General features: G+C 37.7%; 2 protein-coding genes across 5 annotated transcripts in view; one reads left to right on the top strand and one right to left on the bottom strand.

Annotated features, from left to right (window-relative positions):
• Window positions 1-16724: 16724 nt before the first annotated feature.
• LOC135089221 (LIM and senescent cell antigen-like-containing domain protein 1) lies at window positions 16725-47688 on the bottom strand. 2 transcript variants are annotated; one of them, XM_063984595.1, is made up of 9 exons: window positions 47384-47688; window positions 45953-45986; window positions 36078-36191; window positions 34527-34639; window positions 33694-33886; window positions 33347-33488; window positions 31774-32032; window positions 30046-30152; window positions 16725-22380 (listed from the first exon to the last, which is right to left on the bottom strand). In XM_063984595.1, exons 2-9 carry the CDS (start codon window positions 45958-45960, stop codon window positions 22282-22284), a joined length of 1035 nt encoding a protein of 344 aa, XP_063840665.1. In that variant the 5' UTR covers window positions 45961-45986; window positions 47384-47688; the 3' UTR covers window positions 16725-22281. The 2 variants fall into 2 exon arrangements, with proteins under 2 accessions (XP_063840665.1, XP_063840663.1); XM_063984593.1 differs by lacking the exons at window positions 45953-45986; window positions 47384-47688 and adding an exon at window positions 40252-41677.
• Window positions 47689-59553: 11865 nt separating this feature from the next.
• Window positions 59554-72089, top strand: part of LOC135089223 (cleavage stimulation factor subunit 1-like) — a 13777-nt gene continuing 1241 nt past the window's right edge. The window contains exons 1-7 of one of the 3 annotated variants that reach the window (XM_063984606.1): window positions 59554-59694; window positions 65245-65375; window positions 68022-68227; window positions 70041-70274; window positions 70436-70747; window positions 70908-71001; window positions 71544-71675. In XM_063984606.1, coding sequence (XP_063840676.1) covers window positions 59621-59694; window positions 65245-65375; window positions 68022-68227; window positions 70041-70274; window positions 70436-70747; window positions 70908-71001; window positions 71544-71675 — 1183 coding nt within the window. In that variant the 5' untranslated portion in view covers window positions 59554-59620. Of the gene's footprint in view, window positions 59699-65244; window positions 65376-68021; window positions 68228-70040; window positions 70275-70435; window positions 70748-70907; window positions 71002-71543; window positions 71676-72089 lie in introns of all 3 variants that reach the window. The other 2 variants (XM_063984607.1, XM_063984608.1) reach the window with 2 other exon arrangements.

The following is a 72089-nucleotide window of genomic DNA, read 5'->3' as shown; positions in this document are numbered from 1 at the left end:
AGGAGGAGGAGGAGAAGAACGACGACGACGAATACAAAGGAAAACAAACAGCGACATATATTTTGGTATCCCGCTAGCCTGTTTGACGATGAAGAAAATGGAAGTCTAAACTAGGACAGGATACCGCGAAAGGAAGTAAGGCGAGTAGAGCTCGATTTACGTTACCATCGAAATAAAGCAACTCACTACATTCTCCAGTCGCGTGCTGTCTTCCTCTTATTTAAGGAAGACGATTCAAAATGTCAACATAGAAATAAGAAATGAATAAATGAACAAATTAATAAATAAATAAATGAATCACAAATTAATCTGAAACTGTTAACTGGCGATTACACTCAAAGAATTTATTGTGGAAAGTATGAAATGTATCAAATGCAACTGAGTTAACAACGTTAGAAGGCTGACCATTCCATACGTTCATGTCTCGACTGATAATTATGTGTTCGGCCCTATTAATTAGCAATCTCTCATTTGTTATCTTGAATCAGTTATTTCCGAGTGAAGTTTGTGTGATCGAGTGTTCAGAAGTCGTCAGGGATCATGCTTCTAAATCCCTCGAAAATTTTGAAGCCTAAAATTTCAAGATGAGTTCTCTAAGTCTGCGTTCAGTGAATAGAATAAGCTTAATTCTTTAAAAGGCGTTGCTTATATAGTTTGTTACTTAATCCTTATTAGGAGCATCTTATAGCGTGCCTAAGTTGTATTTTTTTTCTAATATTTTTGTATAGTGAAGTTATCAAAACTGCATGTTGTATTCAAAGTGGGAATGAACGAGTCGGTATTAGAATTATCACTATATATATATATATATATATATATATATATATATATATATATATATATATATATATATATATATATATATATATATATATATATATATATATATATATATATATATATATATATATATATATATATAAATATATATATATATATATATATATATATATATATATACACACACACACAAAGGAATACAAAGGAAAGAACAGACAGCAACAGCTCTACTGGGCGTAACGAGGCTGTCTGTGTGTTTATTCTACATGTCTATTCTATATTTTTGAGGAGGAAGAGAAGGAGGAGGAAGAGAAGAAGAAGAAGAAGAAGAAGAAGAAGAAGAAGAAGAAGAAGAAGAAGAAGAAGAAAAAGAAAAAGAGAAGAAGAAAGAAAGAAAAAGAAAGAAAGAAAGAAAGAAAGAAATGGTGCTAAAAGAAACAAGAGAGAGAGAGAGAGAGAGAGAGAGAGAGAGAGAGAGAGAGAGAGAGAGAGAGAGAGAGAGAGAGAGAGAGAGAGCACCCAACTATAAGAACAACATACACTAAATACTAACAGAAATACATTAACTTCAAAGCCTCAAAAGGCACAAGTAGACAGAAATATCACCCTCACACGCCCACACACGCACCTGTACCCCATTCGTACGTGGCTGCGTGACTGAGGCGAATACTGTAAGATCCTAATGGCAAGTTTATTTCCCTTGCTACTCCAATCTTCCTCACTCCTCTAGGTGCCTCCATATGCTTAATTTAGGATACACACAGTAGTAGTTGATGTACCCACCTACCATCTCTCTCTCTCTCTCTCTCTCTCTCTCTCTCTCTCTCTCTCTCTCTCTCTCTCTCTCTCTCTCTCTCTCTCTCTCTCTCTCTCTCTCTCTCTCTCTCTACCTGCATATGATTTTTGTCGAGAAAGAGAATATATAAAGGAAAAAATAAGTAATGTGAGAATGAATGATAAACAAAGGGAGGTGATAAATGGGAGAGAGTTACGCGCCAGACAGGAAATCACGGCAGTAAAGGAAGAGGACAAATGCTTCACCTTATTAACTCATAACAAACACAGGCTGATCGTGTCTGGTAGTCTCTCTCTCTCTCTCTCTCTCTCTCTCTCTCTCTCTCTCTCTCTCTCTCTCTCTCTCTCTCTCTCTCTCTCTCTCTCTCTCTCTCTCTCTCTCTCTTATTGACTGCTTGCTATGTGGCCAATATCCTGTTACACACACACACACACACACACACACACACAAACACACACACACACATTGCTAAATGTGCCAGAGTTCGAAGAAAAACTTATATAGAACCAAGCATACCTTCCATTCCTGAGTTGGGCAATATTATGTTACCTACTGAAATTCCCCGTGGTTCAGTAACCTGTGAATGTATACCAACACAGACATACTATAGGCTCCCAGTCCATAAAGTTAGTATATGTGAACTTCAGCAATACACAAACTGATAAAATTAACAAACATTTTTACAGCGAGATACATATGCTTAATTCAGGATACATACACGCACAATTCTTCACATTTGATTTGTGTACCCGTGTTTAATTCTGCAGCCGACTTCCAGGTAGCTTGACTTGCTCTCAGCAGACGTCATATCATATTGCACAGGGAATAGGTTTCCTTACACTAACATTTTTCTTTTCTCTATGCAAACGATTAGATAAATTCATGGATGAGGATGATAGGTGGAAATAGGTAGGTATATTTCATACAGGCCTGATGGCTTCTTGCAGCTTTCCTTATTTTCTTATGTTCTTATGATGCACACATCTTGATAACAAATTTGCAAAAACTACTGCACAACAATGGTGAAAAATGCTACTGATTTTTTTTTTTCTTTTTTACATGTAGTTTGCATTCAGCATTAGTACATACTTCAATAGGATATATTTTTACATGATAAGGGATTCCTCTGATGAAAGACTGATGGAGGATTGTTCACTAAGAGATTGTTTTGTCAACAAAAACTGACAATCTTGAGACAGCGTAAAATATTCTCCATTGATGAAAAGAAGCCTATACAAAATAAAAGAGTATGAGATGCACTAACACTACAGAAACGCTAAACGGACTCAGCAAAGTAAATATGAAGGACTATTTCAAGTAAATCACAAACTAATAAAAAAGAAGCTGCATGGAATGAAATGGATGAAGATAAGTAAAGCATTTTCAATATCAAAACTAATGGTCACTGGAACCAACTCTTTATAGTCTTAAGTATAAATTAGATTAATATTTCTTAGAAACCTATTTTTATGAAGAACAAATTGATTTTTCCTCAATAAAGTCTATTTTTTTATATCTTTCAGATGTGATGTATGGCAAAATAACAGTGCTAGTGGTAATGTACTATAATAAACAGTAATCATCTAATTTCAATCTTTACTAAAAACTTTCGAAGTGAACATTTCCTTCAAGGATTACATGGTGTTATTTTCCTGCCATTTTCCTGACAGTATGTTGCTGAAGGTAAGAGATGAGATGAGTTGGGAGGATATCTTGTTATTTTTAATGTGTTCTCTCACACATATTTTACTATTAGTAGTAAATGGCTAAGAAAATATTCTTGCTACAGCTATACTGATACTCGTATATGTTTCTCTCATGTTTTTACATTTTTTTTTTTTTTTTCATCAAATCAATCTGCCATACATTATGACCTCAGTTCTCAGCCAACAAGCCAATCATGTGCCAGCTAGTGAAATGTTTCAACCAATCATGATGAAGTCCTACCACGAGAGATAACATGTGCGCCACTTCTCACGCCTACCATTCTATCCCACAGCAGTCTACTGAGTATGATATGACATCAAATGCCTCTATGAGTGCTGGGGAACAGAGGAAGAAATCCTGACTGAAATAAGCCTCAGAGTGGAAATAAAAAGAAGTCATCATCCCCCACAGGCTCAAAGGCCAGAGTTGGAGAAGAGCATCACAGCCACATGCAGCAATAGCATGTGACTTCAACTTTCCTTTCATAAGCAGAGAGAGAGAGAGAGAGAGAGAGAGAGAGAGAGAGAGAGAGAGAGAGAGAGAGAGAGAGAGAGAGAGAATCTCAAAGGACTATGTTATCAATCAATACATTTCTTATTACAGTAATTTAATTATTCCTATTTTCCAAGCTTTTTCTTACACAGATTAGTTGCCAAATGTGATCATGGTTTACTTGATTTATAAGTGTTCTCATTTAACAAGTAATTGACCTTGGGATTGAATTCTAAGTCAAAAGTATTTGTTTCCTTTCACAGTGTAACTCCTGCATGCTAATCAGAAAATAGACACAAGACAAAATCCAATGAAATCTATTCTACAGCAACCCAGCAATGCCACCCAGACTTTATTTATTTATTTATTTATTTTTCTTCTTTTAAGTAGGAGGAGCAGCAAAACAAAAAAAAAGTTACTGTTGGCGTCATGCATATACGTACATACAGTGAACCCCCATAAGTCGGAACCCTCTCTCTCTCTCTCTCTCTCTCTCTCTCTCTCTCTCTCTCTCTCTCTCTCTCTCTCTCTCTCTCTCTCTCTCTCTCTCTCTCTCTCTCTTTTGACCTCTCCCAGAGAACTATTTCACATCTTTCTCTCTCTCTCTCTCTCTCTCTCTCTCTCTCTCTCTCTCTCTGAAAGTAAGAACAATCCTAATGACAGCTAAACAGAATGAGACAGACAGAGAACGAAAATGGAATTATGTGTACAAGAGTGAGAAAGAGTCAGGAAAGATGAAGCAAAAATTACATAAAATGAATAATGGGGAGAGAAAGAGTGAGCTATCACTCCCTAGTCTCTTACCTCTGACAAATAACAGGGAGGGGAGATGACAGGGAGGGAGGTTTGAGACAAGATGAAAGAAGGGAGAGGAAAGGAAAAGAGGGAGGAAGGTACAGGCACTGGATAGGTGAGCAGCAGCTCACACGGTTGATGAGTTAGTCTGGCGAGTTTTAGTTTGTTATTCCGATTAAATTTTTTATTAAAATTTCAGAGCTTGCACGAATGACAAGTTTGTCTTGCCAGTCTTGTTTCGTTATTCCAATTAAATATTTAGTAAAATTCTAGTTCTTGAATGAATGGCGAGTTCGTTATGCCAGTTTTGGACCATTATTCTAATTTAGTATTTATCAAAATTTCTGTGCGTTATTGTAGCTGTACGTTATAACGATCGTGTTTTGTCGCATACTCTACTGTATATATATATATATATATATATATATATATATATATATATATATATATATATATATATATATATATATATATATATATATATATATATATATATATAGTGAAACCTCCATAAACCGAACTATATCAGGTGAAGTGGCTGACGATTTATCCAAAAGTTCAGTTTATCTGACAATATATGTTTTTGGTCAGTTTCAATGTACATAAACATGCATGCTTATTGTTATTTAAATCATATTTATAAGCACATTATAAGCCTCAAGATAGATATCTACAGCATATTTTGTTATCCTGAAGAAGTCTTGTAGGCCATTACGAAGCTGGGGGATGGTAGAGAGAAGCAGTTGGTACTGAACAATGAGCACATGCACTCAAGCTGAGTCCTTCTGTGTAACTGAGGTGCAGCTGCAGTGTTGCCAGATGAAGTTCAGTCAACACACCATGTATCTACATAAGCTGATCTGAAGTTCAATTTATCCGATGAACGTTTGGTCAGCCGGCCGCTTTTTGCATAAACTGATCTAAAGTTTGATTTATATGAAATTTCTTCAGAAGGGATTTGGCGTGTTCAGTTGGCTGGTTGGTTTTTCGCATAAACAGACCAAAAGTTCAATTCATATGGAAATTGTTCAGTTGCCTTAAGTCCATTCGGATTACCTGATATTTGGCTTATATATATATATATATATATATATATATATATATATATATATATATATATATATATATATATATATATATATATATATATATATATATATATATATATATATATATATATATATATATATATATATATATATATATATATATATATATATATATATATATATATATATATATATATATATATATATACTCGTATATATATATATATATATATATATATATATATATATATATATATATATATATATATATATATATATATATATATATATATATATATATATATATATACATATATATATATATATATATATATATATATATATATATATATATATATATATATATATATATATATATATATATATATATATATATATATATATATATATATATATTGTTGCGCAGAATGTCCTGCTCATTAGAAGCTAAAGAGAACAGAAAAGTAGGAAGAAGAAAGATGAAGAGGGGAAGAGAAAGAGGGAGAGAGAGAGCAAGAGCAAGAAGCAAGGAGTGTGAGGCAGACAGAGCTCAGAGCGAGATGCAGTGAGCAGGGAGTGAACCTTCAGCCAATGAATTCTCCCACACTCACCACTCGGTAGAAGGCGAGATATCGGAGAGGCTAGACATATAGTTCAGAAAGGGGCTTTAAAGGGTGTATAGGGTGGGTATATTGAATTTACACCTACAGGTGGGGATAATTGTGTGGCACCTTATTGTATTAGGTATTGTTTGGGCCCTACAGGAAACTTGGATGTGCTGCTCCTGCTGTTTGAAGTGTGACTCGACCCACAGTCTCATATTTGTGCCTAGATTCTGATGGGAGCAGACACCTACTCTCTCCCATTTCTGCTGGAGTGCAGTGTACTGTTATAAGTTGTATGTGTCTGGGCATTGCATGTGCTGTGTCCCTGTTAAATACTACTGGTCTGAGGCCCACAGCTATGAGTGGGGTAGACCAGAGGATTGTATAATATTTTTGCTAGGCTGCAGCTGTCTGCATTTTTCCCAGATTTTTACCAGCATTGTCAGAAGTGGGGATCTGTCTTTAGAAGATTGTAGCTAAGCTGTTTTCTGGCAAGAGCGTATATCCTTGTTGGAAGTGGGTGGTTGTTACTGTGGGCAATAATCCATTGGGGTCTACTGTTTGTGCTCCCTAGCACATGGTTAACTAGTTTTTTCTCAGCTTGGAGTTTTAAGTTGGCATTTATTATACTCCTTTCTGTGTTGGTGGGTTAAACAGGGTGATGACCTCTTCAGGTATGATAGTTACTGGCGACAAGTAGGTGTCTAGATTCGTTGTGTTTATGCCCTATTTTTTTTTTTTTTATGTAGGAAGGACAATGGCCAAGGGCAACAAAAATCCAATAAAAAAAAAATGCCCACTGAAATGCCACTCCCATAAAAGGGTCAAAGCAGTAGTCAAAAATTGATGAATATGTGTCTTGAAACCTCCCTCTTGAAAGAATTCAAGTCATAGGAAGGTAGAAATACAGAAGCAGGCAGGGAGTTCCAGAGTTTACCAGAGAAAGGGATGAATGATTGAGAATACTGGTTAACTCTCGCATTTGAGAGGTGGACAGAATAGGGATGAAAGAAAGAAGAAAGTCTTGTGCAGCGAGGCTGCGGGAGGAGGGGAGGCATGCAGTTAGCAAGATCAGAAGAGCAGTTAGCACGAAAATAGTGGTAGAAGACAGCTAGAGATGCAACATTGCGGTGGTGAGAGAGAGGCCGAAGACAGTCAGTTAGAGGAGAGCAGTTGATGAGACGTAAAGCTTTTGATTCCACCCTGTCTAGAAGACCAGTGTGAGTGGAACCCCCCCCACACATGTGAAGCATACTCCACACATGGACAGATAAGGCCCTTGTACAGAGTTAGCAGCTGGGGGGGGCGTGAGAAAAACTGGCGGAGACGTCTCAGAATGCCTAACTTCATAGAAGCTGTTTTAACCAGAGATGAGATGTGAAGTTTCCAGTTCAGATTATAAGTAAAGGACAGACCCAGGATGTTCAGTGTAGAAGAGTAGGACAGTTGAGTGTCATTGAAGAAGAGGGGATAGTTGTCTGGAATGTTGTGTCGAGTTGATAAATGGAGGAATTGAGTTTTTGAGGCATTGAACAATACCAAGTGTGCTCTGCCCCAATCAGAAATTTTAGAAAGATCAGAAGTCAAGTGTTCTGTGACTTCCCTGCATGAAATGTTTACCTCCTGAAGGGTTGGACGTCTATGAAAAGACGTGGAAAAGTGCAGGGTGGTATCATCAGCGTAGGAGGAGATAGGACAAGAAGTTTGGTTTAGAAGATCTTTAATGAATAATAAGAAGAGAGTGGGTGACAGGACAGAACCCTGAGGAACACCACTGTTAATAGATTTAGGAGAAGAACAGTGACCATCTACCACAGCAGGAATAGAACGGTCAGAAAGGAAACTTGAGATGAAGTTACAGAGAGAAGGATAGAAGCCGTGGGAGGGTAGTTCAGAAATCAAAGCTTTGTGCCAGACTCTATCAAAAGTTTTTGATATGTCTAAGGCAACAGCAAAGGTTTTACCAAAATCTCTAAAAGAGGATGACCAAGACTCAGTAAGAAAGCCAGAAGATCACCAGTAGAGCGGCCTTGACGGAACCCATACTGGCGATCAGATAGATGGTTGTGAAGTGATAGATGTTTAAGAATCTTCCTGTTGAGGATAGATTCAAAAACTTTGGATAGGCAGGAAATTAAAGCAATAGTACAGTAGTTTGAGAGATTAAAACGGTCACCCTTTTTAGGAACAGACTGAATGAAGGCAAACTTCCAGCAAGAAGGAAAGGTATATGTTGACAGACAGAGTTGAAAGAGTTTGACTAGGCAAGGTGCAAGCACGGAGGCACAGTTTCGGAGAACAATAGGAGGGAGCCCATCAGGTCCATAAGCCTTCTGAGGGTTTAGGCCAGCGAGGGCATGGAAAACATAATTACGAAGAATTTTAATAGGTAGCATGAAGCAGACAGAGGGTGGAGGAGAGGGAGGAACAAGCCCAGAATTGTCCAAGGTAGCGTTTTTAGCAAAGGTTTGAGCGAAGAGTTCAGCTTTAGAAATAGATGTGATAGCAGTAGTGCCATCTGGTTGAAATAAAGGAGGGAAAGAAGAAGAAGCAAAGTTATTGGAAATATTTTTGGCTAGATGCCAGAAGTCATGAGGGGAGTTAGATCTTGAAAGGTTTTGACACTTTCTATTAATGAAGGAGTTTTTGTCTAGTTGGAGAACAGACTTGGCATGGTTCCGGGCAGAAATATAAAGTGCATGAGATTCTGGTGATGGAAGGCTTAAGTACCTTTTGTGGGCTACCTCTCTATCATGTATAGCATAAGAACAAGCTGTGTTAAACCAAGGTTTAGAAAGTTTAGGTAGAGAAAAAGAGTGAGGAATGTACGCCTCCATGCCAGACACTATCACCTCTATTATGCCCTCAGCATACAAAGACGGGTCTCTGATACGGAAGCAGTAGTCATTCCAAGGAAAATCAGCAAAATACCTCCTCAGGTCCCCCCAACTAGCAGAGGCAAAACGCCAGAGGCACCTTCACTTAGGGGGATCCTGAGGAGAGATTGGAATGATAGGACAAGACACAGATATGAGGTTGTGATCGGAGGAGCCCAATGGAGAAGAAAGGGTAACAGCATAAGCAGAAGGATTAGAGGTCAGGAAAAGGTCAAGAATGTTGGGCGTATCTCCAAGATGGTCAGGAATACGAGTAGGGTGTTGCACCAATTGCTCTAGGTCATGGAGGATAGCAAAGTTGAAGGCTAGTTCACCAGGATGGTCAGTGAAGGGAGAGGAAAACCAAAGCTAGTGGTAAACATTGAAGTCTCCAAGAATGGAGATCTCTGCAAAAGGGAAGAGGGTCAAGAATGTGCTCCACTTTGGAAGTTAAGTAGTCAAAGAGTTTCTTATAGTCAGAAGAGTTAGGTGAAAGGTATACAGGACAGATAAATTTAGTTTGAGAGTGACTCTGTAGTCGTAGCCAGATGGTGGAAAATTCAGAAGATTCAAGAATGTGGGCACAAGAGCAGGTTAAGTCATTGCGCACATAAATGCAACATTCAGCTTTGGATCGAAAATGAGGATAGAGAAAGTAGGAGGGAACAGAAAAGGGGCTACTGTCAGTTGCCTCAGACACCTGAGTTTCAGTGAGGAAAAGAAGATGAGGTTTAGAAGAGGAGAGGTGGTGTTCTACAGACTGAAAATTAGATCTTAGACCACGAATGTTGCAGAAGTTAATGAAGAAAAAGTTGAGGGGGGTGTCAAAACAGTTATGGTCGTCGACAGAAAGGCAGTCCGACCTGGGGACATTTATGGTCCCCTCCCCAGATGGAGACTGAGGCTGGTGTAGGAGTCGCCATGATGATTTTGAAATTTTTGAGTGAAGGGTGTGTGTGTTATTAGGTGCTTGTAGTTTTGTGTGGAGGAAGAGAGTTGTCTTTAGAGGCCAGGTTGTGACTGCCCCCTTGTGTTGTGAGACACAAAGGGAAACGTTCAGTGAGGTCACAGCTGGGTTTAATGATAAGTTCACAGTATCCCCTGAACAGTGCTTTAGACCTCACTAGGAGTAATTATCGTTTTGGCAGGTGTCTACTTCCTCCTCCACACTAGACTGCAAGAAACATAGCCTAGGAATAAGCTGATCTGAATAAGTGGCAGCTGTGAGAGGGGCTGGAGCTGGCTCTAACAATATATATATATATATATATATATATATATATATATATATATATATATATATATATATATATATATATATATATATATATATATATATATATATATATATATATATATATATGGGGTAACCCAGTGTATGATGTCAGACCTTGCTGTGAAGTATGTGGCTAATTGTGCTATGCTTAAGCTCCTGGGATTTAGTAGAGTGGTTGATGAGACGATCCCTTTCCACTGGGGACTGACAGGGCTAAGAGTGTGAATGAAGTGTGTTTGAGTATGCAGTGCTTTGTCTGGGCTACAACATATAGGATTGCTGGCATATTGATAGACAGACATGCTTATTATTGCAAAAGTGCTTTAATTTCTTGCCTCTAAAGTTCCTTAATCTATCCTCAAACATCTGTCATTTCACAACCAGTGAGGTCTTATGCACTGGATCAGGAGGATGCTGTGAACTTTTCATTAAACTTATCTGTGACCTCACTGAATCTTTCCCTTTGTGTCTCAGAATACAAAGGGGCAGTCACAGCCTGCTTTCTAAAGACAACTCTCTTCCTTCACACAAAACTACATGCACCTAATTACACACACACCCTCTGCTAAAAAATCAAAGTTACCATGGCAACTCCTACACCAGCCTTGGAGTCACCATCTAGGGCAGTGGTTCCCAAACTGGGGGTAATTTACCCCCTGTGGATAATTTAACAATTTTTGGGGGGTAATGGAGGGGTGACAGAAAAAGTTAAGAAGTCAGAAAATCAAGAAAACATTGTGGTACTTGGCATTAGGACTAATGTTAACTTAGTATGCATAATTAAGTAATAAAATTAAACCGAACAATAATAAACATCAAAAACTAATGTACAGTATTAGAAAAGAAGAAATATGTATCTAAGTGTATCTCTGGGAGAAGGGGTTCTCAACTGTGCTTGGGATAAAAACAAAAAAGAAGACTCGCTTGAATGTTGCAAACAATGCCAGGCTGGCACTTTCAACCACGAAGCCAAGAATTCCTCAATTAGCTTCAAGCATGCAACTCCATCCATCACTGATGTTCTTGACATGTTTGCCAATAGTCATTAGAGAACCACAATGTTCAAATGCAATTAAAAAAATATCTCTAGTGTTTTAATTTAGTCATATATACCAATGTTGACAACATTTTGTGAAAGGAGTAACAGGCATAACGTGGCATGTTAAATTGGGTAACAAGCTGAAAAATTTTGGGGACTATTGGTCTAGGGAGAGGACCACAAATGTCCCCGGGTCACACTGCTCTACTAGTATTGACCCTAAGTGTCTTAACATCCCTCCTCAATTTTTTCTTCATTAACTTCTGCAACATTTGTGGTCTAAGATCTAATTTTCAGTCTGTAGAACACCACCTCTCCTCTACTAAACCTGATCTTTTCCTCACTGAAACAGGTGTCTGAGACAGCTGACAGAAGCCCCTTTTCTGTTCCCTCCTACTTTCTCTATCTTCATTTTCAATCCAAAGCTAGATGTTGTGTTTATGCATACAACGACTTAACCTGCTCTTATCCCCACACTCTTGAATCTTCAAAATTTTCCACCATCTAGCTATGATTACAGAGTCACTCTCAAACTAAATTTATCTGTGCTGTTTACCTCTCACCTAACTCCTCCAGCTATGAGAAATTCTTCAACTACAGTAAAATCCCTCTTATCCAGCATCAACAGGACCGCCGACATGCCGGATACTTGAACATTGCCGGATACTTGAATAGAAGTGAAATTATGTCCACAATCACCACCCTACACTCACACATCTTACCATAACAAAGATCAGCTGATTTTAATCAGCAGCTGATCTGATCAGCTGCTTAAGTGTAAGCACAACACGCTTCCTCTTTTCTACAACTTTAGGCATGATGAAGGCATTAGGCGATAAACAGTGCACACGCGGGACTGAGTCACTGAGTAAACACAGTGCAGTGGGCCACGAGTGGCACGAAGCAGTGCGCTCTGGTGGGGAGGGGGCAAAGTATGCCTCACGCGGGAATTTTAATAGATTTTATGAGTACACATCGATTTTTTATTGATTTTAAGGCTCGGGGAAAAATGTGCCAGATACTTGAAGCTGCCGGATACTCGAATGCCGGATGAGAGGGATTTTACTGTAATTAACTTCCAAAGTGGAGCACATTCAGATCCTCTTCCTTTTTGCAAAGATCTCCATTCTTGAAGACTTCAATGTTCACCACTAGCTTTGGCTTTCCTCTCCCTTCACTGACCATCCTGGTGAACTAGCCTTTAACTTTGTTATCCTCTACGACCTAGAGCAACTGGTGCAACACCATACTCATATTCCTGACTGTCTTAGAGATAAGTCCAAAATTCTTGACCTTTACCTAACCTCTAATCCTTCTGCTTATGCTGTCACCCTGTCCTCTCCGTTGGGCTCTTCCAATCACAATCTCATATCTGTATCTTGTCCTATCACTCCAATCCCTCCTCAGGATCCCTTAAAGTGGAGGTACCCCTGGCATTTTGCCTCTGCTAATTGGGGGGATCTGAGGAGGAATTATGCTGATTTTCCTTGGAATGACTTCTGTTTCCATGTAAGAGACTATCTCTGCTGAGCACATCATGTATTCTGGCACCTAGCCAAAAACATCTCCAGTAACTTTGCTGCTTCTTCATCTTTTCCTCCTTTACTTCAACCTGATGGCACCACAGCCATCTCATCTAAAGATAAACTCTTCACTCAAACCTTTGCTAAAAACTCTACCTTGGATGATTCAGGGCTTGTTCATCCCTCTCCTCCACCCTCTGGCTATTTCATACTACCCATTAAAATCCTTTGCAGTGATGTTTTCCATGCCCTCACTGGCCTTAACGCTTGGAAGGCTTATGGATCTGATGAGGATCCCTCCTATTGTTCTCCAAAAGGTGCCTCCATGCTTGCACCTTGCCTAGTCAAATTCTTTCAACTCTATCAACATCTATCTTTCCTTCTTGCTGTAGGTTGTCAGCTTGTTCCTAAAAAGGGTGACTGTTCTAATCCCTCAAACTACTGTCCTATTGCTTTAATTTCCTACCATCTAAAGTTTTGAATCTATATTCAACAGGAAGATTCTTAAACATCTATCACTTCACAACCTTCTATCTGATCACCAGTATGGGTTCTGTCAAGGCTGCTCTACTGGTGATCTGGCTTTCATTACTGAATCTTAGTCATTCTGTTTTCCAGATTTTGGTGAAACTTTTGCTGTTGCCTTAGACATATCAAAAGCTTCTGATAGAGTCTAGCACAAAGCTTTTATTTCCAAACTATCCTCCTACAGTTTCTATCCTTCCCTCTACAAATTCATCTCAAGTTTCCTTTCTGATCTTTCTATTGCTGCTGTGGTAGATGGTCACTGATCTTCTAAATCTATTAACAGTGGTGTTCCTCAGGGATCTGTCCTGTCACCCACTCTCTTCCTATTATTCATCAATGATCTCCTAAACCAAACTTCTTGTCCCATCCACTCCTACATTGATGATACCACCCTGCACTTTTCCATATCTATTCCTAGGCATCCAACCCTTCAGGAAGTAAACAATTCACGCAGGGAAGCCACAGAACGCCTGACTTCTGATCTCTCCGAAATTTCTGATTGGGGCAAAGCAAACTTAGTGTTGTTCAATGCCTCAAAAACTCAGATCCTCCATCTATCAACTTGACACAACCTTCCAGACAACTATCCCCTCTTCTTCAATGACACTCAACTGACCCCTTCTTTTACACTGAACATTCTCAGTCTGTCCTTTACTTATAATCTAATCTGCAAACTTCACATCTCATCTCAGGGTAAAACAGCTTCTATAAAGTTAAGCATTCTGAGTCATCTCCACCAATTTTTCCCACCCCTCAGCTGCTAACTCTGTACAGGGGCCTTTTCTGCCCATGTATAGAGTGTGCTTCACTTGTATTGGGGGGGGGGGGGGTTCCTCTCACATCACTATTTTAGACAGGGTGGAATCATAAGCTTATCTTCTTATCAACTACTCTCCTCTAACTGACTGTCTTCAGCCTCTTTCTCATCACTGCAATGTTGTATATCTTGCTATCTTTTTCGCTATTTTCATGCCAACTGCTCTTCTGATCTTGCTAACTGCATGCCTCCCCTCTTCCTGCAATCTCACTGTACAAGGCTTTCTTCTTTCTCTCAATCCTATTCTGTCCACCTCTCTTATGCAAGGGTTAACCAGTATTCTCAATCATTCATCCTTTTCTCTGGTAAACTCTAGAACTCTCTGCCTGCTTCTGTATTTCCTCCTTCCTATAACTTGAACTCTTTCAAGTGGGAACTTTCAAGACACTTATCCTTCAATTTTCAAAGATTCTCTTGACGTCTCTTTTGGGACTGGTGCCTACGTGGGATTTTTTTTCCATTTTTTTCTCTTGGCCAGTGACCCTCTTACATAAAAATGAAATAAAATAAATAAATAAATAATATAAAATAAATAAAAAATTAAAAATCTGACTGCCAGTATGGGTTCCATTGTGGCTGCTTTACTGGTGATCTTCTGGCTTCCCTTACTGCGTCTTGGTCATCCTCTTTTAGAGATTTTGGTGAAACTTTGTTGTTTCCTTAGATGTATCAAAAGCCTTTGATGGAATTTGGTGTGTGTGTGTGTGTGTGTGTGTGTGTGTGTGTGTGTGTGTGTGTGTGTGTGTGTGTGTGTGTGTGTGTGTGTGTGTGCATTATACATCTATGGTAGTCTACTGGTCACCCAACCAGCTGTTCCCCTATGGAAAGAGCTCAGAGCTCTTACTGACTGATCTGGCAAGATTGAGACCACTCACACACCTCTCACCAGGACAGTGAGGCTACAATCTCTCATGTTACATTCCGTACCTATTTGCTGCTAGATGAACAGAGGCTACACATAAGAAGCTTGCACATTTGCCTCACCGTGCCTGGAACTTGAACCTGGACCTTCTTAGTTGTGAGCTGAGCATGCTGACTATTATTCTATGTGCTATGCGGTGTGTGTGTGTGTGTGTGTGTGTGTGAATGAGGAATGATGGAACAATGGGAGAATTAAAACATGCAGGATGCAAAAAGGGAATACAAGAACAAGAATAAGTGAATACTTGCATGGCCATCTCCTTAAAGTCTTCTTGGGAACCATGTGACGTAATGGATGTTTAATTCACATTATTATAGTAGTAATATGGGACTACAATGACTGATGATTTAACTACCACTACTGTTACTACTACTATGACGACTAGATTTTCACAACTGACTACACTACACCATCAGTCTGCCATTTTTCTGTGTGTGTGCAGTATGGCATGAGGAATTCAGTAAAATATAAATATACAAATTATCTCCCTCAAAGATGAATTCTTGTAGTGAATTGTTGCCTTTTGATAAAGAACAATATCCCCATTTTCATTTTGCATGTGTATAAACAGATATATAGATGTAAAATTAATCAAGAAAAGTCTTTCTATGGGCTGTCTTTGTTATTATTATTTTTTTTTCTGAATAATATAACCATAAACAAAAACATGCATCTGTCCTGCATCCTTCAAGATTTTCTGTGTATCTAAACTGTTTTAACCCTTCTGCTGTGGTATGAAATAATTAGCAGCTTCAGAAAGCATGAAATCTTTATAAGCATCTACAAGAAAGAAGGGGATTGGAAAAAATAGATTTTGAAATTTCTAAGGAAAGATGTACCAAATAGCAGTCAAAAGGTTAAAAATTGATATAAAACATTTTTCCAATATATGTAACCAGATTATGCTAAAATATCTGTACACCAATAATAATAAATAATGTTTACCTCACAGGAAAATATGAACTTAAATTAAAGAGTATATATATATATATATATATATATATATATATATATATATATATATATATATATATATATATATATATATATATATATATATATATATTCTTATAGAAAAGTAAAGATTATTTCAATAATTCCTATTTGGGAATTTTCAGATAATCACATCAGTTATAGAAGTGGAGTGATATATTATTATCAAGAATTTTTGAAATTATGAAATAGCAAATGGACTTTTCAAAATTTACATAATAGAAAAAAAATTCTTACATTTCTCTACAATATTTTCACACACGTGTTCTTTCATTTGTATATTTTATCCTCTTGTCTTAGCAGTCTCATTATTTTCTAACTTGTATTTTTCCACACAATGTTTACCATTTTCATCTTGAACATTATGTCCTCATGGATTTTTCATCTTGAAAATGCTGAGGAAGTTGTGGAGAGTGCAAGTCAGATATCATAAAAATAACAAAATGAAGCAGGAGGATGATCCAAACATTCATTTAGTAGAATCTCAGAAGAAAAGTGAATGTCCATGTTGAATAACAAGTATGTATTGTTATGTAATATTTATTATAATGAAGAGCCAGTGAAATATCATTACTTTTAAATGAAGCACTGAAAAGAAAATATATATCAGTAATAACATGTATTCATATTATTATGAGAAGTATTATTATAAGATATCTGCAAAAAATATTATAGTTATCTGATTTGTGACATTTTATGCATATGTGATATGACTAAGGCATTACACTAAGGCACTATTAATACACACCAATCAACAATGACTGCCACACTCAAACTGACTTCCTGGGTATAAAAGTTAAGTAATTCCAGTTATGATGATACATCACCAAAATTTTTATACTTTTCCCTTTACCCATTCTTCATGTGAGAGAGAGTTTTGCAAGCATTCCTGTTGATGTTTTATGTTATTCCATAAATTTCTAAAAGCATGTGACAAAAGCCTGATGCTCAATAAACTTAACATTTGGCCTCACTGCAAACATCTTTAAAAGTAATTGAAATAAAAAATAATTATTAAAATTAAAATAATAATAATAATAATAATAATAATAATAATAATAATAATAATAATAATAATAATATAATAATAATAATAATAATAATAATAATAATAATAATAATAATAACAACAACAATAATAATGATGGTGATAATATACATGTAATAAATTTTTCATAAAATTACTAACAAATATGAAAAAAAGTTATTGCAATAACACCTCTAGCAACCAAAAATTAATACTTTACATTAAAATATTTAACAGTGATTCACAACATAATCAGGATGGGACTAGATTAGCATAGTTAGGTGCACAAAACAAGACATTAGCCTAGTATTCATCTTTTAGTGTATTTGGTGGTAATCTGACTTACGAACAAAAATAGAAGACATGCCAGCCTCTTGTAATCCATTAAAACAACTGAGATATCCACTCAAATTTCAAGGTAGCTTAAGTTCATTAAAGTAATGAGAGATGTGTCAGACAGCTAAGGTCAAATGACACAGTGAAATTAGAACAGGGGGATGGTAATGCACAGGGAATGATATTGTGACAAAGAGAAAATAATGCTCAGGGAGGATTGTTGGTTAGTACAAAGTAATCATATCAAAAGAGCCCAATGTCTCCCTCCAAATGTTATGGGAGGGCCAAAGAGAGTGAGATTACCTTTGTCTATACCAAAGTTTGATTACAAGGCTGAAAGATTAAAATGACTAACTCACACATTAGGCAATTGAACACAAAACAATAAAATGGAAAATTAAAATTACAGCTATTGCATCTGCTGATTCATCACAAAACAACAGAACTCTGACTGAACTCCTGCATCCAGCCATCAAGCACAAAATGCAATGAGATTAAAATCATTTCACTCTTATATTAAGAGGCTGAACACAAAGTAAATTGAAATGCAACAAACAACTACAGAATCAAAATCTAAGTCATGTTAATGGAGGAAAAGGTCTGGAGATCAACAAAATTATTAAGCATATGTAGATAAACAGACATCATATCCTGTACTTGTTTCATCTTGCATCCATCACAAACCAAACAGATATTGCCTAGTGTGATAGAAACAGAATTGTGTCAAGTGATAACAAGGGCCACTGAGTCCTTTACTATCTCTCCATAAGACTTTTTCTCAGATGATGGAGTGTAGAAAAAATAAGTGATCCTCTGGTGCATCCCTGATCATACATTTATCAGGTCCCTCTTTAGTCATAATAGTGGAGGAATGCTAATAAGAAATTGAAATGCTCTTTACACTGTGATGTAAGAGAAATAGGTGCCAAACATCTGATGCTAAACAACTGAAAACATGAAGATCTTAATCCACAGGTAATGACTGTGGCTCAAGAGAGTGTTCAAGGGAGAGCTGTCAGTTTGTGTGAAGTGATCATATCAAATGGAGGACACTGATCTGTGAATACAAGGCTACACAAAGGACCAGTTGCACAGTCTCTTGCTAAGCTACCCAAAAAAATATGCTCCTCCTATTTGTTTGGGAACTTACCAACATGGGAGAGCACTGGTCAGAACTGGCCCTACTATCTTACCAGTTTCAATTTTTTTTTATTTTTTTTATGCTCCCAAATAAAAGCAGTGGCTGAAGTTGACAGTGGAACCTGACTGGGGCTGAAGTGGTTTTGTTGGTTAGCTAACAAATTAGCAAATGAAAAAGGGTGACTGTGGAACTGGCCCAAAGGATCACAAAGCAAGGTGAGCAGAGAGCAAGGTCATATTAATCCTTGTACTGTGTTTCTCCATAATAGGTTTCCAACATTCACAAACATCTCTACACAAAAGATACACATTAAGACAAAAGGACATCTTGTGAGAACATATAGATAAAATTGAATTATAAATTTGCACTTAAAGACAACATATAAGTGGTCTTAAGAATAATAAACATGACAAAAGTACTCAAGCTTTCAAAGGTGAGGTTAGCATCTACTCAGCACAGGATTAGCACCCAAGTATTCAGCAACACAGCAGGACTACAGGCACAACTCCTAGGGACATGTCTCCAGCTGTACCTTCAAATCCACATTTCGTAATTCATGATACATTTTTGGTGGATACAGGAAGGAAATTGTTTTTGCAAAATCCTCATGTTTTTGGTACCTGAACTCCAAGGTATTTTAATATATTATGATTCACATTAATATTATAAACTGTGGTAAAGTACAATATCTGAAATTTCTTTGTTTAATACTAAATTATGTTCAGATACCAAAAAATGCAAGAAACCTATTAGTATTTAGGACCAACATATAATCAAGATAAAGAATACATATATTAAAACTGAAATTAGTACATACATACTTGTACATAGTTGGTGACCATGAGAGAGAGAGAGAGAGAGAGAGAGAGAGAGAGAGAGAGAGAGAGAGAGAGAGAGAGAGAGAGAGAGAGAGAGAGAGAGAGAGAGAGAGAGAGAGAGAGGCATAGTCATATCTCATTTACACTGGCAACAGCAAGCCTCATATGTTTAAAGATAATGCCAGGCTGGGAAAATTAACAGAAAGCAGCATCCTCACAGCCCATGACTACAACCAGACAACTGGGCTTGCAAGCCCTGCATTTGGCACCAAAAGAAATCCGGGCTGGTGGATCTCAGAATGAAAACTATCGTTATTATTAAAAGAGGTTCTGGCTAAGGACACTTCAGAATCATGATTACAATTTTCTCAGCCTAGGTAAAGCTATCAGTATGTCAAGAAGCTCTGGACCTATTACTAATACAGTGGCAAGAACCAATATAAGTACATAAATACTAGGAAGACAACATCCATAGAAACAAGATAAAGTTTTTTTTGGCACTGAAAACATGTGCTTGGCAGTAGATAGCATTGTCTAACACAGATAAATGCATTTCATTAGGTTATGGATAAACCTGATATCTTACAACAAAGTGTTGGTGCTGGAGAGCAAGTTAAGCCTATAGTAAATTTTAAGGACAAGTTACTTTATCATTATTATTAAAGGTTTAGAATGCACAATTTGACATAAATAACTCTGAAATCTGGAAGAGAATGGTAGTGTACAGGGTTCTTATTCCCTGAAAGATGCAGCCAAACTTCTATTCAAGGATTTCAAGATATGGGAATTTGATAAGTATTAGAAAGCATACAACAATTTTTATTATGGTGGATAAAAAATATATTAAAAGTTCAAATGCAGTGTAATTTCTTTGTACCTTTCATCCAAACATCCACCAAGGATCAATGTTTCAGAAGCTCAACTGCCATATAACTTGGCTTATACAGTACTATGAACATATTCAAGATTTCAAGGCATTACATATATTTTGTCATTTGGACAGTCCGTCAGTAATTTTTCCCTGTCATACTGTCTCGATGAAAATTAATATCATCATTATTTGTAAGTTTTTGCCAATCAGTTATGCAAACCCATGATCTGATTTATAAGTACTTTTAGTTTCTGATACAAAACTGGGAATAAAAGTTACAATTATTGTATACTTTCAAAGATAGCTTCTAAATTATTTCTGATCCATTGCTCACTTGGTCAAGTGTTCTTTTTTTTGCAACCCATCAATATGTTTAAACAGTTACCAATGAGTGGATGAGGTACAGCCAAACTTATCACACTCCCCTAGCCATCATATCTGCCTTAGAAGAAATAAATAACCTTTCTGTCACTAGATCTTATAATTATTAAAACACCACTGATTATTTAATAACTAAGGAAGGCAACATCTTTTACAAATTTCTCCAGATTTGATTGTCAATCACTCTTTGCCCTTTCTTTAATTTACACCCAATAATAAGACTTGCTTGCTCATGGTAATGCAAGTCAGTGTTTTATTATTGGTTTAATCCCTGTGTCATCGTGATCCAAGATGAACATCCCTATTGAACCAACAAAGAGTTGCAACACAGTGAGTGAGGATCTGTGATACAGGGCAGGATGTGCATTCCCACATGTAATAAGTGTGCACACATGTATATATACATAAATACATTATGTACACAATGAATTCGAAAAATTAACATTATGTATTACATTACTACCTTAAATTAAGAAACTGGATGTGATGCACTGTGTTCTGAAACCCTAAATAAAATTTTTTTTTTAAATTGTCCAAACTCCATGATGCTGGGGCATCAAACCCCTGACAGGAATTTCACACTATCATGACTCAGGCACATTACCAATCAAACCACGATCATGAAAACCCACATGAATTATGATCAGTCTCAACTATCCTGCAACTACAGAGATCTATAACAAAGACCAAGCAGTCTTCATATTCATCTAAATTTAGTGGTGGTCTCTATTTCCATATGCTGTCTTTCACAATGGTTATGAATAAAAACATACCAACATTACATGGCCAAGCACATCAGGGTTACCTCAATGATGTGTATTTCATATATGACTGAACTTTTCTACCATGAAAAAAAAAGTTTTCATATTTTAATACCATTTTGTAGAGCAATCCTTTCTGTGGATAGTCATGTAACATAATTACATATGCATGCAAAACAATAAAAGAACTCCAACAAGTATGGTTACATTCAGGAGATTCATAGGCTATGACTGATTCAGCAATAAAAGGGAAATAATATGTTACGTATAACAGCAGAAAAAAAAAAAAAAAAAAAAAAAAAAAACATTGGAAAGATATATCACTTCACAGTTCAATCAGTCAGATACTAAAAAAAATGCACAGATAAACTAAAGTGTTAAAGGAGAATTTTACTTGCAAAAAATAAATAAATGAATAAATAAATAAATGTATTATAAAAAATAAGCAAATAATAAAAGAACGTTTCCTACTCACATAATGATCCACTCTCCTCTCTTAGTCGCCTTGCACTCAAGAAATCTGGCAGTATACTGCTAAGACAACAAAGCAAGGCAAGAAAATAACAAAACTTCAAGAAACTACTTGTCTCAAATATTTATCTCTAAACAATGTACATCAAAATGGACAAAATTAGATGAGAAAGAGAGCATACCTGTCTCTCACAAGATGTTTACCACTCCTCTGTGATGATTGGTGGTGGTGGTGGTGGTGGTAGAGACACCAAATTGTGTTGGTAATGGTGAGGAGTTAAGGGAGAGGCTTTCCTCCTCGGGCTTGAATGTCGTGCTGCTTCTTTAGTCTCTTTTTCAACTCCTGAGGGAACTTCTCATAGCATTTCTTGCAGATCTGTAGGAAGGGATTAGGCATTACAAAAAATCTATCATTGTCTTTATTGTTACAGATTCTATCATCACCATCATCTTTATTAGAAAAAAAATTCATAAGAATTTAACTGAAGATAAAAATAAATTAAGTAAACTTGCATTCCTGCACTACATTATCATTATTCATAATTATTAGGCTAGAAGGTAAACTCACTACAATAGTTAAGTATTCGCTTTTCCATAGACAACAATCTATGAAAACAGATGTGTGCAAGATTATTCTTGCACAAAAAATAACCATAATTTTCTTACACTATTTTACTTGTAAGTTCACATTAGCTGTGTTAACATTTACGGGTAATTTCTAAATATTGCTCAAATTATAACCTTTCAGATGGCAAACTTGTTGTTTGGTGCATCTACCAATCACTGAGTTTGCACTAGCATCAATTAACTTTATCAACACAGACTATAACCACAAACTGCCAAGTGAATACAGGGAAGCCACTTGCACATAAGTATCTCCACACTGTCTTTCTGACTGCCTATTATCTAACTCCTCATATAATGCCATAATGTAGTTTTGTTCATATAGACTTGCAACACTCATTATAATGAATAAAATGATGTACTTCTTCACACAACAGGATATTTCCCACTAATATTATGTTGCATCAAATATCCCTCTCCTTTAAATTAGCATAATGCATGGAGAATAAAATCAACAATAACATCTTTTCTTTTTTGGAGTGTATTCAGTATTGTAGTGCATCTGGGTCACTGCCATGCCCATCAACACACACACACACACACACACACACACACACACACACACACACACACACACACACACACACACACACACACCGCATAGTGTAGTGGTAAGCACGCTCGGCTCACAACCAAGAAGGCCTGGGTTCAAATCCCAGGCGTGGTGAGGCAAATGGGTAAGCCTCTTAATGTGTAGCCCCTGTTCACCTAGCAGCAAGTAGGTACGGGATGTAACCTGAGGGGTTGTGACCTCGCTGTCCCGGTGTGTGGTGTGTCAATGGTCTCAGTCCTACTCGAAGATTGGTCACTATGAGCTCTGAGCTCTTTCCGTAGGGGAACAGCTGGTTGGGTGACCAGCAGACAACCGTAGGTGAATCACACACACAAAGAAGTAAATTGGGAAGTGTTTGAGGCAGGAGGAAATAAGACTGCATAGGGAGAAAGATTTATAAAGTTGACTATGGAAAACTTAATGATGCAATGGGTGACTGAAAATACAAGATATAGAGGAGATGATGAACTAGCAAGACTAGACCTAATACTAACAAAGGGTATGGAACTAACTAACAAATTAAGATACATGTGCCCCATGGGAAAAGTGACAATGTAATGATAGAAAATGAGATTGATAATTAGGTCAGTGAAGAGGATGAATCATACAAAGAAAATAGGAGAAACTATGGAAAAGTGAACATAGATGACTGTAAGAAATTTTATGAAGAAATGGACTGGGAGAAGCTGAAAAGAGCAAATGACGTGCAAGATAAGTATGACATTTTTATGGAAATATATGAAGACATGAGTGAATTGCCAAACAAAAAACGTTCAACAAATTTTCACAGAAAAATCAGAATTTAAAGGACCACAAGATGAGAAGACAGAAAAGCAAATGTGGGAAATTACAGTAATTAAAGAAGTTTAGAAAATGATGGAGGAACTGGAAGAGAGAAAAGCAACAGGACCAATATCATGTTTTATTTTAAAAGAGTGCAGGAAACAATTGATTGAACCAGTATATGAAATAATACAGTGCTCATTATCAACTGGAAGAGTGCCTAAGAAATGGAAGAGAGCAGACATAGTGCCAATTTATAAAAGTGGAAAGAAAGAAAAACCACTAAACTAAAGAACAGTATCAATGACCAGCATAGTATGCAAGATCAGTGAAAAAGTGACAAAAAAGCAGTGAACAGACTTTCTACAAAAAATATGATATAACAACAGAAAAATAGTATGGCTTTAGATAAAAGCGATCATATGTAACCAATATGATCAGCATTTATTCAAGAGTGACTTCTACATAACACAGGAGAAGGATGGATGGGTTGACTGTGTATATCTCACATCTTTATCTTGTCCTATCACTCCAATCCCTCCTCAGGATCCCCCTAAGCAAAGGTGCCTCTGGCATTTTGCCTCTGCTAGTTGGGGGAACCTGAGGAGGTATTTTGCTGACTTTCCTTGGAATGACTACTGCTTCCGTGTCAGAGACTCGTCTTTGTGTGCTGAGCGCATAACAGAGGTGATAGTGTCTGGCATGGAGGCGTACATTCCTCACTCTTTTTCTCGTCCTAAACCTTCTAAACCTTGGTTTAACACAGCTTATTCTCGTGCTATACATGATAGAGAGGTGGCCCACAAAGGGTACTTAAGCCTTCCATCACCAGAATCTCATGCACTTTATATTTCTGCCCAGAACCATGCCAAGTCTGTTCTCCAACTAGCCAAAAACTCCTTCATTGACAGAAAATGTCAAAACCTTTCAAGATCTAACTCCCCTCGTGATTTCTGACATCTAGCCAAAAATATCTCCAATAACTTTGCTTCTTCTTCTTTCCCTCCTCTATTTCAACCAGATGGCACCACTGCTATCACATCTATTTCTAAAGCTGAACTCTTCGCTCAAACCTTTGCTAAAAACTCTACCTTGGACGATTCTGGGCTTGTTCCTACCTCTCCTCCACCCTCTGACTACTTCATGCCAAGTATTAAAATTCTTCGCAATGATGTTTTCCATACCCTCGCTGGCCTAAACCCTCGGAAGGCTTATGGACCTGATGGGGTCCCTCCTATTGTTTTCCAAAACTGTGCCTCTGTGCTTGCACCTTGCCTAGTCAAACTCTTTCACCTCTGTCTGTCAAAATCTACCTTTCCTTCTTGCTGGAAGTTTGCCTACATTCAACCTGTTCCTAAAAAGGGTGACCGTTCTAATCCCTCAAACTACCGTCCTGTTGCTTTAATTTCCTGCCTATCTAAAGTTTTTTAATCTATCCTCAACAGGAAGATTCTTAAACATCTATCACTTCACAACCATCTATCTGATCGCCAGTATGGGTTCTGTCAAGGCCGCTCTACTGGTGATCTTATGGCTTTCCTTACTGAGTCTTGGTCATCCTCTTTTAGAGATTTTGGTGAAACTTTTGCTGTTGCCTTGGACATATCAAAAGCTTTTGATAGAGTCTGGCACAAAGCTTTGATTTCCAAACTACCCTCCTAAGGTTTCTATCCTTCTCTCTGTAACTTCATCTCAAGTTTCCTTTCTGACCATTCTATTGTTGCTGTGGTAGACGGTCACTGTTCTTCTCCTAAGTCTATTAACAGTGGTGTTCCTCAGGGTTCTGTTCTGTCACCCACTCTCTTCTTATTATTCATTAATGACCTTCTAAACCAAACTTCTTGTCCTATCCACTCCTACGCTGATGATACTACCCTGCACTTTTCCACGTCTTTTCATAGACGTCCAACCCTTCAGGAGGTAAACATATCACGCAGGGAAGCCACAGAATGCTTGACTTCTGATCTTTCTAAAATTTCTGATTGGGGCAGAGCAAACTTGGTATTGTTCAATGCCTCAAAAACTCAATTCCTCCATCTATCAACTCGACACAACCTTCCAGACAACTATCCCCTCTTCTTCAATGACACTCAACTGTCCCCCTCTTCTACACTGAACATCCTCGGTCTGTCCTTTACTTATAATCTGAACTGGAAACTTCACATCTCATCTCTAGCTAAAACAGCTTCTATGAAGTTAGGCGTTCTGAGACGTATCCGCCAGTTTTTCTCACCCCCCCAAGCTGCTAACTCTGTACAAGGGCCTTATCTGTCCATGTATGGAGTATGCTTGACATGTCTGGGGGAGTTCCATTCATACTGCTCTTCTAGACAGGGTGGAATCAAAAGCTTTTCGTCTCATCAACTCCTCTCCTCTAACTGACTGTCTTCAGCCTCTCTCTCACCGCCACAATGTTGCATATCTAGCTGTCTTCTACCGCTATTTTCATGCTAACTGCTCTTCTGATCTTGCTAACTGCATGCCTCCCCTCGTTCCGCGGCCTCGCTGCACAAGACTTTCTTCTTTCTCTCACTCCTATTGTCATGTTATTGGCCGAGTTTACCTTGAATGGGATCACGTTTTCTTAGTGTCCCCGTGTTCCGGTTACCTGCCATTCGGACATTATCCTTATTATTGTTATAAGTAGTGTAAGGCTTATTTACCCATTTTATATCATGTAGTATTATTCTCTTCATAATTTAAGTTCTCTATATCTTTATATGTATAAGGAAGGGAGTATAATTGAGGTGAAATACGTTGAAAACGAGGGGAGCTTGAGTGGGCAACAACACATTCCAAGGAGGGGAAAAATCAGAGCGCCTTAGGTCGTGAGGAAAGGTGGAGGGAAGGCATCTCTCAGGGAAGGATCTTGGTGTGGATTGGTGATGGAGTGAGTTTGTGGAGGTATTAGTGGTGTAGCGGTATAACCTTGATATCCAGGATCAGGTTAGTGAGTCTTTTGTGGTACCAAGAGCTCTTGTCCGCTGAAATTTGGTTGTTGAATTGTGCCGGTGACGCTGTTGGGAGGGCTCATAGGTCAAACTGGCAGCCATTTTGTGAGTGGAGGTTGTGGTGTTAACCTTGGAAGTTGGTGTTGTGGTGTATTGGTGATTTTGGGGACGAGATTGTGGTGTTATGGGTAATCTTTGGTGATAATGGTAATCTTTTGTGAGGCTTGAGGAGGTGAAATACGGGAATTATTGTCTGGGGACGCGGAAATGGCGTCCGGGTAAATTCCTGCGGTTGAGGGGAAATATTTTTGTGACTGGTGGAGGTGTAAACGGGTTCTGGTGACGTGGGAAGTGACGAGAACGTCATGTAGTAACGTGTACTACCTCATGTTGTTTGTGAATTATTATTAGTATTAATATATGTGCTTGTAACATAGAATAATCGTGTTTTCTACTCCCCCAACAACAATCTGGTATTAGAGGTAATTCTAGGTGTGCTGAGTCAAGGTAAAGGTGGAGTAAGAGATAATTCTGACGATTTCGGATAGGTCGGGTAGGCACTCGAAGCCTTTAAAAATCCAGACCTTTAAAACTTTCCGGGATCAGTGTAACGTCCACTTTCTTGGAGAGATAACCGGGATCGTACGATCGCAGGTAAGTAGGCGATCGTGACACTATTCTGTCCACCTCTCTAACGCAAGAGTTAATCAGTATTCTCAATCATTCATCCCTTTCTCTGGTAAACTCTGGAACTCCCTGCCTGCTTCTGTATTTCCACCTTCCTATGACTTGAATTCCTTCAAGAGGGAGGTTTCAAGACACTTATTCATCAATTTTGACCACTGCTTTGACCCTTTTATGGGACTGGCATTTCAGTGGGCATATTTTTTTATTGGATTTTTGTTGCCCTTGGCCAGTGTCCTTCCTACATAAAAAAAATAAAATAAAATAAAATATTTAGATCTAAAAAAAAGAGGCTTTTTACAAAGTTTCCCACATGTTATTATGGGGGCTACAAAATACAGGAGAATTAAATAGAAAAATAAAAAAAAACTGGATGGAAAGTTACTTAAAGGGAATAGAAATGAGAATGGTAGTAAAAGATTTAAAATCGAAACGGAGAAATCTAGATAGTGGAGTATCACAAGGAACAGTACTTTTCCTGATCTATATAAATTATATGCTTGAAGGAGAAGAGTTACATGAGCTTGTTTGCAGACAAACATGCAAAGTTAGAAAGACATATAAGAAACAACAAAAACTGAAATTCTACAAGAGGATTTTAATAAAATCTGGGACTGGAGTAAGAAATGGGAGATGGAATTTAACATGAAAAAATGTCATATAATGGAAATGGGAAAAAAAGTGAGACCAAAATGGACATATAAAGTGGGAAATGAAGAAATAATAAAAGTACAACGAGAAAGATCTGGGAGTGATAATATAGGATAGTTAACAATCAGAAAAGTAAGTAGAAAAGATATTCAGATACATATAAAAGTGAGAAATATTGAACAGCATTCCACTACATGGATAAAGATATGATAAAGATAATTACCACCATGATTAGACCAGTTGAAATATGCTGAATCAGAGTGGTCTCCCCATAAGAAGAAACGTGTAAAAAAATAGAAAGGATACAAAGGATGACAAGATGGTTACAGAACTCAAAGAATTAACATATGAAGACAGGTTAAAGAAAATGAATTTGCCAACACTGGAACAAAGAAGAGAAAGGGAAGACTTAATACTAATTTATAAATTGTGGAACAGAGTGGAAGAAATTGATAATGAGAAACTGTTGCTAAGAGAAGTAGGAAATACAATACAAACAAGGACACAGCAAAAACAAAGAAAATGAAGATGCTTGAGTAACATAAAGAAACATAGTTTCCCCACAGAGAAATGTAGAAGTATGGAACAAGCTAAGTGAGGATGTAGTATTGGCAATGAGTGTGCACAACTTCAAAGAAAACTGGACAAGTGTATATATGGAGATGGGACCACATAAGCATAGCTCAGGCCCTGTAAATTACAATTAGGTAAATACGCACACACACATAAAAAAAGAAAAAAATAAATAAAATAAAATAAATAAAAAAATATTAAAAAAATAAAAAATGAAAAATAAGAAATAAATAAAAACTACAAAATAAGTGAATGAAGACATAACAAGGAGGAAAAGGGGTACCACAAGTGAGGTGGGAAGGAAGGGGACATGGGAAGGTGGGAAAACAGAAAGGAGTGGAGGGAAGATCACATGTTTGTAAGTCTAGATACACAGGCACATACATATTCTCTCTCTCTCTCTCTCTCTCTCTCTCTCTCTCTCTCTCTCTCTCTCTCTCTCTCTCTCTCTCTCTCTCTCTCTCTCTGCAGGAAGGGATGGAGTGGAAGAGAAAGGCAAAGAGGAAAAGAAGGGAACTCAGGAGATGAGGAAAGGAAAAATGTAGGATGAGTCAGTAATTCTGGATTTGGGGATGAAGCATGTTCTGATGAATAGACATGACAGGTGAACCAACAATGAAGGGTAGCGACATAAAGCTTCTACATGCTATCTTCTGATAAAGCTGAGGTGGAATACGAAATCAAGGCCAAAATATAAATATGACACCAACATTGGCATCACTGTGTATTGTAATGGCATTTCATGACAACAATGTAGGCATTACAACATACAAGAACTTAATCATGTTTGTAATGTTGCTAACAATATGAATTTGAATGTAGTCTAGAGATGGCAACTACAGCTTGTAAATATGCCATATATACTGGCTACATAAGACAAAAATTATGCCATTTCAAAACCCTGACAAAAAAAAAAAAAAAAAAAAAAAAAAAAAAAACACACTGGTGAGGTAAAATAAATTACAGAATTATCATAATACACTACAGCATTGGAGTCAGTTAGGTAGTTTAATTTGGAAATCTCCATAATGATTTGGGAGGAGATTCAAAGCATTTCAATTTACTTTAAATTAAAGACCACTATGCATTCACAAAAATAAGAATCACCATCACAGTCATCACAAAGGAGGCATTTTCATAATATTATGACAGATGATCAACTTCAGTGTTAAATTTCTAAGCATACAAAAGCATACATAGGTGATAAAAAACTGCTACTCACTGGCTTTTGATCAAACTCAAAGAATTTGGTCTTCTGGGTCATCTTGATGTCACAAGTGGCACAGGCAAAATGATGCTGACACCACGCTTTGTTAAGGGCTGTCACCACTGAGGGGAGAAAAAAGTCATATTTACACACTACGGTAATATTAGGGTTACACCTAGAGAAGATCATATTTGTGGTGTTTTTGACGAAACGAGTTAAGTGATACCATGATTGAAAGTGAAGTGTTGTACACATCAAATAGTCAACTCTATCTCTCTTATGAGGTAACTGACATATTCTGAAAAGTACAAGTTCATTAAGTCACACTCTAATAAAAGAAACTAACTTCTTTTCCACTCATAGACAACACAGTAACATGTTCTGTGCTGGAGAAAGATAAGTGCCTAAGAGAGGTGCCGTGACCAATCAGCACATAGGATTATGGTGAATCATCACCTCCCAGCCAATGGGCTTTTGACGGTTCTGAGGCACACGTTAAGTATGGTCATTTGCCTCCCTTCGGCTCATGGCTGAGTGAGGTAAGTACAGGCATGGCTGGGTGGGAAGTAAGACTTTCAACTTAATTTTTTCAGTTTTTTGTCTGTGTTGCACACCTCATTATAGCAGGGTGCACCATATTTCCTCCTCCACATTCTTTTCCCCTGACATAATGTTCCTAGAAGTATTTATTCCTAATTATAAGCAGCAGCATAGAATGTTAATTATGAATCACTGACCAAAACCATTTCTGTTGGTCAGATTATGTCCAGATGGGATTATGTCCTGCATTCCGCAACACAACACTACCACACCATATTGAGAATGGCGCCACAACTCAATTCCATAATAACAGTCATATTTCACACATACTGAGAACAGGGCAACATCTCACCCCATAAGAAATGCACTCCATCTCACACTATAAGGAGAATAGGGTCACACCTCAGAGCCTAATGAAAACAGGAGCACATCTCTATAACATCTTAAAACAAGGTCACACTTTTTACCTACAAATATGAGATAAGCCAACACTCTCCTGCCTTCCCTGCTACCAAGATACACACTGATGGATATGCAGATTTTTAAAACTGAAGTTCCAAAAGTTGTGCATACAGACAGATGGACATTTCCTCTCATTTAGTACAAAAAAAAAAAAAAATCAAGCTACAGGAGATAACAAATGATCTATGACACATTACAAAACATGGTAGCTAGGAAAAGAAAAAAATACAGAGATACAGCTGATAATCTAATCTAATCTCACCTGACATATGCTCCTTGCAACTTCCTTAGCAAAGGGTGTGGCCACAAAAGAAAACTTTCCATTATTCTGTCCATACACTTAACTCTTGCATTCTTTATCCCTCCATCTCTTATCCCTCTCTTTCTGTAGTCCTCCCATCTTACAAATAACCTACTCACATCTTTAGCATCATTTCTATTTTCATCTACCTTTGTTGTTCAGTTTCTTCCCATTTTCTCCATGTGATCAAAACACTTTCATATTCTCTTAGAAAGACCAAATTATCTGTCAGTACTGTTTAATCATCACCATCTCTTCATTTAATCATCACCATCTCTTCACAATACATCTTCACACAGATGTATTAAAAAATCTTCCACTCCTACACAAATACAACAAGTGCACACTGGCAAACATACATTCATCCTCCTCCACCCTGAAGTAAACAGTTAACACTTTTACAAAGACATACTTCTTCCTTCTGGTTCCCACATACTTACCATCACCATAAATAACAGTATTGCAGACAAAGCACAGGTTTCCAAACAGCTCGTGGTAGTGGGTCTCGCAGTATGCCAGACCCTTGCGTTCATAGTGACGGTTCCCCATGAACGGCTTCTCACATTTGGCACACACAAAGTGCTCCACATGCCAGTGTTTCCCAAGGGCAGTGACAACTCGCTCTTCAATGGGACGGCGACATGCACCACAGATTGGGATGCCCATCTTATCATGGCATCGCAGGCAATATAACTCATTCTGAGCAAAGAGAATTAGAGGAATCACCTGGAGGATAACCTGAACTTATTATTTCTGCTAACCTTTCAGTTGCCATGGCTTCTCAAGCTTATTATAATGGTCTGGTGAAAGTTTAGAATGTTACTTCATAAGACATCAATGACAGTAAAAGCAGTGATCAAGTGGTTAAACCTTTATATATCTGCAATTTTATTTTTGCTGAGTAAAATTGTCTATGATTACTCAAATGAAGTAATAGGTGTCACATTCTTATTAGCAATCAAAGGATTACTGATGACCTTAGCTTCTTTTAATTAAGCAAAATCTGACTAATCAATTAATAATTAGCCATTTCTTGAACTTATATTACATTTTGTGACAACCAAACTGCATACAGTGGAACCTCAGTTACCAAACATCTCCTTTTCGAACAAACCTGTTTTTGAACAAAATTTTTAACTCATAATTGCTTCTGTTGTCATACTATGATTCTATTCTCAAAGTTACTTGATTTCAGTTAATAAAAGGTAGAGCAAGAGTTGCAGTTTATTACTAATTTATAGTTTCTATAAATATTTCCTTCATTTTTATATATTTGGAGGAGAGACAGTGAGTAAGACAGTAATTCAATCTTTGAAATAATTTAAATGTGATCCCATTGAAGGGCTTCAATGTAAACAAACAATTTTTGGCACAAAGGAATAATTCCAAGCCACCTGTGGCTCTCTCAATGCCTCTCACAACACCATCACTACTGCACAACTGCATTTTCCCAGGAGCTCTTCTCAGTAGCAAGATGTCTAAGTCTTATGATCACCTTCATTTTGGCAGTAAGTGGGTTACTCTTTTCCGAGTCACTCTGTTAGGCTTTCCTTGCTAGATCAGTGACAAAGAGAAAACCAGCACAATCTTAACAGTATCTTTTGATAAGTTCTGCATCACTAAGTTCATTTATTACATCCTTTCTGGATAAATAATTTCTGAGATGGAGATGTTGTGGAGTGGCCACCTTGACTGTGGGAGCATCTGTCATAAGCTGCTAAGACAGGGTGAACTGATGAATGGGAATGGATTAATCCATTTTACATTGATTTCTATGGGAAAAATAGTTTTGATTTCCAAACATTTAGGATTTTGAACGACATTCAGGAAAGAATTAAGTTTGAGAACTGAGCTTCCACTGTACTTTGCTTGCATAAAATATCAAACACAATTTGACCCAACCTACTTGACCTAACCTAACATGAACTAAAGCAACCAACCTTACCTATACAAAACTGAATCACACTACTTTACCCAAAACCTTGCCTAACTTGGCCTAACCACATCCCTCACCATTTCATTGGCAGTATATCCTGGACGGCTCTTGACCTCTCTGGCATCAGCAGTCAACTCTATCCCACAGGCAGCACAGTTGAAGTGATAAGGGTGGAAGGTGTCGCCCCTCCACCTCAGAGGCTGTCCATCAATTGTGGAACTGTTGGACAGATGAACATGAGCTGTAGGTACTTTCACTTATTCAAAGTTTCCCCCCCTCCCCCCCCCCCTCTCTCTCTCTCTCTCTCTCTCTCTCTCTCTCTCTCTCTCTCTCTCTCTCTCTCTCTCTCTCTCTCTCTCTCTCTCTCTCTCTCTCTCTCTCTCTCTCTCTCTCTCTCTTTCTATCTCTCTGTTCAGATACTCACTGGCACTTATGGCACATGTATTTCCCCTGGGACTCAGCTTTGACACGAGCATTGCACTCGTGGCACAGAGCTCGGCCAGCATTGCGGATGAATCCCAGATCAGCCAGCTCCTTGTGACACAGTTCACAGGTGAAGCATTGTGGGTGCCAGTTGCTGCTCATTGCCTTGATCACCCGCCCGATGATAAATTCGTCTGTCAGGTGATAGCAGTGTTATATTTGAAATGTGTTTGTATGGAGGACATTCCAAGTTCTAACTAAAAGAAAAAGATTGCCATGGGCAGTAAAGATAATATAAGGGTGATTAAGTAATCCAACTGCAGAATGGCATGAGAATTACACAGATGGGATACCAAGTTTGCTAGGATACCCTGAAACAGATGGGCAGTTGACAGAGAGAAGGAAAGGGTTGAGAGAATCTTTCTCTTCCAGTAGAGTTAAGAGATGATCCCTATATTTTCTTTTAGCTTTTTTATGCCTTTCCTTTCCAAGTTTTAGAAGAGTTTAAATTTATTCTCCAGTACTTAATTCATTTGTTGCTTTACTCTTCTGTAACTTAATTAATAACACACACTTTAATTTAATAACAACACACACACACACACACACACACACACACACACACACACACACACACACACAAGCATAAAAATATAATTTCATAAAATGGAGTAATCTTTGTGGAGAATGGAAAAATTATATAGGAAAAAAAATTATGAACGATGGGGTGATGGGGAGACATAGTATCAATGACTTAATCTTCCACAATCCAAGCAAAAAGGGATAAATAAATGAACAAATAAATAAAATAGGTAACCACACAGTTGAACTCACTACACTTGTTGCAGCATGGAGCAAAGAGCACTTGGAAATCATGCTCACAATACTTCCTTCCCTCAAACTCATAAAAGATGTCATCAGGGAATGGCCGGAAGCACTGGGCACACCTGCAGAAAACACCAACCAAACACACCAACCAATTACTTATTGTGGCTTGATGATGCAGATGTATATTCTACTTGCTGATTACTTATCATGACTGATGATACAAACATTGATCTGACATGTAGAAAAAGTAATGATTTTTGCTCACCTGACAGAACATGCAAACAGTAAAAGGAGTCATGTTAGAGCAAATAACATATCATATTATGGAGTGCAGCTGGAAGAGATTTTTGTTTGTTTCAGAATACACATACAATGAAGAAACATGATATTATAAATGAGGCAAAAAGTTGCTATGATTCACAAACAGGAGTTCTAAGCAATATTCAATGTAATGAACTCTGCTAGAGTAAATCTATCACTATGGCTGCATGAACATGGTATCATTGACAATAAACAATGCTATCACAGACTAATTAGCTGACATATCCCTGCCTTATTTTAAAATATACATAAAACTGACTTTATATTCCAAGCAAAACTTTGATTAATTTGTAAGATAATGTATTATGCATTTTTACCTGCATATTATGGCATCTAATGAAAAAATAAATGAGTAAATAAGAGATGTGGTAGTAATACAAAATCAGTCAGTCACATGCTTTAAAACAAGACAGGAATGTGTGAGCCAATTAACATGAGAGCATGTCTAATGACAATGGTACCATTCTCAGGAGTCTTCAGGTGGCAAAATTACTACAATAGAGTCTGTGAATTGCATTTAGTACATGAATCCCTCATTTAATACTCTTTCAAAGAAACGCACATGAAGCAAAACCAAACCCCTCCTTCATCATATATTGCTGTGAGATTGTGAGATTGAAGCTGTTAAATTTACATTCTTTAGCGAGATGTAGGTTAAGAGGGGACCTGATAGAAGTCTTTCTGTGGTATAAGGGTTATATAACAAGGGAGATGTAAGCAAAATTCTTAGGATCAGCAACCAGGATAGAACAAGAAATAATGGATTCAAGCTTGAAAAATTTAGGTTTAGGAAAGAGATAGGAAGAAATTGGTTCTCAAATAGAGTGGTAGATGAGTGGAACAGACTCAGTTATCATGTTATTAGTGCTAGGACATTAAGGAGCTTTAAGAGAAGATTAGACGAGTTTATGGATGGGAATGATAGGTGGAAATAGGTAGGTATATTTCATACAGGGACTGCCACATGTAAGCCTGGTCGCTTCTTGCAGCTTCCCTTATTTCTTATGTTCTTATGTTCTTATGTAAATGGAGCACAAATGATATATTTAGCATTCTTATAGTTTCCCACAAAAAAAGTAACAATTTTCTTTTCAAAATTTCCTAGAAATACTACATAAAAAAAAAATAATAATAATAATGTGGAATTAAATTCTTCAGTGATACAGTAATCAAGATACCATGAAAATGCAGTAATGTGGGACTTCCTGTCTCAAAACTATTCAGATGGAGACTCACACAAAACACTGAGTGTGCCACAGCTGCCCATTAGAGTTGACAATCTTCTCCTGTGGCTCAAACCCATCCCCACAACGGGTGCAGGACATGGCGTCAAGGGACATGCTGTGCAAGCTGTGAGGGACCAGGAAAGATGATTATTTCTAGCTCAATATAATGAGAAAGGCCTCAGCAAAATTATGTAACATCTCATCTGCTACACACTTCACACAAATTATTCAGCCTCTCAGAATACACAATTAACTTAATACCAAACCAGAACACATAAAACAAAATAAATTTATAAGTAAACAAATAAATAAATATATGACAGTACAGGTTAATTTTGATTTGTGAATATTCAATTTATCAATTATTGAAGTCACAAATAAAAGTTTTGTACGTTGTCCTAACTTACAAATGCAGAATTAACATGTACTACAAAAATCTCAAGACATTATTTCAAGAATTATTGAAAGATACAGTAAATGAAAGGAATCAAATGTCTATAGTTCCTGATTAATGACTTCATTTTACAAGTTCTTCAGGAATGCAACTCATTGATAAACTGAGAATCACTTCAACTTTCTTGGTTGAAATAAGTTAGGTGAAGAAGCATATCATAACCTGAAGAATAAAACCTATGCTATTGACCTAGCCTGCTTGCGTATTTCCTGGAAAATCAAGGATAACAGTTACTCTAACATCTCTTCCTGGAAACTCATTTGAGATACAGTTTTAGCTTGTCTCAACGAGTTTATACCTATCATTCCAGCATGTTCCAATCTTCCTATCTTGCTCATTCAAGCACTTGGTCACTACTAATACCTACTCCACACAAGAACTTATTTACCTTATCCTTCTGTCTTCTAACTGGCTTTCTTCTATTACTAACTCCAACTTTGCTCATATACACTTTCTTTACAAACTCTTCACTCTTCATTTTCTTAACCCATTCCACTACTCCACAATCTAAACCACTTAAAATGGCATTCATACCATCTCTCTCATACACACCTATTGCTCTCATCCTCTAATCTTGTCTTTCCACATGCCCCTCTCAGATAACTCAGTTCCACAGCAGGTACTCTTGGTTGCTGTGCCCTATTCTAAGTCCAGGTCTCTGATTAGTAAAACAACATTGGCTGGAAATTACCATTCCTTAAACTTCATTTTACATCCATAGATACATTTCTCCCTTTCATAACTCTTCCAAGTGATCCTACAACACACCTATCTTTCCTCTCTCATCTCCATCCATCTCACCACATTTACCAAGATACTTAAACCCCACTCACCCCCTTCAGAATCTCTCTCCCCATAACCACCTCAGACCTGCCTATATCACCATATAAAGGATAGTGAAATAATATACCTCCACTTTTCTCATGTCACAAACATCCTATAATGATCCACCACTCTAAAGTTTCTTTCACTCTGTTAGTAAGACCGTGTCATCTGCAAACAGAAACACAATTACAGCCCATCCCACTCCATTCTGTTTCAGCCATGCACCAACATTTTCTACTTTATCCATTCCAAAGGGTTTCCCTTTCCACCTTATAATATGCTTTCTGTAGATCCATGAATGCAGCATATAACTTTTCATCCTTTCCTAAGTACTCCTCCATTACAATTTTGATCAATTTTGATCTGATCAACAGAACATTTTCTTTTCCTGAATCCTCCATTTCTCAATGACCTTCAACTCAGTCACATCAGTCAATCTCTCAGTCAAGTTTCTTCATAAACTTTTTTTCCTGGAACACTAAGCAAATTCATCTGCCTATAACTTGCACTAATTCCCTCAGCTTTTTCCTTTATATAAAAATACAATACATTCATCTGCCCTTCATGCCATGCCAGATCACATATTGGAAGCATACTCAATCTACTATCACTTCAGCTTCATACTTTAATATTTTTTGCAGTTATTCCATCTATTCCTACATCCCTATAGCTATTACACTTATTCATTATTTATTTTATGTAAGAGCCTTTTGGTTCTCTATTCCAGATCACATAGTACAAGTATTTAATCTACTACCGTTTCAATTACATACTTTAACACTTCAGCAATTATCACATTTATGCCTGCAACTTTGCCCCACTTTCCTTACCTCCTCCCTACTAATTTCTCACAGCATAAACATTAACATTCTGAATCCAGTGGTTGTCTTGTACTCTTATTTAGGGTGAAATTGCATGTTTTTACTAAGTTTCACAGGTGCTGTCTTGAAATCAATGAGCTGTGTGTTGCATATAAGAAAACCGTCTATCTGAAACTATCTAGTTTTGTACAATTTCAAGTTGAAATAGACTGATTTGATATGTTTCAAAAACCCACCTGGATTTTAAGGGTTAATTCTGTACCTGCTTCCATCCTCATACTATCTCATATTATTGCTTCCCTTACAATCTTCTCATTCAGTAAATAGTCAAAATGTCTTCTCCGTACACTTATCATCTCCTTGCTACCAACAAGAACTCCATCCTATCTCTTTATTCTCATATTCCCACACTTCTTTAACTTCTTGGAAGAAAATTAAGAGAGAAATGGAGGAAGGAAAAGTGGGAATGTGAGAATGAAGCGAGGTTGGACTTTATCAGTTTTATTCTATCCACTTCACTAATGCAAGACTTAACTTTCTTAATCCTCACTGATTCATCCTGTTCACTGTTAAACTTTCGAACTACCTCCCTATTTCTGTATCTTCCCTTCCTACAACTTAAATGGTTTCAAGAGGGGAGCATCAAGAAACCTCTGGGACTCAATACCCAAATATTTTTTGCACCTTTTCCAAATTTTAATTTTCTTTATATAAGCAGGCTCCTCAATTTTTTTGTGCTCTTCTATCAATTTCCTTTCTATATGAGAAAAAATAATAATAATCTGCTCATATAACAGCTACCTCTCATATAATTCACTCCTACTGCTTGATTCTACACCTCTGATTTTTGCTCCATGGGCAGCTCTCATCAAAAAAAGTTAAGGATCTAGAATACAAGCCATCAAATTTAGTAAAATAGCTGTACTTTATAGCTCCACCTCACCACATGTAGGTTTAAAGGCAGGTGGTCACTAACAGTACTACTAATAAATGTTGATACCCCCAATCTTTCAACCTCTGTGTGGCAAGGTGACTGATGCTTCACACTGGTTTTGAGTCTGCCTCTGAGATGACCACACAGTATTAGTCTTTAAATTAAGTAAGTATATTAATTAATTTATCTGTACTGTTAAATTTTGAGGTAGCGGATATAATTCTGTGTCTGACATCACACCCTTAATTGATTAACTGATTTTTAAAAGCTAAATCAGTAGATAAACACATATTACTTTACAATCCTATGTCACCACAAAGCAAAACTTTATCTGCATAATTTATGAACTTTTCACTCAGTCACTTCTGTACAAACATACAAAAATCTTTATACTATTTTCCACATTAAGAACTGCACCTCAAGATTGATCAGTGACATAATGATATATTGTGCATAACATTTCTTAGATACTGTATATGAGTAGGCATTTTTTTTTTCCCTAGGTTAAGAACATAAACTCATAAACAAGTACCTGTCAGAATAGATCTCCAATACTTTATAAAACAAGTCTTCTGATGTGCATGTTAGAATCTTCAGCTCTTTCCCACAACAACTGATCACTGATTCATTAACAGTAATATATTTCAACACAATTCATAACTTTATACACTGCCAATGAGGTTGAAAAATACAGTGAGTGAGAGAATAACCACAAGACATGTATGCCATACTAAAGCATCCTTGGATAACAAAATTACCATGCTCAAGTCAGTGGCACCATCACTAAGTAGGCTCATGAAGGATACAACTTACCATGTATGAATATGCAAAACATAACATAAGAATCTTAATACAACTACTAGTCAGTAATATGTGTAATCAGCTACCTCATAACTGAGACAAAACCTTGTATATACATACATACATAACTTTTCCTTATTTAATGAATCAAACTGTCATAAGAAAGCTAACCTGAGAGAAAAAGAGAAACTGAGGCTTACAGTCCTTACTCAAAAAATAAATAAATAAATAAATAAATAAAATAAATAAATAAACAAATGAATAAATAAAACAAACAAATATGCATATTAACCACTAAACACAAAACATAAACAATATTCAGATGAAAGCAATTTGTCATAACACTTACTTATTTTCCTTTCTAACATCAATTGGTGGAGGGCTGAAGTCTGGTGGGCTATCACTCTCAGCCTGATCGTAGTCTAAATTTGCAAGGTACTTATTCTTTACCTCATTTCTTAAGTGCACTTCCCCTGTGTGATTCACAGGCCGTAAGTCCATCTGCCTTGGGGGTTTGGGGGGTGGAATGCCCTTGGGATTATGGGGGAATCCCCTGGTAACATCATCAGAATTGCTTGCTTGAGATGATTCTGAGCTTCTCAATGGAATGCCGTAAGACGACTCATTCATGTGCAGAGGAAATGAATGTGGAGGGTGAGGAGCTGCAATGTTCTTCAATGGGAGGTGCTGAGGACGAGATGGGGAATGACTAGGGTTTGGGTTTGAGGATGTTCTCTGGATGAGAATTTTCTTGGAACGGCTAGGATGCTGAAGGGTAGAGCTGTGGTGGAGGGGTAAATGGTGGGAAGATGCAGTGTGAGGCTGGGGGAGGTGCTGGGAAGTAATGTTGAAGGATGAAGCATCATGTAGTGGAAGAGATTGGGGAGTGATGTGGTGAAAGGAAACATTTTGGGGTCGGGAGAACATTTCAGGGGTGACGTGGTGGGAGTAAGGAGGAGGTTGGGGGACTGACTGGGAAATCTTGTGGTGGGAGAAAGAAGCATGTTGGGGAAGAGTCTGGGGAACAATGTGGTGGGAGGAAGCAGTGTGGTTTTGTGGCTGGGAAGTGCTGTGATGCGGGGAACCGCTATTGCTATTTCTTTCTTGAGCTAGAGCTGCTGCTTTCTTGCGTCGCATGAAGAGGCTGCTTTCATGGACATCCAGTGCTATCTTCTCCATCCTGAAGTCTGACACTGATCTTCTTGAGGATATGACTTGAATTTATAGAATTTCTTATTTTTCCACTTTGGTGAATATAACTGTTTATTTCTTTAGACAGTTATGTGTTGATATATCTAATAAGGACATATTTTCTAAATTTTGCCTCCAATTCATTTTTGGTGACGAGGTATCCATACTTTCTTATGGCCAAGACATACTGCTGTAAAACTGTCAGTATTTGGTCAGCATTCAATATTCTTATAAATTTCCAGTACAATTTTTCCAGCTCTAGTCCTTGGATTTTCTAGTTTTAGTAAGTTTAACACCACTCTTAGCTGCTATCACAGTACAGTTTCCTTCACAAAGATATCTTACAAATGAATCCACAATCATCCATAGCATACTGCTACAATCTTATCAGAGATGCCCTGATAAAACCCATGTTAAGTGCACTAAGCTATCACCTCCTCATCACCCTCTAAGTCACATCTTGGACAAAGCCTTATAAATGTACAACTTGAAAGAAATTATAGCACCTCAATTTCTTACATCAGATTTCTTAATACTGAAATATGGAAAGGTATCAGTTATTTACAAATATCTATTACACACACATGCACACACACACACACACACACACACACACACACACACACACACACACACACACACACACACACACACACACACACACACACACATGCAAACAAACAAGCCAACATACATTCACTCATTTATTCATGACATCATCTCAAGGTAACTTCTTTTTCTTGCATGTTGTTGGTTGTCTATCACAAGAATGTTATCTGAATGATAAGAGGAGATGCCACATGGTCTCCTATACTTCCTGCTTCAGGCTTCAGTGACACCTTCTGCAGCTCTGATTACTTGCTCAGGTAAGGAGAAAACAATTCAGTTTGAAATTCTTATTTTCACACCCTTGACTTTACTTATTATTTTTTTCATGACATGTTGCTAGTCCTTATGCAGTATTTTTTTAATGCACATTCTCATCTTACATGTATGGATATCATGCCAGGTTGGACTTAATACACATACGTACATACACACACACGTAAGCACACACACACGCATGCAGGCACACATGCACGCAATCTCTCTCTCTCTCTCTCTCTCTCTCTCTCTCTCTCTCTCTCTCTCTCTCTCTCTCTCTCTCTCTTCTAACAAATGAACATCAATCCAGAATGTATGATGTGGCTCAGCTAGTGATGGAATGAGTTACATGATGCTGGCAAGGAAGGTTCATGCAACACAGGTACTATTACAAATTATGAGAGAGAGGTGGGGATGCATGTCACCCACAGACAACAATGCTAGTCATGCATATGTTAGGACTTGATATCTTTCATGACTCACAAATACAGGTGAACTGCAATTCACATATGCTTTCTTTATAAATGGTTTACTAATAAAATTGAGGACCACGATCAACTTATAGATTTTGATTTTTCCATTAATGCAGTTTCGGTATTTTGGAGATGCACTCATTTTTTAAAGACTTTCAGTCAAATATCAATTCTGCATTTATAAATTACAACAACACACAAAATAATCTATATGTAGCTTCAAAAATTTAAAAATCAAATGTTTGTAAATCACGATTCACCTGGAATTAAAAAAAACAATGCCCCTAAAGGTTCCTCAGTCTTATTTTTGTTTTTCTTCACATCTTACTTATTAGGTGTGACACCTGAGTTATAAACAAAAAAGTATCTCATGTGTGAAACAACATACACCTTGGAAAAAAAAAAAAATCAAGTACAATTTCAGCTAAGGGAACTGGTCATTTTGTTTTCATTTTGAAGTGATACTGATCAGCTATTTCACCTACTGTCACTTCTGCCAAAACATGAAAAGTCCTCTCACACACACAGGTCAATCTGCCCACACAAAGGAAGCATCCAGCCCACAGAGATCACATTCATTACATACTGAGTATTGCTAATTACTAAGTGTACTATCAGAATGATCACATACTGGTAATAAGAAACAAGTTACTTTGAATTAGATTTAGCTAATCAAGACAACCTCTGACCATGACAGCCTTCCCAAATGATTCTGTATTTACCATGAATGTATTTAGTCAATGAATGAGTCAACACGACTTTCTCTTAATTATATCAAGTGTTAGGGATTCAAATGGCCTGATTTTCAAAAGTAAACATTTTGCTCTTTGGGATGAATATATGAGGGTGAGACATCATCATACCAACTAATGAAAGCTTATGTTCATCTCAATGGCCAAGTTGGCAGCTAATTCATGTAGCATTATGTGACCTTTTTTATTCTATGAATATCAATTTACAAATTTTAATAAATAAATTAGTTAATGAATTTTATACTTATATACAAGTACTTCATAAAATTTGATATAAGTGTTACTTGAGACTGTATATCAGACCACTTTCAATTTTACAAAATTCTATAATTATCATATAAATAAATATAAATACAATTTGTGGACAAAACTTAGTGTGGGCAGACTGATTTCTATGCATAAGTAAATAAACATTAAACAAAGGTGAAAGGGACTGTGGGTGAAATGATCATCAGCCATACACACAATAACTCAATAATTTTTCAACTTCTACTAGATCCACAGGTGATGATGAATTAAATATTATGGCATCCCTTAATAACACTATGGAAATATAAACTAGAGGGACACCATTTTTTTTTTTTGTATAAACTACATACTGTACTTCTTTATGTACATACTATATTTATAAAACAATATTTGATTAAAAGACTGAAAACTATCTACCAACTAACAGCAACATTTACAAATCACGTACTCTGTTAGTCAGCAAAGTTGGTACAGTGGTGGATACCTTTCCTTTGTTCTCAGAAAATGTTCTCAACCATCCATTGCAAATTTATTTATTTATTTATTTATTTCATCCAAAGACTAAGCTTTCCTTGATAATTGGTGTAAATGATCAGTGTTCAGTGAGTGCGACAAATCTAGTATCACATTTTGCCATCTGTGCATATTTTTTTTTTTAAATTAACAAACTGAGAGGTAAGATTTTGTGAAGGTAATAATACTGTATGAACAACAACTAAAGTAGACCATCCTTATCTACATCCCATATAAAGCTAGTAATGGTACTAAATGAACTGCTAGGTATGATGATTGGAAGTTGCAACCAACAATAACGTATCTCATTTGATAAGGTCCAGCATAAAAAAAGTTACAAAGCTTAGGGAATACTAACCAAATAACAAACTAAAATCTGCAGAGGCTTACAGGTAACCTTTTCTGAATGTCTAACCTCATCAAATGAGAAGAGTATAATTGCTAGCCACATAGTGCATCACAATACTTCATTCAAACATTCCTTACTTCCTTGCAATTTGCCTTGCATTATCACCAGCATAATAAAGGCTGAGGTAAGAGTGGTCTCTCATCTAGACTTATGGTTCATACACCATCACTATACTACTGTAAAACCACATCTCATGATGTATACTACATTTTGTACAAATATATATGTATACAAGGCAAGTTTTGACACATTATTCATTGCTCCATTAAGCATTCATCAATACTCAAGAAAAGCTAAGTTTCCTAATGATGATGAATTTCCCAAGATAGGAAAAAATCTATTTCATCACAAATTATTCAGAACATTTTCTGAGGACAGGGAAAATATATTAATCACATCTCACCACCAACTTCACTGACTTCCACTGTATAAGGGCTGCCAGTTCCTGTTAACATATAAAAAGCCACATACAGCCACTACTTCACAACTAACTTACATTACACTTATACACTTCAACAATACATCAGCATGGCAACAACACATGTTGGTTTGCAATAGTACAGTACATACACTAACACAGCCTATAGTAAGTACTTAGTTATGGCATTACTACTACTCTTTGCCAATTACTACAGAACACTGTTTGACCCAGTTATAGATTAGTTATGTGCCAAATAGACTGTGCTTTCTGTTTCAATGTAATAAGCACTATTTATGCACCAAACTGAAAACTGGTTTAAATTAGACAAATGGAACCTTAGTCTTTCTTAGGAGTTAGTAGTAGCCATTGAGATTTAAAGTTTATTTGTGTATGACATCAGCTTAACATCCTCTTTTTAGGAGCTATTGCAGTTGGACTTAAAGGATACATCATTTTAAGGTTTTAAAATGTTGAGAGACCAAGGAAAGTGTGACTGTCAAGCACTACATTTTTTCTGGTCTCAAAGTTGCTGGCAAACCCCATATTAATTTAACTAATAGCACTTATGCATTATTACGAGACTCACAAAAAATAATTGATTTTCATTATAAATTAAGAAAAAAAAAAAAAAACAGATTCCATGTTTCCATGATCAACAAAATACTTTTAGTTTTATCACGGAATGCAATGTAAGTAACATTTCCACAGCAACTTTGAGCCCAGTCTGTTACACTTAGTGTCACCAACTGTGGCCCAGCAAATTGATTACCTGAGGACTTGCAAACATGATAACAGCGCCACTGGACAATGCTTTTGTTCCTTGCTTAGCTAACACATTTCATTCTAAAATGTGTGGATATTTGAATTAGCACTAAAGGTTTCTCCATAGACACAAGAATATTTGTATTATTTGTATCTTACCCATGGTAAGGTCAATTTGCCACAGGTTTCTTAGAACAAGATGATAGTATGTAGGTCAATCACAGGACAAGAGCATGACTCAGAAATAGCGTTACAAAGTTCACATGGCCTCAGGCTGCAGACCTGCTGGATGTCAGTGACAGCAAGCATAGAGGTAAATTACTGCTGTAAAGACCGCAACACAAATATCACAGAAGAAAATACACCCAAAGTTGCAATTTGCCTCTATTAGTACAACATCAACACAGTCAACTTACCCAGGCATCTTTCCAAAGTTATCTACAAACAACCCTGTAACAGAGGAACAATTAGGGATGACAGCAACAATGACCCAAACCTATATATTATTATATGTACTGGAAATCAAGTGTGAAATTATACCCTCTAATTGTTGGCTGACTTTTGCATCAGTGACTTAAATCATTTGTCCCGTACAAATGTCTGGAAATAGCATGATTTTCCATACTGGCAATGAACAGCTGTCACTCAGAAGCTAAGACTTGGGACATCTGGAGGCCTAACCTCCATGTTATCTAATGTGTAGTACTGCATGTGGCCATTTGTCCTTGTGCCAAATTTTCGTGATAATCCAAAACAATAATGCAGCAGCATGTCACATTTAGCTTTCTGAGATGGATTTTTCAGAATTAAACCATCTCACTCAGGTAGATAAATGTATACTTCTGTTGGTAAGTAATGCTGCACAATGTGTTGTTACATATGTCATAACCATCACTATTTATTTATTTTTTTTAAGTTAATCTGTCATATAAAACATCCTAACTCAGTAATGACATATATAATAATGAAACATAATTATGATGTTAAGTTAATCTATCACATAACACCACCTAACTCAATTCTCAGTAATGACATATATAACAATGAAAGATACAATGTTATGCGAGTAACAACACTGTACTGTTTTATCTCCAATGCTGGGATGGATCTAATTCTACAATATTCTTTCAATAGCCAAATCTTTTACTTGTACTAATATTCTGATTAATTAAAGAAATTAAGAGGCTTCCTCCTTCCAATAGTAGGAACAAGGTTATTTTTACTGTTTTGTAACATAAGGCAGGGTGAAGTTAAACTAACAGAATCTAGTGTAGCTAATTCCATAAAGTACAACACTGGGTAATGTTTTTTTTTTACATACAACCCTCACAACACACAAATCTTTGAATCACTGAACGATATCATGAAGCTTCTCCCTGTTTGTAAATAATGAGAATAAACATAAATGGGTTATTCCCTGACATAATGCAAGATAGAATAAACAAACTGACCACACCCTAAATGTCAATACAAACTAGCCTCTCCCTAAATTCCCTCACACCTTTGGGCTGCAGAAATCAATACCGCTGTACACTGAGCACAAGACTACTTTCACTGATAAGGGAGGCGGAGTGGGAGAAAAATCTCATCTCGAAAATAATAATAATGATAATATTGACCACACTACAAATACCGCCGATTGTTTACTCATATCTCCCCCGCACCTTTTATCTTTCATAACTAGTTTAATAAGAATAAATCTGATTCATCTTCACCCACCCTACACACCACCGGATATAATACTCATCACAAATTTTCCCACCTCTCTGTTGCATCTCCCTCTCTCATACAGGCTCCTTCCCTTTTTAAATCAATCAATCTTTCTCATACATAACACAGTATCTTACCGTATGTTATGTTTCTCACAGGTGTGGTCAGCCTCAGCAGGTATAGTGGATGAGTAGCAGCAGGTGTGGGAGTCTCCTTCACCACCTAAAATAGTTCTGTTTACGAGTCTCTCCTCCACAGCGGGCACCCACGCCTCTCACTGGCCAATAGCAGGCCTCACTCTCAGCCACAGATGATAAAGCTCGTCCTTGATTGGCCGAAGGAGTGCCATAGAATATAGCGCATCGTGAAAAAAAAGGGGGGAGGGGGAAAAAAAAGGCGTAGACTGTGAGCACAAGGAGGACTGTAACTTTGTGATTTATCATCATCTTGCGTGGAAATTAATAAATCCGTGTATAAATAAGTTTTTCATTATTTATTTATTTATTTACTGTAGGGATTTCCTATGACCTGTATCTGCACACTTTCTTTTTCCATTGTTATACTTTTTTTTTTCTACTATTGTATGTGCTACTACTACTACTATTACTACTACTACTACTACTTGTAGTCGTAGTAGTAGTAGTAGTAGTAGTAGTAGTGCTGCTGCTACTACTAGTGAAGGGAGAGACAAGATGAAAATGACAATTACTCACTCCTATACTCCCCGCCTTTGCAGCTTTTCATCCTACTGCAAAGCATTGTTTTAAATGGAAGCTTTCACACGTAGCCACCAGTGTCCGCCACCGCTGCCCACTGGCCAGCTTCTCATGCTCAGTTTGACACCCACCATCATCCCATGATGGAAGGAGACGGCCTATCAAGGACAATTTCGAAGATGGTGGAGGAGAAGCTGAACACGGAGGACCTCATTTGTGAAATAGAAAAACTACCAGCACTATGGGACCCATCTTGTGAGGGATATGCAAATAAGATAGAAAAGCAGAACTGCTGGAATGCAATAATGGTGATACTCATTCCTGATTTTGAAGAGAAACCCCTCTCAGAAAAGAAAGAAATACGTAAGCAATAAGTAGAAGCTCTTCGTTTCCCGCCATTCTTCCGACTGAGGTGTGTGAGTGGCTCACTAGTTGCCAGGCGGTGTCTTGAGCAAGGACACTAGTGTCCGACACCGGTGTCGTACACTAGTGTCCTCGTGTGTAAGAGCACTAAGCTTCAACGCATTTGCTCACTCCGATAAGTTTTGAGGACGCTTGCTACTCCTGCTGCTACTTGCTACTCCTGCTGCTGTTGCCGTTCGTGCTACTTCTACTACCACAACTACTATTACTACTACTACTACTGCTGCTGCTACTTCTACTTCTGCTATTACTACTGTTAGAGACAAAAACACTAGTAAAAGACCTGACTTTAGGAGAGCAGATTTTGAGGAATTAAAAAGGTACCTCCAAGGAGTGGACTGGCAAGGGATGTAGGGTGAGGTCAGGTCAGGGACGGAGTTCAGAAAGATAAGGCAGGATGAGAGAGGTGAGGTGAGGCGTGAGTGTGTAGGACAAAAGGAGGGAAGATGTGTCCGGAAGGGGAGGCGGAAAGAGGAAGGGGGAGATAGGTGTGAGTATGTTGGAATGTCAGGTCATGCTGAAATGAGAGAGGTGAGGTCGAGGCGAGTAGTTGAGGGAGTGGAGAGGATGGAAGGGGCCGAGATGAGGGGATTAGGTGAGGTAAATGTAGATTAATTGTATAAATATTTCGTAGATAAAGTTCATACAGGTCAGTTAGCAAATATCCCGTATAGGACAATAAGATCACAAAAAAATGATCCTAAATGGATGACTGCTAGGTTAAAGCATTATATATTATATAGGGCGTAAGAGAAGTATATATAAGAGATTAAGGGCAGGTGAAGAAGTGTTAAGGTCACAATATAATGAATTAGTTAGAACAGTCAGGAAGTTAACGAGGAAAGCTAAGGGCAATTATGAATTAAAGGTAGCCAGCCAGGCGAAGACGGACCCCAAGGGATTTTATCAGATATACAGGACGAAGAATAAGGATACTATAGGTCCATTAAAGGCAGCAGATGGGGAGCTGGTTAGTTCTGGGGAGGAGATTAGTAAACTTCTGAATGAGTATTTTTTAACTGTCTTCACCCAGGAAAACATGCAGGATATGCCCGATAGTGAACAGGTGTTTAGAGCGGATAAGAATGAGAAGCTGACAGATATTTCCATAACTAGGGAGATAGTGGAACAGGAGATAGATAGGTTAAAAAAGTTTAAGACACCAGGACCTGATGAAATATATCCCAGAGTACTTAAGGAATGCAAAGAGATTATTAATGAGCCGTTAGTTTCTGTCTTTAGGAAATCACTGGAGTCGGGTGAGACCAGTAATGTGGAGGCAGGCTAATGTAGTACCCACCTTTTAAGAAAGGAGATAAAACTTTAGCGTCTAACTATATACCTGTCAGCTTAACTTCAGTTGTAGGTAAAATGTTAGAGTCAGTAATAGCGAGGAACATTAGGAAACATTTAGATAAACATAACTTGATAAATCAGTCACAGCATGGCTTCACGAAGGGGAAGTCTTGCCTGACGAACTTGTTGAGTTTTTACAGTAAAGTGTACGAGACAGTAGATAATGGTGATAGTTATGATATCTTATATCTGGACTTTAGTAAAGCATTTGACAAGGTACCCCATCAAAAGCTCCTGAGAAAGGTTAAAACACACGGGATAGATGGGAAGGTGTTAGGCTGGATAGGGTCATGGCTTAGTAACAGGCGACAGAAAGTTGTAATAAACGGCTCGAAATCCGAGTGGGGTCATGTAATTAGTGGGGTGCCACAGGGATCAGTATTAGGGCCATTGTTATTTCTAATATATATCAATGACTTGCATAGTGGAATTAGTAGTGATGTTAGTAAATTTGCGGATGACACAAAGATAGGTAGATTAATTAGGTCAGAATCGGATGCCATCGCCTTGCAGGTAGATTTAGATAGAATGAATAAATGGACGGATAGATGGCAAATGCAATTTAATATTGATAAATGCAAAGTACCTAGCGTATGTAGAGGAAACCCACACAATATTCATCAATTTTTGACCACTGCTTTGACCCTTTTATGAGACTGGCATTTCAGTGGGCATATTTTTTTTATTGGATTTTTGTTGCCCTTGGCCAGTGTCCTTCCTACATAAAAGAAAAAAAAAAGTACACATTAAACAACCAAATTTTGGTAGGTACAGGGTACGAGAAAGATTTAGAAGTTATAGTTAGCTCTGAACTCCGTCTAAGGAAACAAAGCATAGAAGCCAGAAACAGGGCAAATATGGTACTAGGATTCATTTTTAGGAGTGTTAAAAGCAGAAGGCCAGAAGTAATATTAAAGTTATACTTGGCGCTGGTCAGATCTCATCTAGACTATGCTGTGCAGTTCTGGTCCCCACATTACAGGAAAGATGTAGGTCTATTAGAATCAGTACAGAGGAGAATGACTAAAAGGATACAGGGGATGAGAAGTATTTCTTACGAGGAGAGGTTGAAGCTGTTAAATTTACATTCTTTAGAGAGACGTAGGTTAAGAGGGGACCTGATAGAAGTCTTTAAGTGGTATAAGGGTTATAACAAGGGGGATGTAAGCAAAATTCTTAGGATCAGCAACCAGGGTAGAACAAGAAATAACGGGTTCAAACTTGAAAAATTTAGGTTTAGGAAGGAGATAGGAAAAAATTGGTTCTCAAATAGAGTGGTAGATGAGTGGAACGGACTCAGTAATCATGTTGTTAGTGCTAGGACACTAGAGAGCTTTAAGAGAAGATTAGACAAGTTTATGGATGGGGATAATAGATGGAAATAGGTAGGTATATTTCATACAGGGACTGCCACGTGTAAGCCTGGTCGCTTCTTGCAGCTTCCCTTATTTCTTATGTTCTTATGTTCTTATGTACAATTACTACTACTACTACTACTACTACTACTACTACTACTACTACTACTGCTGCTGCTGCTGCTGCTGCTGCTGCTGCTGCTGCTGCTGCTGCTGCTGCTGCTGCTACTACCACTACTGCTACTACTACTACTACTACTACTACTAATAATAATAATAATAATAGTAATAATAATAATAATAATAACAATTCTACTATATAGTTACTTTAACAACAACAACAACAACAACAACAACATCAACAAAATTAACAACAACAACAACAACAACAACAACTACTACTACTACTACTACTACTACGTACAGGTGGTGGTAGTGGTGACCTGTGTATTTTGCAATCAAATCGCACTTACGAAACTGGATATTTTTTTTTAGGGAACTTGCATTGTCGTCATTACGTAAATTAATCTTGAAGAAGCTCATAGAAAGTAGAAAAGTAAGAAAGCAAGAAAGTCCCGAAGGAAAGCGAGAACCAAAATATGAGCCACACAAACAGCCACAAGATGACTTTCTGAGTTCTTTTGAGCTAGTGATACAAGATGAACAAATGAGAAGGAAAGTAAGCTAAAGTGATACTAACATGTGCAGCAGAAATAAGAAAACATTAGGCGTGGCAGTAAAATTAGAAAATGTAATAAACCATATGAATAAAGCAGAAGTGGCAAGTACAGTTAAAAAAAAAATAAAATAAAAGCAAAAAAAGAAGAAAAAAAAAAAAGCAGAACCTGATGGTCCAAAACCAGACCTATGTAAAACGAGTAAGTTAGAAGCTAACATCAATAAAACTCAATCTGGTTGTTATGGAGTTTTCCAGTGCCTTATAGACCTCCAGTAAAACGCTACCATATAAAGCAAGGTCAGAATTATTTGGCAGAAACCATGACTGGTGGTAACTAATCTAGTATTTCTATATCTATTAACAACAGCTAAATAAAAACTAAATTGAACAATGAACTAAATCAAATCAAAAGTAATTCAATACCAACCTTAAATAAATGCCCCAACATTTATTTAAACCTTTTTAATTAAAAACAGAAAGAACAACATCATTCAGCCTTAACCTTTAACCGCTCCCACCCCCGCCTCTTCCCCTGTGACATTGGTGGCAGCGGTGGGATAAAACTGTTACCTGAAGTGAAGCACCCATAGCAGGGAAATGGAAAGAATTAGTTTTGTGAGTCAGTTGCCCCATGATCTGGATGTGCCATGGGCTGAAGTAAGAATTTATAGAGTACCAAGAGGTAAAGTCTATCTCTTTATTTATGATAATAGGCTATATGAGTAACTAAATTGTACCCAGGAATGTGTGCATCACTTATGGTCTTCTTATGCAGAAGAGCATGTGACACACCTCCAGTTTATTTCCTAAAGCGTCTCTTACTACTCTTCTATACTTTTTCCTCGTAATATCGGTCTTACAAGCTTTATGTTGCCAAAACTGCATCCTTCACACAGAATGCCTTCTGCAAAATAATGAAATTAATTTATAATTAAGGCAATTACACCACTTATTACTATTCAAACTTTCTCTTATATTTTGTTTAATTTACTGTACTGCATTCTTTCCCTTCAAGAATAATATTACTAAGTTAACAGACTAGGATATGCAAAAAAGTTTTTGTGATTAAGTTGACTGATGCTAGAACACAATTTGTATAGAGTTCAGTAATTTACAAATAAATGTGTAATTTCCATAATATACTAATAAATCAAGAAAACAGCACAGAAAGCTGAAATCTCAACTATCAGAGACACACTATGTTTAGGCACACCAAACATTTGTCACTGATGTGCTTCTTATGGTTTAGAAGTGAAAACTGAGCTGGATATGAGTGAGGGTGAGATGATGCAGATGATTCATTAAGGTTTGGATCTTGAGTTCAAGTTGGAATAAATGATGGCTCAAGTTTGTAATAAAAATTGGTCGTTCAGAATGGTCTGAGTTGGTTGAGATGATGGTTTGAGCTGGAATTTGAGAATGGTAGGAACTGGAGATGGTGTGAGTTAGACCTACCCAGGTGAAGTCACACAGGGCAAATTTCTCCCAGCATGCTGTCCGTTTCTGCTCGTGAAACCGGCGACAAAAGTTTGACATTTCACAAGGACTGCAATCCCAAACCAGCATCTTTTCAATCATTTTATTTTCCCTCAATTATTCTAAAATTATATGTTATTATATACACCTGTATGTTTTTTTCCTTATTAATGGCTTTTATATTTCATGGTGGAACAAGGACGCTGTAATCATTTTTTCACTTCCCTTGACATTACAAGCAAAGCAAAGCTTACAATGGAGGTTGTTTCATTTTGAGTGGCCCGAGGTCATCCCAACTCAACTGTAATGCTATTCAAACGTTAATATCTCTGGAACTACATGGCTGATTGTAACGAAATTAGCACCATATGATAGCACATCTCTGTGAATTTTATATGATATAGTTTTCATCCCTTCTATTGGGTGAAGTCAATGGGTATCTTGCAAAAAGTAGAAGGGTGTCGAAAATGGGGTTTTATCAAAAACTACCGAACCAATTTTAACAAAACTTAATAGGTGTCATGTTGTTATAATTTTAATAAAATTCCTCATGATAACTTTCAAGTAAAGCTGCGCAAGCGCAAAGTCAAAATTCCAACTTTTCAAGATATTAACTGATCAAGTTCAAATTTTGTTGGTAATAAGAGTAATACAAGATTTTTGCAATTTTCACCAATTTCCTTTTATCTCAACCAGAGCAGATACATAGGACTGAACACAGAATTAAATTTCCTATCCAACAGTATATAGCACAATCATTAGGCTCTCACAAAATTTTGAGCAAGAGTGATTTGAATATTACGCAAGTGTGTGATGTGCATGATGCCTGAAATTGCCTCCAATTTTTGAACTAATAAACTGATAAAGCTCAAATTTTGTTGGTAATGAAATTAATATAAGCTATAATGAAAAAGAATGTCAAATTTGCAACACTACTGCGCATGCAGTATTGGCCAGAAGTAGTTTACCAGAAGGAGGCAGTAGGCACCTACCGAAACGATAATTACTCCCAATGATGTCTAAAGCACTGCATCAGGGGGAGGTACTGTGAACTCATCATTAAACCTAGCTGTAACCTCACTGAATATTTCCCTTTGTGTCTCACAACCCAAGGAGGCAGTCACAGCCTGCCCTCTAAAGACAACTCTCTTCCTTCACAAAAAAAACTACAAGTACCAAATTACACACACACCCTTTCTCAAAATTCAAAATTATCATGGCGACTCCTATGGCAAAACCTACAACAGCCTCGGAGTCCCCATCTTGGGAAGGGACCACAAATGTCCCCAGGTCGGACTGCTCTTCTGGTATCGACCCTAAGTATCTTGACACCCCCCCTCAACTTTTTTCTTCATAAACTTCTGCAACATTTGCGGTCTTAGATCTAATTTTCAATATGTATAACACCCTCTCTCCTCTACTAAACTTCATTTTCTTTTCCTCACTGAAACACAGGTGTCTGAGGCAACTGACAGTAGCCCCTTTTCTGTTCCCTCCTACTTTCTCTATCCTCATTTTCAGTCCAAAGCTGGATGTTGCGTTTATGTGCGCAACGACTTAACCTGCTATCGTGCCCACGCTCTTGAATCTTCTGAGTTTTCTGCCATCTGGCTATTACTACAAAGTCACTCTCAAACTAAATTTATATATGTTGTATACCTCTCACTTAACTCCTCTGACAATAAGAAATTCTTTGACTACTTAACTTCCAATGTGGAGCACATTCTGACTCTCTTCCCTTTTGCAGAGATCTCTGTTTTTGGAGACTTCAGTGTTCATCACCAGCTTTGGCTTTCCTCTCCCTTCACTGACCAACCTCGTGAAGTAGCCTTCAGTTTAGCTATCCTCCATGACCTAGAGCAATTGGTGCAGCACCCTACTCATATCCCTCCTTGACCATCTTGGAGATACACCCAACATTCTTGACCTTTTCCTAACCGCTAATCCTTCTACTTACGCTGTTACCCTTTCTTCTCCATTGGGCTCCTCCAATCACAGTCTTATATCTGTATCTTGTCTTATTGCTCCAATCCCTCCTTGGGATCCCCCTAAGCGGAGGTGCCTCTGGTGTTTTGCCTCTGTTAGTTGAGGGGATCTGAGGAAGTATTTTGCTGATTTTCCTTGGAATGACTACTGCTTCCGTGTCAGAGACCCATCTCTGTGTGCCGAGCGCATAACAGAGGTGATAGTGTCTGGCAGGAGGCGTACTTTCCTCACTCTTTTTCTCGACCTAAACCTTCCAAACCTTGGTTTAACACAGTCTGTTCTTGTGCTATACATGATAGAGAGGTGGCCCACAAAAAGTACTTGAGCCTTCCATCACCAGAATCTCATGCACTTTATATTTCCGCCCTGAACGATGCCTAGTCTGTTTTCCAACTAGCCAAAAACTCATTCATTAATAGAAAGTGTTAAAATCTTTCAAGATCTAACTCCTCTCGTGATTTCTGGCATCTAACCAAAAATGTCTCCAGTAACTTTGCATCTTCTTCTTTCCCTCCTCTATTTTAACCAGATGGCACCACTGCTATCACGTCTATCTCTAAAGCTGAACTCTTCACTCAAACCTATGCTAAAAACTCTACCTTGAACGACTCAGGGATTGTTCCTCCCTCTCCTCCACCCTTTGACTACTTCATGCTATTAAAATTCTTCACAATGATGTTTTTTGTCTTCTCACTGGCCTAAACCCTTGGAAGGGATTCAGGTCCTACGACCTGAATTCCTTTAAGAGGGAGGTTTCAAGACACTTGTCCTTCAGTTTTTTTACTACCGCTTTGGACCCTATTCAGGGACTGGCAGCTCAGTGTTTTTTTATTTTTTATTTTTTATTGTATTTTTGTTGCCCTTGGCTGGTGTTCCTCCTAAATAATAATAAAAAAAAGGAAAAAAATTCATAATTAAACTTTTTGTAAACTGATCAACAGTTTTCTGCAATTTTCACCAACATTTTTGTCTCAACAAGAGCAGACACATACCACTGAACACAAGATGAAATTTCCTTTCCAGCAGTATATAGCACAACCACTGGGGGTCTCACAAAGTTTTGAGCTAGACAGATTTGAATACTAGGCAAGTGTGTGATGTGAGGGGTGTCTGAAATCCTCTCTCTCTCTCTCTCTCTCTCTCTCTCTCTCTCTCTCTCTCTCTCTCTCTCTCTTATCGAAGTACCCCTTCCACTGATGCATTACTGACAGTATTGTTTGTCAATCATCTTATGAAGCGTTTTATAAGCCATGCAGCGTTGTCTCCAAAGGCCACGCCACGCTGGCCATGGTCAGGTCACTTCAAAGATATATACCACTGAGTTATATGTGACCCAAGTATTTCACTGACATCAAGTTTTTTTTTTTCTTTCTGTGAGAGATTTGGAAACCAAAAGAAGACTTTATTGAGAAAATCAAGATCACATAAAATGTAAGATCAATCGCTTTAGACACAAAAATAATGTATCTGAGAAACCAAGAAAATCATGAACCATCTACCGAATTCATCCTCAGACCAGCAGGGAGGTGCTCATGCCGCGATGGCAGAACACAAATGAGTCATCGAATTGTACATCTGGCCTGCCATTCACGCATGTGCTGACTCTGAGTCCTGATAGATCTCAAATGAATCTACACCGGTGTCATACGAAATCCTTGATCTGCGAGAATACTGACGAGTTGCCCTTCTGCGCATGCGCATCCCAAGGCACAAGTTATCTTGCACGTAGAACAGGCGAGGTTTGTAGGTTTAGTTAGGTTAGGTTGAAACTTTATCTTGCGCCCTGTGTTCTTTGGGCCTATACAGGTCTTGATATAACTTGTCAGCCTGTAAAATTATTCAGTAACGACTTGATGTGAATCAAAACACGTGTTAATGACCAAAGTATAGTCACTACATAAGGTAAAAAAAAAAAAAAAAAAAAGACAATCCTTGGAGCTCAGGAATCTTGCAGGCCATGTGTTGTGGTGCTAATGCGATGATACACATTCGCAGAAGGCTAACTCACCAATATTTTTGCAGCTCGGGGATTTTGCATAACACCACCACAGCTCTATATTTGGCACACCCAAGGAGGTTTAAATAAGAGGAGACTTAATATAGAATCCTTGAAGAAAACGGTCTCCTGGCTCTGCTCCCATCAAGGCAAGTGAAGCCAGTGGGTGGAGCTTATTGAGTCTAGGTAGAGCTTATTACGATCAGCAGATAGACCCAAAACATCATGGTCTCCTGTGATGAACTATGGGAATTTATTTGTTTTTTTGCACACTATACAAAAAAATAAGAAAGAATTGATGGTCTGAATTATGAAAAGTACGTTATAGTTTCCTAAATATGTTATGTAGGCCTATTATATCAATGGCAGTTATGCCAAATAACCATAATATCGAAAGAAATACACCAGACATTTCCAAGAGAAACAATAGTTAAAAGTTTGCTTTTATTGTTTATTGCATAACAAGGCATAAACAGTAAAAGAAAATACAATCAATAGATGCCTTTTAAGTGTACAGTGACTGATATCACACACAATTCTAAATAAATGCTCTTCAATCTAATATCACATAGAGAGAGAGAGAGAGAGAGAGAGAGAGAGAGAGAGAGAGAGAGAGAGAGAGAGAGAGAGAGAGAGAGAGAGAGAGAGAGAGAGAGAGAGAGAGAGAGAGAGAGAGAGAGAGAATAAAATTTCATAATTATAAAGTCAACAAACAATAATAATATATAATTGTTTTATTTGAGACCAATCTGGGTTAAGTGATACTACTACCAAGATCAAGCTTCAGCCCATCTCTCATCGGAGACTAGGAGACAGAAACAGACTGGGTGAAAAGTGAGAGAGGAATTAGGCAGGGCTGTATATTGTCACCAACCCTTTTTAGCCTGTATACAGAGGAGCTAGCAGCCAGGATGAGAAGAATGAATGTAGGGGTAGGTGTGGGGAATGATAAAGTATGTGTGGTCCTTTATGCAGATGACGTAGTTGTTATGAATGACTCGGCAGATGAGCTTCAAAGTTTGTTGGATGTGGTGGATGGCTATAGTAAAGACTTTGGAGTAAGGTTTAGCAGTGAGAAAAGCAAAGTAATGATTGTGAATAGGTCAGAGGATGAAAGTAATGTAGTATGGAGACTTGGAGAGAATGAGTTGAGACAGGTGCAAGAATACAAGTACTTAGGGATGTGGATGACTCCTAGTGGGTGTGCAAAGGCAAAGAATGAAAAGATAAATATGGTAAACCCGTGGGTAGGTCGATTGGGAAGCGCGGCAAGGATAGCAAGTATGATGTGTTGAGAGAAGTGTGGAAGAGTGTGGCTGTGCCATGTATAATGTATGGTATGGATGTGATTGCATGGAATGAAAGTGAAATTGATAAGTTAGAAGTGGGCCAGAATAGAGTAGCAAGGATGGCACTGAGTGCACCGAGGTGCACAGCAGTTGAAGCCTTGAGAGGTGATATGGGATGGAGCACCTTTAGAGAAAGATTCACAAAAGCCACACTTAGGTACAAGATTAGGCTTGAGAGAATGGATGATGCAAGAATAGCAAGGAAGGTGTACCTGTGGAATGAAAGTGGAAGCAAATGGAGGAAGAGATACATGAGAATGACAGACAGGAATGGATTGCAAGTTGTGTGGGCGATAAGAATGGCAGGGAGGAATCAAAATGAGCGTGAATGGGTGGTAACAAGAGGGGGCAGAGTGGGAGCCGAATGGGATGTGAGAAAATGGAAGAATGAGATAGAGAAAGAAGTGAAATGTGTGGGACTGAATGAATGGAAGAATGAAATGGAAAGAAAGAAGACCCTGGAGTGGTACAAGGAGAAAGAGGCCCCGAGGTATGAAAGGTGGTATGATGGAAGCCTGGGCGGTGATCTTCTCTTCCGAGCGAGGGCACAGTGTATGGATGTGAATGCAAGGAGTTACGGGTGGTCTGAGTCCGGCAGCAAAGTGTGCCAGATGTGTGACATGGGAGAGGATGAGACGTTGGAACATGTGGTGCTGGAGTGTGTGAAGTATGCCAGAGACAGGAATGAGATGATGCAAGTGATACTGACTGAGTTAGGGCATGATAGGAATGAAAGAGTGGAGAAGACAGGAAAGGAATGGATGGTGTTGTTGCTGGGACTGTGTAGAGAGGCGAATGAAAGGATGATTGAGGCGGTGAAAGAGTTTCTGGAGAGAATGTGGCGTGCCAGATATATGAACAATTAGGATAGAGGATGCTGTTCGTTTCTCTTTTTTTTTTTTCCCTTCTACAGGAGTTGCCGATCCAAAGGCCTGGCTCAGGAGCTATCCTGTGCCACTTGTACCATCAAGATCATCAAGATCAAGATTAAGATACAAACAAGCAGTGTCGGCGTGCTTGTCAACAGACTAACTCACCATGAAAGAAGAAGAAAAGAAAGAGGAAAGAAATAAAGTAAAGCAGAGGGAGCTGCTTTACAAACTCATGATCAGGCAAGTGTAATAGATGCATCAATCTTGTGGCGGGACTGGCTTTCTAATACTATTGGCTGCTTTACTCAACCACGACAAGAATGATAGACAAGTGGGACAACTTGCCGGAAAATGTAGTAAAAAGTGACAACGTAAACATATTTAAAAATAGGTATAACCGGCACCTTGTTCAGCATCAACTGAGAAGAGGCACTCCCTTATGAGTATTTGCTCCCCTGCCTCTTAACCCAACAGTAGGTAAGCAGTCAATCATTATCCTGTATAGTGGTGCTGCCCGTTAGGCTGACTAGAGTGTCTGGAGCTTCCGGGCCTGTCTCTCCCTCGGCCAGTTTTGGCCGGACTCGGGGTGGTAAGGCCCTACCAGGTGAGTTCAGTACTTACAAGGCAGCGCTCCCTTTAACTGCCATTGTGGATATGTTAGGGGATAAAATAAGTATTATTCTATTTTGACACCAAACTCACTTTTACTTCCGTGATTTGTCTCATTGGTTAGAACTCCTCATGGTGAGTTTTTTAAGCCCCACACAATAATAACATAAAATGATAATGTTAGCTATTTTGGAAAATTGATTAGCTTTCTTTCGTACGCAACAACACACCCCTTCCTCTGAGGTTCAGTCACAACTCACTCGTTCTCCCAAGGGACGAGGGGGATGCATGTTTGTTCATACGTGTGTTTGGTAAGTACTTCTGCATCTGTGCCAAATATGTCGCTATGATTTGTTGATTTGTTTGAAAGCAATGTCAAGGCCAATGAAAAAAAAAAAGATCAATTAAGCCAATCACAGTGCTGTATTTAATAGGAGATAGGAAGGATGGCAGATTTGAATCACTTCAGGAAAAGATGCCTCAGTATGATATCTGCTCCATCAATTATTTCCAGGCCATTGCATAGGAATCATTAACATTTTTAATGGGGGCACAGTGTCCTTCTGACCTCACTGAAGTGTCTGAGGTATGAAAGAGACTGCCATTTTAGGGAAGATAGACATATTTGGAGATGTAATGGCAGTTATGTTTTTAAGAAGAATATGAAAAAGCATCTCTGTAGATTTAGTGTGAGTGATTGTTCTTACAAAATACACACTTGCTGCCTTGAAAAGTGATAGTTTTTGTCACTCACTGGCTCAGCTAGCACTGGGACCATAAAACTGTTATAGAGTGCCTTGCCATTTCCTGAGTGGTCATTTTGTTGTGAGGTAACAGGTAACTGGTTTGAAAATCAAGATAGTGTTGATGGTGGAGATTGATGAGACACTAATAATGCACAGAAAATATGAAAGGGGCCGTACTTTTGTCTGTTACAGTGGAACCTTTGTTCTAGAACTTAATTAATTCCTGAATGCTGTTCGAAGTCCGAAATGTTACAAAATTGAAACTGTTTTCCCCATAGGAATCAATGCAAAATGGATTAATCTGTTCCCAGACACCAGTCTAATCTGTCTCAGTGGCTTATGAGAGGCACTTCCACAGCCAAGATGGCCACTTCACAAGATCTCCAGCTCACAAATTATTTACCCAGAAAGGATGTGTTGAATTAACTTAGTGACACAGAACTCATCATAAGATACTGTCTAAACTGTGCAGGTATTCTCTTTGTCACTGATCTAGTGAGGGAACCCTTACAGAGGGACACAAAGAGGAGCAACCCACTTACCACCAAAATGAATGTGATCATAATGCCTAGACATCTTGCTTGTGGGAAAAGCTACCGAAAAAATGCAATTGTGCAGTAGTGATGGTGTTGGGGGTTATCAAGAGAGCCACAGGTGGCTTGGGGCTTCTGAGTGCTGAAAACTGTTTGTTTACATAGAGGCTTTTCAAGGGGATCACATTTACCTTATTTCAAAGATTGAATTACTGTCTTACACTATGTGTCTCTCCTCCAAATATATAAAAACAAAGTAAATATTTATAGAAACTATTAACTAGTAATAAACAGCAGCTGTTGCTGTCTTTTAATATTTCAAATCAAGTAACTTTATTGTAGAACTGAATTATAATACCACAGTTGATGCAATAATGAGTTAAAAATTTTGTTCGAAAACCAATTTGCTCAAAAAGGGAGGTGTTCAGTAACTGAGGTTCCACTGTATAGTTTTTTTGGGGCATTGGATACCTAAGAATAAGTTCATTGTGCCTTTCACTGGACCAGTGGGAGAAAAAGAGACCAAGGCATGCTCTTGTTTGGCCTGTGTTCATGATTGTGAGTGATCAGTGGAGTGCCTACCATTATCTTAAAGACCACGGCTACCTCACTGTATGATAAGTCACTCAGAAAACTTTGTGGATCCAGCAGACAGTGAGATACACATTCAGAGCAGTGAGAGGCTGTGGCGTGACATTAAAAGAGTGGGTGAAATAGCAAGGTATAAATAGTAGTTTTCCATACCAGTACTTGGCCAGATACCTCTTCGTCACAGCCCACAAAGACCACACCACCCTCCTCCATGAATTCTTTCTTTAGGCTGCACTGCTGTGCCCTCCCCAGGGACATCAGAGTCTTGTTCCTTCTTCTATTTCTTATTTCTGTCACCGAGGAATCAGATGAGGAAGCAAGAGAGCAGAAATAAGGTAAGATTTAAGGTAAGGTTAGTTGGGTAGGTTAGCGTAGGTTAGGTTTAGTTAGGTTAGGTGAAGCTACATTTGGTTAGGATTAATAAAAACGTTGCCAGTGACTTTTGAAAGATTTATTGCCTTTTATTGGGAGTGCTATTGTGTGGTTGAAACAGTGAATAATTGGTATTTGCAAGGGCAAAACTATTTTTTTGGTGAGTTTTGATAGGTTTTGACTAATTTTGCTATAAATTACTGTTTCTTGTGGTGGTGGGGGGCAATAAATTAAAAGCAGGGAATTGCAACAGACACTAGTGGCAGATTAATATGAACCGCATCAAAACTCATCAGAAAAAAATAGTTTCATCAGCCAAGTGAAATTTGGCGTGAAACTAAAAATTTGCCACAAAATGGAAGTAACATTACATGTTATTGAAATAACTTTGCGTTTCCATCCTAGGTCTATGTTATATAAGGTTTAGATACCTTCATCTCATTAATTTCATTGCTGATCACCCCATTGTGTAGATCATGACTTGAACAAGTGCCTTTGCTGAGAAATAACCAGTCAGTCAGGGTAAATTTACATTTTTCACCCATCTAACAATTTTGGATGAGACTACATTTTTCTGGTAGATTTTGATGTGTTTTGAATGAATCTAGTAACCATTTGTCACAAATATTTTTATTTATTCATTTTTTTTTTACTTATATACCTCCCCCACACAAATGTAAACAATCAAATTCATAAAAAAAAAAAAAAAACATTAATTAAACCTAAACTAAACCAAATCTAATTAAACGTAACCTAACTAAACCTAACCTAATCTACCTTAACAGTAAATTTGATGAAAATTAATACCTCAGGAACAAACAATTTGTGATGGTAAAGATACACACTACTGTGTTATATGTGACCCAAGTACTTCATTGAGAATTTATTTATTTATTTTTTTGCCATGAGACAGGTGAATATGTGTAATAATATTCCAGTTAGTGTTTAGAAATTAACAGACCAAGGTTATTTCCATTAACCTACTAATTTTGAGACACTTTATTTCCAGGCAAAAATCTGACTTTATTTCCATATTATCAGTGGTTATTATGAAAATGTGGGTACTAATCGAGCATAAAAGTGTACCAAATTTTAATTCATGATCAGGTATCCAGAGCAGTTCATCTCTCTCTGTACAAAGCTTAACCTTGGTTCTTTTTCACATCCTCCTGCTGCTCTAAAAATAGAGAGAATGAGAGCATGGCAACTCTTTAAGATCACTAGAAGATTCTTATGTCAGAAGTTTCAAGAATGTTACCAGGATTTGGCTAACTATGATAACATTAACTAAAGTTATAGACACTACTGTGCCCATTCCCAGATAGCCTTTGAAAGGTCTCTAATTGACAAACTTAAAGATAACCCTAAAGCTTTTCATCAGTATGTTTGGAGTAAAAAAGTTGGAGCTGCTTGTTGTCAAGTCTAGTGCTATGGCTGAAATTTTTGTTAACAATTTTGCTTCTGTATTCAAAAGCAGTTGCCATAGCCCTTTCCCCCATCAGACTATAAGGAATTTGTGATTTTGTTAATTTTACTCTGATGTGAAAAAAGGCTTGTATCAATTGATCTCTGCACAAATATGGGACTGGATGGCCTGCACCCAAGACTGTTAAGATCATGCCCATCCCAAGCCTATCCCATATTCAAAATCTTTCCCACCAGCATGAGGAAAGGCACTCTCCTTGCATTGTGGAAGGCCTCAAAAATCCCATATTCAAGAAAAGTTTCTGCTCTGACCTACTAAATTACAGATCAACAAGTCTTATGGTACTTCTGTATGCTGTAATTCCATGAAAAAAAATTGTAGCTGACCTTATTTACTACTACCTTGAGCAAAATTCTATACTCATTGCTGACCAATATGGTTTTTGATGTGACAGGACAGCTAATGATCAACTGTTACTGACCTATGACTTTGTAATTCTGGGGTTATTGAAGGTCTGTCTAACTCACCTTATTGTGAGTGTCTCTGGATTCTGAACTTGAACTCTGTCCAAGGATGTGTGATGTGTGCTGATATCCACAAGTACTGGAAAATCTTCCATCAGTAGTGTAGTATCTCTCCAAATGAAATATTCTCCCTGTCTCCCTCAGTGGGCACAAGGGGTCATAGATTTAAGATTTTACATATCCACAGCTCTCTCGAGGCCCAGAGAAGATTCTTCTCATTAAGATGTGTGAGACTGGAATTCCTTATCTGATGAAGTAGTTGCTCTAGAACCAGTTTCCTTATTCAAGAAAACCTTGTGCTCCTTTCTTGGTCCTCTCCTTTACCAGTTTGTAGACTAGTCCCTCACCCTCATTCCACTACAAATAAAGTATTATACTAACCTGTACTACCTCTTTATATGGTATTATTCCCTGATCTCATAACCATTAATACACATTTTACCTATCTCAGTATTTTGCATAAGGTAGTCACTACTATTAGAACAGCTTGTTATAATCTTAATGATTAGTATACCTGCAGATCTGTGCTGCCCTTATATTCATAGAAATAACCTCTACCTGCCTATACATATATGTCATGAAAGGGTAGCCAATCAGTTGAGTCTCACAAAACCACACAGATAACCTTTCAGGGTTACCATAAAGTAAAAGACTCATGCACCTCACACACAGACAATAGTGAGTACTAAAAATGAAAGCAAATATTCCAAACTGAAAATGAATAGTAAATTAGTTTCAGATACATAGAAATCAGAAAAAAAAGTTGTTTTTGAAGCTGGTGAACTCTCAATAACCAAAACTCTCTGATCTAACCTATTCTTTTTACTATTCTCTTCAGGAGCTAGCATCTTCAGTAGTCTTTTTTTTTCATGTTTTTTTTTGCTGCCTTACCCAACTTTACCAATATTACCATGCATTTGACCTTACCTACTCTAACCTAACTTCAGGAGAGCTCACATTTCCTTAAAGATATCTGTAATTTTATTTAGCCAGCTGTTCTACGATGGCCATCAGAACTTTGCACAAGAGCTGGCTGCCATAGTGGATCAGGAAGCCACTGCTATATCCCCTTCAGACCGACTCATGAACATCATCGCCATTGGACTACAACATGAGCATGGTAAGAGCTTGAATGGCTTAAGTTATTATGAGAGTTAACAGTCATAGCTTTTACTGCAATTTAAAACAATAAGCTGATTAATTTAAAGCATGTCGAAGTCTATTGAAAATTGCTTTTTCCAGAAATTCTTTTGAGAGGCCTAAATAAGATATGAATTGTCAATATTAATACTTTTCAGTGATGTGGAAATATGTCTTGTGCACTGTCTTGAGGAATATCAGATTTTTTTTTATGTAAGAGCCTCTGGTCAAGGGCAAAAAAAAAAAAAAAAGAAGAAAAAAAAAAAAGCCTACTTATTGCTAGTTCCCATAGGATGTCAGAATGGTAAAAAAAAAAACAGAGGATAAGTGCCTTGAAACCTTCCTCTTCAAAAAGTTCAAGTCATAGGAAGGAGGGAATATAGAAGCAGGCAAGGAGTTCCAGAGTTTATCAGAGAAAGGGATGAATGATTGAGAATACTGGTTAACGCTTGCAATAGAGAGGTGTAATAGGGATGAGAGAAAGGAGAAGGTCTTATGCAATGAGGCCATGGGAGAAGGGGAGATATGCAGTTCGCAAAATCAGAAGAGCAGTTAGCATGAAAATAGCAGTAGAAGACAGCAAGAGATGCTTTTGATTCCACCCTGTCTAAAATAGCAGTATGAGTGGAACTCCCCACACATGTGAAGCATACTCCATACATAGCTGGATAAGGCCCCTGTGCAGAGTTAGCAGCTGGGGGATGGGGGATGAGAAAAATTGGTGGAGACGACCCAAGACGCCTACCTTCATAGAAGCTGTTTTAGCTAGAGATGAAGTGTGAAGTTTCCAGTTTAGATTATAAGTAAGGGATGGACCAAGGATGTTCAGTATAGAAGACACTTGAGTGCCATTGAAGAAAGAGGGGATAGTTATTTGGAAGGTTGCATTGAGTTGATAGATTTAAGAATTGAGTTTTGAAGCATTGAACAATATTAAGTTTGCTCTGCCCCAATCAGAAATTTTAGAAAGATCAGAAGTCAGGGATTCTGTGGCTTCCCTGTGTGAGCCGTTAAATTTCTGAAGGGTTGGACATCTATAAAAAGATGTGGAAAGTGCAGGGTGGTATCATCAGCCTAAGAGTGGATAGGACAAGAAGTTTGATTTAGAAGATCATTGATGAATAATAAGGAGAGAAAGAGTGACAGGACAGAACCCTGAGGAACACCACTGTTAATAGAGTTAGGAAAAGAACAATGACACTCTACCACAGCAACAATAGAACGTTCTGAGAGGAAACTTGAGATGAAGTTACAGAGAGAAGGACAGAGGCTGTAGGAGGATAGTTTGGAAATCAAAGCTTTGTGCCAGACTCTATCAAAAACTTTTGATATGTCTAAGGCAATAATGAAAGTTTCACCAAAATTCCTAAAAGAGAATGACCAAGATTCAGTAAGGAAAGCCAGAAGATCACCAGTAGAGCAGCCTTGATGGAACCTATACCGGCGATCAGATAGAAGGCTGTGAAGTGATAGATGCTTAAGAATTTTCCTGTTGAGGATAGATTAAAAAACTTTAGAGAGGAAGGAAATTAAAGCAATAGGACAGTAGTTTGAGGGATTAGAGCTGTCACCCTTTTTAGGAACAGGTTGAATTTAGGCAAAACTTCCAGTGGGAAGGAAAGGTAGATGTTGACAGTTGGAAGAGTTTGACTAGGAAAGGTGCAAGCACAGAGGCACAGTTTTGGAGAACAATAGGAGGTAACCCATCAGGTCCATAATCCTGTTTAGGGTTAAGGCCAATGAGGACATGGAAAACATCACTGTGAAGGATCTTAATGGGTAGCATGAAGTAGTTGGAGAGTCGAGAAGAGGGAAGAACAAACCCTGACTCATCCAAGGTAGAGTTTTTAGCAACTGAGTGAAGAGCTCAGCTTTAGATGACATGGCAGTGGTGCCATCAGGTTGAAATAAAGGAGGGAGAGATGAAGAAGTAAAGTTATTGGAGATGATTTTGGCTAGGTGCCATAAGTCACAAGGAGAGTTAGATCTTGAAAGATTCTGACACTTTCTTTTGGTTAGTTGGAGAATAGACATGGCATGATTCTGGGCAGAAATATGAAGTGTATGAGATTCAGGTGATGGAAGGCTCAAGTACCTATTTTGGGCCACCTCTCTATCATATATAGCATGAGAACAGGCTGTGTTAAAGTAAGGATTGGAAGGTTTAAGTTGAGAAAAAGAGTGAGGAATATGTACTCCTCCATGCCAGACACTCTCACCTCTGTTATATACTCAGCACACAGAGATGGGTTTCTAACATGGAAGCAGTAGTCATTCCATGGAAAATCAGCATAATACCTCCTCAGGTGCCCCAATGAGCAGAGACAAAATGCCAGAGGCACATCTGCTTTGGGGGATCCTGAGAAGGGATTGGAGTGATAGGACAAGATACAGATATGAGGTTGTGATCAGAGGAGCTCAATGGAGAGGAGAGGGTAACAGCATCAGCAGAAGGATTAGAGCTGAGGAAAAGGTCAAGAATGTTGGGCATATCTCCAAGACAGGAATATGAGTAGGGTGTTGCACCAGTTGCTCTAGGTCATTGAGGATAGCAAAGTTAAAGGCTAGTTCAGCAGGATGGTCAGTGAAGGATCAGTGTTAGATCTTGACAAACTCAATTTTCCAGAGGTGGATCGACCCCTAAACCGTCTGGAGTACACACTGGGGCCTGGACTAGATCTTGAGTATGAGACTGAGCCCCAGACCAGTGCCCCAGAGCCTGCCATGTATGAGACAGCCTATGTTACTTCCCATAAGGACAAATGTCGTGCTGCAGCCTTTTCCATGGATGGGAGCTTGGTGGCAACAGGGAGTGTGGATGCTTCCATTAAGGTACTACTGTATTGCCGTGTCATTCATCTATTCACCTACAAGCATCTGCTGGTCACCCAGCTAGACGTTCCCAAGAGAAACTCTTAGTGACTGATCTTTGGGTAGGATTAAGACCATTCACACATCACACAATGGGATGACAAAGTCACAACCCCTTGGCTTGTATCCCGTACCTACTTGCTGTTAGATGAACAGGGGCTACACATCAAGAATCTCACCCATTTGCCTTGCTGCATCTGGTACTCAAACCTGGACTTTTTTGGTTGTGAGCAGAGCATGATTATCACTACATTGTGTGATGTGTGTGTGTGTGTGTGTGTATACATGCACATAGGTTCTTACCTAATTGTATTTTTACAGGGTTGGGTCAAGATCATTTTGTTCCATTTTTTTATACAGGAAATCTGCCAAATCAGCATAATAGATATGTTTGGGGAGACTCAAATGACACTGAACACATTGACTCACACTCAGTCTACTGTAACATATATTGTATGTTACAGTGTTATTAATCAGAGTTTACCACCTGCAGCTCAGGTACAGTTCATGTTGTGTTGTCACAGTTGCCAGAAGCTACAACCTGGTGGTGACTTCTGATAACTATATGCTATGGAGACATTCACTGGTGCATGTAGTGATGTATTTCATTGTGTATTCTTTGTACTACTTTATTATGATATGCAATATGATATAGCACACTATAACTTGCCTTAACAGTTGAACTTTTCTTTTGGTGGCATGAGCCAGTGTATATTTTGTTTCCAATTTTCATATAAACAAAAGGTTTCTGTATTATTTGCTTTCAGTCACCCTACTTTGAACTTTTGTGGAATGACCATGATATGTTTGTTACTATTTAATAGTGTGGAGAACAACTTAGCATTGTTCTTGACCAAAGCTGAATGAAAGGATGAATTATGTGTCAAGAAGTTTCAAGAGAACCTTCAAAATATATCCTTTTTTTGCACAAGTAATAAATTTGGCTTACAATAAATAAAAAGTTTCCAGTTAATGCCAGCCATAGTAATAGCTTCATTGTAATGAGAAGTCATGGTGAAATGGTTGCCATAATGTAGGATCCTGAAAGAAACAGCAGACAATGTGGCAACAGTTTGTATAAGCAACCATTTATACAATATAGTGTCAACTTGGGTTCAGAGTTTCTGATTTTTTTCAACTGGCATAAATATATATATATATATATATATATATATATATATATATATATATATATATATATATATATATATATATATATATATATATATATATATATATATATATATATATATATATATATATATATATATATATATATATATATATATATATATCTTTTTTTCAATGTTTTGAAGCCATGCAAACTTACAGGAAATTACATCCTACAGAATACTGAGTGAGAGAAGTCTGACTGTACTGCTTTATGGTATTTGTCTCAAAAGTTATGATTGTTTTTTTTATTTTATTTATTTTGTGTTCTGTTTGCATATTTACTTATTTTTATTAATTTTTGATTATTGTTTTTTTGTCTTTCTTTCTTCTTGTTTTTTCTCTTCTTCATATTTTGATAATTTTTGTATCTTATCTTTTTGTGTGGAAACAAACCTGCTTATCCTCTCCAAGGTTCACAAATAAGATAAACATCCATACTTGTAGATTCTTGATGCAAACATGACATTAATTACTAATTATTTCACCTCCCTTAGATATGATATTGGTACAGTAATTCATATTGTAAATAGCTGGCTTAATATTCCCCCATAAACTTTATTAGACCAAGAAAAATTATTTTCTCTTATAATTCATTTGAAAGATCCTAGATGTGGACAGGATGCTGGCCAAGAGTGACCCAGATGCTGTGGAGCTCCATCCAGATGCTGTTGTTGGACATCCTGTCATCCGCACACTCTATGACCACCTGGATGAAATCACATGCCTAGAATTCCATCCAAGGGAGCAGATTCTGATATCTGGAAGCCGAGACACTAATATCAAGATGTTTGACTTCAGTAAAACTTCTGCCAAAAAAGCCTTCAAAACATTAACTGTAATACTGGGTTTTGTTTTTCTTATGTTTTTGTGTTTAAACTTTTAATATATTCAGAATTTTAACACTGATTATTAGTGTGATGAACTGATGATGAAAAAATAATCATATGGGCAGATTCAGTTTGTACAGTGGTAGTACCACAACTTTTCACCCTACAGGATGCTGAGCAGGTAACCAGCATGTCTATTCATCCCAGTGGAGACTTTTTGGCTGTCACTACTGAGGGTCCAGTGGTTAGATTCTATGATATCAACAGTGGTCAGTGCTATGTCTGCCCCTACCCAAGGGAACACCACACTGGACCATTAACCAGCGTGCGCTATTCTGCTGATGCTCGTGTTTGTGCAAGTGCCTCTAAGGATGGGGATATCAAGGTGTGGGATGGGGTCTCTGGACGATGTGTTCAGACTTTTACAAAATGCCATGATGGAGCTGAAGTCTGCTCAGTGCTCTTCTCTCGAAATGGGAAGGTGAGTAATGTGACAAAAGTGCTTTTTCTCATCTTGTTTCTCATGAGTCATATTTGTCCTGTTGACTAATATATTGATTTAATTCTTGGGTTTTTAGTATTATAGTGTTAATTTTTTGCCCCCTTTACCCTTTACATTGGGCATTGCCATAATCTTGCAGTACATCCTGTCCTCGGGACTGGACAGCATAGTCAAACTGTGGGAATTGTCTACGGGTCGGTGCCTCATTGCATACACTGGGGCTGGATCAGTAGGTGAGTAGCAGAAGTCTTCTGTGCTTTACTTTATAAAGCTCTTTGTATATTGTCTCAGTAGGTATGTAAGTAATTTGCAGAATATAGCAGCAATATATACCTATTATAAAAAATTAAAGTTTACAGTCAGTTTCATTTAATGTCCACTCAGTTACTGATATTTTATTTTTATATCATTGGCAAAAAATGATGTACAGGCCTATATTTTGAGTTTTTAAGAGTCCCCTCATGAAAAGGAAAAATGCTGAAAATGAGATAGAACCATAGTTATAGAAAAAAATAAAGGTTCTACATTATGTATCACATAGGACTCATAAAGTCTGAATGAAGAGAGAACTTATTAGTCTTAAGGCCAATATCTGCACATATAATTTTTTCTCCACAGATGGTTGTTTCATGTCATCTTTAATTTTTACTTGGCTAAAATTATTCTGTGTACATAAGAACATAAGAAATAAGGGAAGCTGTAAGAAGCGACCAGGCTTACACGTGGCAGTCCCTGTATGAAACACACCTACCTATTTCCATCTGCTATCCCTCAGGCCGCCAAGAACACAGTGCTCATGCCATGTTCAACCACACAGAGGACTTTGTCATGTTCCCAGATGAAGCCACCACTTCCCTTTGTGCTTGGGATGCTCGCAATGCCCAGAGGAAAAACTTGCTTTCCCTTGGTAAGTTTTGTCATTGAGTAGCAGCTCACCAAACTAGGTATGCATACTGCTTGTCCATCAGATCTTATTATTTGTAAATCCCTTGCAGGACACATTTGGTCTTTGTTGGTCTCATAACTTCATTGTTAAATAATTTACATGCTTAACCTAGTAATTTTTATCATATCTTTCTTTATGGACAGACAAGTGCAATGCAAGGAAGTGTCATGCTTTATGGTGGTGCTACTTGTTATGTTGAATATGATTTCCAGAGACCAGAATGTGCTGAAAGTGCACAGTGTGGTAAATGTGGTAGATTTTCCCTTTTCATTTTATCTTATTGATCTTACATCCCGAAGAAGAAGAACTATTTTACCACTAAATAGTTTTAACCAAGAATTCCCTAATGATATTAGAATTTTAAGTAAAATTTTC

Source organism: Scylla paramamosain, chromosome 32 (assembly GCF_035594125.1).
Source record: "Scylla paramamosain isolate STU-SP2022 chromosome 32, ASM3559412v1, whole genome shotgun sequence".
NCBI classification, from domain to species: Eukaryota; Metazoa; Arthropoda; class Malacostraca; order Decapoda; family Portunidae; genus Scylla; species Scylla paramamosain.
The sequence above is the reverse complement of the archived record's forward strand: the minus strand, read 5'-3'. Positions and strand labels throughout refer to the sequence as shown.

Coding starts and splice junctions, on each gene's coding strand:
- LOC135089221 (XM_063984593.1), bottom strand. CDS start 41,081: ATGGAGAAGATAGCACTGGATGTCCATGAAAGCAGCCTCTTCATGCGA. Junction 30,153..31,773: donor TACTGTTATTTATGGTGATG/GTAAGTATGTGG, acceptor TTCTCCCCTCAG/TGGTGACAGCCCTTAACAAA. Junction 22,381..30,045: donor TTGAGTTTGATCAAAAGCCA/GTGAGTAGCAGT, acceptor CCCTTCCTACAG/ATCTGCAAGAAATGCTATGA.